We start from the raw sequence: 72089 nt of genomic DNA, 5'->3' as shown, positions 1-72089 counted from the left end.
GAGTCGAGCCAATGCTCCTTTATCCGGCAGCTACCAACAAAGTCATCGGCCTCGTCATCGTGGTGGAGCGAAAGGAAGAAGGTCATGAATATGACGTCCAAAGACCTGTCTACTACATAAGCGAGGTGTTGACGGAGTCAAAGCAAAGGTACCCTCACTTTCAGAAGCTAGCTTATGGAGTTTTCCTAGGCAGCCGGAAGCTGAGACACTACTTCCAAGAGCACCCAGTAACAGTTGTGAGCAAGGCTCCGCTGTCAACAATTCTCAACAACGCTGACGCAACAGGACGGACGGCTAAATGGGGCATCGAATTATCCGCCTTCGACATCGCTTACAAGCCAAGGACTGCGGTAAAATCCCAAGTCTTGGCAGATTTCGTTGCAGATTGGACGGAAGCTCCGGATGCAAGTACGGAGCCGGAACCGAAAACATGGGTCATGCACTTCGATGGATCCAAGCAGCATCAAGGCTCGGGAGCCGGAGTCACCACTGAAGTCCCCTACCGGAGAAGAGCTGCAGTATGTTCTGCAGATCCACTTCGAAGCTACAAATAACATGGCGGAATATGAGGCTCTACTACACGGGCTGCGCATCGCTAAGGAGATTGGGATCAAGCACATCATATGCTGTGGAGATTCCGACCTGGTGGCACAACAAGTAGCCGGAACCTGGAACGCCAGAAATTCCGTCATGGCGGCCTACAGAGACGAAGTTGATGAGATCGCCAAGTGCTTCCTCGGATACGAAGTCAAGTACGTCGGGAGAGACGATAACACGGCGGCGGACATGCTATCCAAGCTCGGATCGGCGGAAAGCCAATTCCGCTGGAATCTTCTGGAGCATCTCCGGATACCCTGCTGTGAAGGGCGCTAACCCGGAAAACCCGGAGGTGGCGGTGTCTCCGGCCGGAGAGGTGTTGGCTACCATTCCGGCTTGGACACGGCCTTTCTGGACTACCTCATCGATCGAGAAGTTGCCGGAGGACGAGGTCCTCGCGCGCCGGATCATCGGACGAGCAAGATCCTACACAATTGTTGATGGACAGCTCTACAAACGAAGCGCAACGGGGGTGTTTCTCAAATGCGTCTCCAATCAAGATGGCATTGAAATCCTCAGAGAGATCCACGCAGGGGATTGCGGGCACCATGCCGCCCCCAGGTCACTCGTTGCAAAAGCTTTTCGGCTAGGTTTTTACTGGCTCACAGCTAAAGAAGATGCTGATAAAATAGTCAAGACCTGCCGAGGTTGTCAGTACTACGCTACTCAACCAAACGCTCCAGCCCAAGAGCTGAAGACCATACCTATCACCTGGCCATTTGCGGTCTGGGGGCTCGATATGGTTGGTAAGCTAAAAAGATCATCTCCTGGCGGTTTTGAATACCTCCTGGTCGGCTGTTGACAAGTTCAGCAAATGGATCGAGGCTAAGCCGGTGAGAAAAGCCGATGGTGCTACGGCACTAAAATTCGTCTGCACGACCTCGTAATGAGATTCGGCATCCCACACAGCATAATCACAGATAATGGCACAAACTTCGCTCAGGGAGAATTGAAGGATTATTGTGAAACAATGGGAATTCGATTGGACCTCGCATCTGTGGCTCACCCACAATCCAATGGTCAAGTTGAAAGGGCAAACGGTCTAATATTATCGGGAATCAAGCCACGCCTCGAGGAACCGCTGCGACGAGCGGCGGGAGCTGGGGCGATGAGTTGGACGCTGTCTTGTGGAGTTTACGAACTACCCCTAACAGGTCAACAGGGTTTACCCCATTTTTTCTGGTATACGGATCCGAAGCCGTGCTTCCCTCCGACATCATCCACGATTCACCGCGAGTTTCCGCCTATCACGAAGAAACAGCTGATGAGGCCAGACAGCTATCTGTGGACCTGATCGAGGAAGCTTGGAACCTAGCTGATCAGCGTTCCACCATCTACCAGCAGAAGCTCCGACGCTATCACAGTCGTCGAGTTCGGAAACGCTCCTTCATGGCAGGAGACCTGGTCCTCCGCCTTCGACAGGTGAAAGACCATAAGCTGCAATCTCCATGGGAAGGACCCTTCGTCGTTAGCAAAGTGCTTCACAACGGATCGTACTACCTTGTCGATTTCCGCGAGCGAGGGATAGACACTGCTAATTGGCGCCGAAAACGCAAGCGTGAGGATCCGGATGATATCTACGACGAGACAGATCGCCCTTGGAACATTGCACAGCTACGTCCTTTCCACACTTAGCATAGAATTGCATACCTTGTAACAATATTATACATGATCAATGAAATAAAGCTTTTGGTTCACTCCTTGAGTCTTTTACCTCCTTTACTTGTTCATTTTTAGATCGTGTATGTTTTCCGACTAAAACCGCAGAGCTGGATCTTTTCCGCCTAGGCGTGTATAAAAGTTGTGATTTTCAAAAATCGTCCTTTAGGACGTAAGCTTAAGTTTTACGATCAAGTTGTTGTCACGTTGCGAACTCGTGGATTCCTAGTAGCGATTTCCGGCACCTATGCTTGGGGGCTTGTTTCCGCGGTTATTGACGGATTGCCATTGGGCTTCGTCGCCGGCGGCAGCGTTTCCGGCTAAGGTCTTCCGGCTCGCGGAAGGTCAAGCGGGCAAGCCGGAAAATAACGAAGTCAGCACTTGCTTTCCGATATAAAACGAAACATGCACATAACATTAACGGATAGCAGGATAAGTGTTTCCGCCCCATGCATAATCGTTTTGTTCCTAGCTACTTAAGAATTTAAGTCTTATTACAAACCCACTCCGGGGCCAAAATGATGCAACTTGTTTCATTGTCTCAAACAGGAACTCTATTCGGAGTCCTCCTCTTCAGATTGCTGGTAGGTGGAGCCGTCGTCGCTGTCACCAGATCCGGCTTCGGAGTCGTCGCCAGAGTTTCCTCCGGAATGCTCGCCGCTTGACCCGGATCCTTCCCCGTAATACTCCGGCTCACCTGCTTCTTCCTCTGCATCGGAAAATCCTTCGGGCAGATCGTGCTTGTTATACCAGAACGAGTGATCCACTCGCCTGACAAACAGCTGCTCATAGCCTTCGGTTTCCGCGAGGAGGGCGCCCATGTCGGAATCCCTGGGGGCTCCGCGTGCAACATCCGCCAGGGCGAGCGAGGGGAAGTGAGCCTTGCGGGTGGCCAAGACTAGGGAGGCGGCTCCGCGTGCTGAAGACTTTTGCCGGTCCTTGATGAAGTCCGGCACCTGCCGCATAAGTTTGGTCATCGTATCGATGACTCGTGGTTTTGGCCTTCTTCAGAATGAGCCGTGGCGATTCCGCGACAGGCTTCAAATAGCGCATCAATTGAACTCCGCGCTTCATCGTATGCCTCCGTCCTCTTAAGGTTTGACTCTTTTGACCATTCAAAGCCAAAGCTTGCTGTGGAGAGGTTCAGTTCCGTTAGAGAGGAAAACATACAAGATGGACGGCGCAACGACACGGAAAAATGCTTACGGAAGATAAGTTTGTCAATGGCCTCCGCCTCCTCCTCAGAACTCTGTTCTTGGATATCACGGAGAGCACGCGGCCCTGGCTTTTCTCCAGTTTGTCAATCAGCTCCGCCTTGTCTCGGGCATGCTTCTCGGAGAGCTCTTTCCTCGCCTCAGTCTCCTTACTAGAGGATTCTTGAATGAAGGTTTTGAGGGACTCGTTCTCCGCCTCAAGCACCTTGACTTTAGCGGAAATCTCATCAAACGAGGAGTGCTTGGCAGTTTCTTCTGAAGGCAGAAAGTTGCACATATTATGCATCCTGAACAACTATGTCAGCACAAAAAGTGAAGACCCGGATCTCGTACCTTGAAGGCGGGTCTCAAGCGGACTGGATAGCCTTTTGGCTGTTTTCCGCATTCTAGCGCAGCCCCTCGATCTCCATGATTTGCTCTAGCACGTGAATGCGCAGATCTTCGTGCAATTTCCGCGTGGTCTGCGAAGCAGCAAGGAGTTAGCCGGATATTTAAAATCTTGGGGGCTAGCGAGGAATTCAGTCTTTGAGGTATAAAAATTTCAAATTTCCGTCTAAGGTACATTCTGGGAAAGCATCGGCTAATACATGTTACGCGGAACTATATCACCCAATGCTTGGGGGCTAGTATTACCTGCCGCACTTCCTTGTGCTTGGCGAAAAACTCCTTCAGGCTGTCCTCCAGCTCGGCAAGATAACCCACCTCCTCGTCCGGTTTTCCCCATACCTTGTTCAGCATGGCGGAAACTTCCACGTGACGTTGTGCAAGGGTAAGCTTTTGGAGGGACGGGGTTGGTTGGAGGCTGACTCGGGTCGCGTTGGTAACTTGGAGGAGCTTAGCCTTTTGCTCTTGTTCTTCTCCAGTGGGCCCCGCGAAAGCGGAGCTTGGCTGATCTGGCGGAGGAACGGGTGAGGAGGTCCCCTTGGCGGAGTCACCATGATGAGCGGGATCTTCAGGAAGGTCATCAATGTTGATGATATCCTTTGGATCCGGCTTGGAGGCGGATGAAGCCTTGGGCGGAACTTCAACCTCAGGAGTAATAGGAAAAGAAGCCGGAGATGGCCTGGCTCTCTTCTTGAGGACCCTTGGGGCCTTGGGGGGCTGGCTTCCGGAGCTTCAGAAAAAGCAAAAAAGTATAAGAGCAAGCGTTAAATCAGAACTTGGATCTCGGAAGTAGACGCTTACCCGGAAGGCTTGAAGAAATGCTGGATGGCAGGCTGCCCCTTGTTGCTGGTATTAATCAGCGAGAGGCGCTTCTTTTCCGCCTCCGCTTTCCGGGTAGCCGCAATGCTGAGCACGTCGCGGGCGCGTTTCGCATGGGGGCTGGAAGGAGCTGGCTTCTTCCTCTTAGCAGGGCGTGGGGCTTCAGGAGCTTCCGCCTCTGATGCGGCATCCGGATCCACGTTACCGGTGGATGGGACTCGGAGGAGAGTTCCGAGTTCATTTTCCTCAAGCGCCTCGAGCTAATGCAAAGTTAAACACTTAGATGAAAAAGTTTGAAGAAAAACAATAAACCAAAGTCAAGACGACGTACCGCGGTTCCGGATCCATCCGTGTGGATGTCTTTGTTGCATACGTGAACATGGAGTTCACGCGGGGTCTTGATGAGGACCCGGATCCTCTTGTCGATGGCGTCGGCGGAGAGATTGTCTTTGGTGGCGCGCATTGGATCGTCGCGCCCTGTGTATTCAAACATTAGGCGGTCCCTTTGTTGGAGCGGCTGGATCCGCTTAGTAAACCAGGAAAGGGTTAAATCCTTCCCCGTTAGCCCCTCCTCCGTGAGCTTGCAGATCCGCCTGACAGCGCGGGTCAGTTGAGGCGAGTCGGAGAAGTGGGGGCAGTGCGTCCATGACGGAAGCTCGGTGGCGGGGCAATTCTTGAAAGGCGGCAGTTTCTTTTCACTCGCGGGGTCGGAGACGTCCTTCAAGTAGAAGAAACCCCCGGACCAGTACCTCGCGGATTCGTGGCGGTCGGTGGGGGGGTAGACGCGGCCCGGGCGGATCATAAAGGTGATGGATCCGCATGTAGCGAGTTCGGCGGATTGCCGGATCCTCTCCTTCTTGACGAGAGAAAAATATTGGAACGAGAGAGATCTCGGGGGTTACCCGGAGATGGCCTTCGCGAGAGGGTGACGTGGTTGCTGATGGCAAGCACGCTCGTTTGGAGATATGTTGTGGGGTTGGAGTCCATACGTCTTGAGAATCTCCGGGAAGAAGTCCGAAGGCGGAAATGAAAATCCGCGCTCCACCGGTGCCTTCGTCGGCACCATCTCGTCGTCCCTCGGAGCCGGAGCTAGTTCATTTGGAACCGACCTCCGGCTTCCGGGTTGCGGCAAGCCCTCCGCCTCGAGGTTCTTCGAGTTCCATCTCGGTGGTGGTACGGGGCCAGCATTTTCCTTTAGCTTCGAGAATCTCGCTTCCGAGCTTTCGACTTCTTTGTGACCTCTTCCGCTCGGTGCTCCGTTTGACCCGCCCCGGAGGCTTTCTCCGGGTGAGCGAGAGGTCCCCTCGGCCTCCTTGCCGGAATCCTTTGAAGGATCCGGCCCGGACCGGAACGAAGGGAGGAGGGGCGGAGGAGATTGGGGTCGCCATGATTGGTTCCGAGGTCGGAGGCGGAGTCGTTGAAGACATCTGAAGAAAAAGGGTTTGGCGGAAACTTACTTTAGTCGGATCCCACATCGTCTTCCCCAAGTTCACCCCTACCGACTACGGCGCAAAAGTGAAGCTCGAAGACTTACCGTAATGGCGTATACGGTGGTCGGAGTCGCCGGCGACGAGTTTTCCGCGCGGTGGCTCGCCGGAGTTAAGAACACGAAGAACACTGCGGTGGTGGACTCGCTCCGGTGATGCTCCGGCGACTATTCCGGCAGGTTCCGGCGCGGCGGAGGAAGAGCTCACGGGCGGCGCTCGGCAGAGAGGTGAGAAGGGGGGTGAATGAGGGTAAGGGCCTCGACGGCGGATATTTATAGGCTGAGGGGATAAGATTCATGCTCCGCATCCTATGGTCGGAACGCAAGCGTCGCACCGTTGGATGCGCGACACGTGTCCCAAACCCTAACAGTAAAAATGGCTAGAGATAAGTTACCGCAGAAATCGCGCGAAAATGGCGCCAGAATTGGGGGAACCGTTTGAGTCTTTTAAGATTCCGGGTAATTGCGTGAGGATAAGTTAGTTCTCATTCGCGAGCAGGGAGTAACCCGGAAATGTTCTTTAGAATGTCGATGGATGAAGTCCCGCAGGATGGGAGCATTTTCCGACTAATAGTTGGGGAAAGAAGAAAATGTGAAGTTGGAGCTCTTCAAGTTTCTCCGCGTTACCAACGTTTGCCGGAGATTATGATGAACCAGCAAGGCGGAAGCTGCGAGTGAAACTCGGAGAACTGCGGGGGCTACTGTTGTGGGTATACTTCATGGGTGTACCATCGACGGTGCCTAGATCCGGCAAGCCCGGGTGGCCCACGGATGGTGATGAGGCATGTGGCCCATCGGGCGGCCCGATTCTTGTTGATCATGAAGGAAGAAGTCCGGCCCGAGGATCGGTAAGCCGGATCCGTACCGACATTAGGAGTAACCCGGATCCGTGGAGGCCCATGAGGAACCCGGATCCGGTACGACGTATATGGAAGGCGGGTCCGTGACGTGCACGGCAAGATATTGTACCGTAGTTAGGCTATACGTAATCCGGCTAGGACTCTCCATGTAAACCCTAGATCCGTGCGCCTTTATAAGCCGGATCCCGGGAGCCCTAGAGGCACAACCACAACTCATTGTAACAACGCGAAAGCGCCCGGGTAATTCCGGACAAGCGGCGGTAGGCCCTGTCCTCGTGCGGGTGTTCGAAGGCTGGGTAAATCGCGTACCACCGTCCCGTGTGCACTCCGCCCTATGGCCCCTACTTCTTCTCCCCCTCGTGAGGATCCCTCCTCCGAGGTACCGTCGATTAGGCAACGACAGTGAGGGAAGCATATGTTGCTTTGCCTGCAACTTAAGCATGGGCGGTACCTCTGCTTGTCCCTTAGAGATTCATCCAAGTGAATTGTCTGCGTTTGTGTCATTTTCATGACCATCAAATTCAACCCATCCTTTCTTAGATTCTTTACTTTGATACTTTCCTGGAACCATTTAGGTTATCTACCATGTGCTTTCAGAGCAAATTTCTACACTAGCTGCCATCATCGATGTTTCTGACGCTGTGAATACCGCTAAATCCCTTTGGTATGCTTAGTTATCTGGTTAGTTGGATCAAATATAATATCATCTATTAATCCTTTACAATATCCTCCAGTCACATGAAAAAAAAATCATAATTGTTTCTGTCAGAGCCAAGGTCCACTGGACCCATGCGTTTTTCGTTCATGTTTGTTTGGATGCCTCCAAGAGATAAGGTGTCAGATCGTTTTATTTAGAAACTTCTTTTACTCCAATGAGAGATACATATTCTATAAGAACATTGTACATATATTAGAGGAAAATAAAAGCTATATTTTGAAGCTACTTTTCAATTATATAAACAATATTCTATCTAAATTTTGGTTCAGTTTTATAATTTGATACTAATACACTATGATTGGCCAAGTATAAGTAATGCACTTTCTCCTTACAGTCGTCGTGTAATCTTGGTAGTGAGTGGTTTCTAACCCCGCTACGATGTACATATAAGAACATTATACATATATGTAATGCACTTTCTCCTTACACTACGATGCAGTGAGTGGTTTCTAACCCCGCTAAATTTGCATTGATAGCTACCTCTATGTAATCTTGGTAGCAGAAAATAATTCAAACTTGACTGAGCTTGTTTTAAATGGGTAATCTATCTATTTACATAATGAATCATATGCTGACTGCCGAGTATGATAAAGTTGACCAAAGGGGGACGGAACCCTTCCTTGGCTGTCCGTTGTTACTTTCCAGCAGCAGATTCATACGAGTTGGATATCACCCTGTTTTAATGGTAGCATAAACTTTCTGTGGTGAATTTGTTAGATATCTATTGTAGCTAGGCATAATTATTGTTATTTTATATGAATATTTGCAGGAGGAATTTTTTTGATCATACAAAGTCGTTCTTCTGAAAACTGGCTTGAACTTTTTTTTTCCTCTTGAGCTCTTTATCCTTGTGAAAATGCTCCTCTTCTCACAGGTTAAGATCTTTATTCATGCCTACACCTGGCTTCCTTTTTATAGTCCAACTACACTAGCATATGCTTGCTAGATAAATGCGATTTTTCTTTTAGACGTGGACATGTTATGCTCTAAATTTTGTAAACAAGGTTGTCGGTTTAATGTTTGTGTGTTGCTTTGAGTCTTCTGGCACTCATCATCGGATAAATAATTCTGAATATCTATGATCTTGATAGGGATTTCTACAATCTGGAGAAGTCCATACATTTGGGTATGCAAGATCAAGCACTTCTGATCAGCTTTGCAGTCTTCTCAGGTCGGCACATATTTTTCAGTTGGAAGTATAATACGTGCGTTAAATTGTAATGTATCTAGCACCGTACCTAAATGTTTGTAGTTGGATTCAACAGTCTACATGATCTGGTCCGTCGAATAGACCAAAGTTTTGCACAACCGTACCTATCGCTTTCTATGGATTCTAATGGCAGCACTCGGTTTTCTAATGGTTATCATATTGCTGATCGTTCCAGTGAGGAAGGGTACTTTGGTGCTGTGTAAGCATGTTTGCTAAAGCATGTATATAGTGTGCAAATTTAAAGCCTCTTCATTTTCTTGGTAAATACCTTGAGCACATACATATGACTTTACTTCTGAACAAGTAGCTAAAATTCAGTTGTTTTAAGAGTATTCTATGACATGATGATTTCTATGAACCTCATAAAAATGTAATATGCATTTGATCCTAATTGACTGTTTCTACATCAAATTATCTGCACCTACTATTTTCCAAAATACTTTCTTCACATAAAACTATAGGGGAATCAGTATGGTGATTTGGGCCACAAATAAATAACCAATCTCCAAAATAAAGGGTCTGGCAATAATATTTAAGGCTAACATGCTCCCATTATATAACTTGACTTAATGTGCAGTAAAACCCTCCTTAGACACAATGCCAATAATCGAAATGCAAGAATTTGAAACCATTGGATCAAGCCTCAAGCCTTAGAGCAAATATCGACCCTTTCTAAGGAGTATAATATAGTTAGCTAAGACTCTGGTAACAAGGATATAGGGACGGAACTAGAACAACAATGTAGCATTCATGTTTCCTTGATATATTCTTTTGCCTCAAATCTGTATACAAGCTAGGCCGGGCCCCCAAAATCTACCTGCTGCTGTAAGCTAATTCTTGGTCCTTGGGTTCAGTCACTCAATCAGCAAAAAAATCAAGTTCGTGTTTACTCTGAAGCCTAACACTATGCACGTTTAAATTGTACAGAGATGCACAGTTTAAATTGTTCAGTTGGAACTCGGAAACTATGCTAGCAGCTAGTATACTGGATGGCAGATATTTATCACAAAAATGAGCTTGCAAAGTTATTCATGCATTCTGACATACCTGTACTAAATCTGTATTTATACATCTTGTGCTTTGGATTTTCTAGTTGGCATAAATAAAAGTTTAGAATCTTACTTACTGTGTCCTTGATTCAACCTATGCCACTGTATAAAAGTTCAGAAACTGATAGGTTATGCAAGCTGCTGCACAAATGGACTCCCACCACTTGGCCTTATTCTAAATAAATAAAAAATTAACCATGATAGAAGATGATGAGATAAAACTGGAAGGGGACCTGAACACATATATGATCCTATTTTGAAAACTACAGCTGTAGCATGTAAAACACGTGCATAACTACATCAATGGTTATCTGAAAAGAAGGATGGCATGCTTTGTTTAACCTTTAGGTTAGATGGTTCTCCCTGGTGGATGCCCTGATCACCTTATTTACTCAAGGTCCTCGAAAATGAACTTCAATAAAATTTCTTGGCCCCATTGCAATACTGACAGTTCCGTAGAGAAAGAGCATGTCACGCCCTGTGTCCATATCTAGGGCTGATCTTCCCAACATTTCCCATGAAATTCAACAAAATCAGGGTCAAACCGATATGTATAAATCAACCGTGGTACGAATAAATAAACTCTTCGAGAATCAATGAATATGGAACCCTGCTTCAGGTCAATCATCCCAGAGAACTCAGAGCCGCTAAAGTCCCGTCGTTGCAAAGGGAGAAACAAAGTGCACTTAGAAATGCATAACTCAACTCTGAGATGGCCAGTACCTCGCACACCCCGTCGTGCACCCCATTGCATTGTAAGCGAAACAAAATAGGTAAGGCCCATCAAATAAACCTAAAGGTTTCTCCACCTACTTTATCCAAACTCGTAGCTCTAGTTCCATACATGAAATGAGTTTACATACATGAAAGTCACATAACCGAAAGATGTATATATAAAAAAACACAATTCACATAACTAAGAGAGAGTAATATCAAATAGGTAATTCATCATTGATTGCAAGTATATTTTAGAAGAAATGAACTATTGAGTAGACACCATAACATAATGTTTGATTTATTTAGATTCATGTATTTCTTTAGCTAAATTTGGCTAATTATGAAATTCCCAATCAAAATGCATAACATGGGCATGTACCTCTCACAATTAGTTAACTCAAACAGAGACATGTTTAGTTAATCAACCTTATAGGTAGTGGTAGTTGTTGCACGAATCGACTCCTATCACTTGACCTTATTCAAAATCAATTTAAATGAAAAGTGGTAGTATTGTGCACTACAGTACTAACCCAAAATAAGGAAGTTACCACTTGAAACCAAATGCATCATAGTGGATATTTTGAGGCAAATTACCTAAATTGAACACACTGCCCCATATCACAAGGAATAATGAAGACACCAATCGATCTTCATCATCTAGCCTGCATAGAAAATATGCAACACCAATCGATCTTCATCTTCTGGCCAGCACAACAAATATGTAAATCCACTATTTAACTCCAATCCATGATATATTTGCAAGCTCCAACATGGCTACTACGACTGATGTAAATTGGAGCAACGCACACGATTTAATTTATTACCTTTTCATAGAGGGCAAGGTTGTGTGGAGTGAGAAGCAGTCTAGCACGGGATCACGCACAGGAACCAATATATACACTTGTTGTACATGTGCCCGTCGGCGATGATAGCAAGTCCCTCCTGGTTGTCCAACAAAGATTCATGGATTAGAAATTGCTGATGTCATACAAACGGCAAACCGGTATATGACCAATGTTAATCATATAGCTCCACAAAATCACAGTACTGTTCTCGGTCCAGTGTGAATATTTTAGCGTTCTAACATAACTTGCATCACACACAGAGGATTGTCTTTTCTTTTGCATGATAATTGACCATGTAGATTGCTACTGTAAAGAGAAAAATCAGAGGCGGTATTTACCTTCAGAAACGTTTCGAGGGCATCAATTGCACGACCGGTAGATCATGAGAAGTCCTTCTCGACCTGTTCTACAGTGACATACCCTTTAACCTGCATGTGAATGATGTTATAGCTAGAGCCTAGAGCAATATGGTATTATGGTATAGGTTACAGTTTAACCATTGAGAGACTGAAAGCTTCTAACAAATTATGTCTTGCTCATTGCTTAAACAAGCTTGGGAAGAGTTTTCATCATATGGGAATTTGTAACTTTAAACATATGTCAAGTGACTGATATGCTTGTATTGTAAGGTCATGTCAAAAGCATAAACCTGTGCTAACTCAAGTATCCCATTGCGATCTTTATTCAGTTCTGTAGGAACTGATCACTCAAGTTTCTTCTTCTCAACAAAAAATACTTCAAAACCACTACCAAGGACCAGCCGGTTCACAAATAGGGATTATATAAGAATCAAAAGTTTATCCAAGTGTGTCAAATAACACTTTACTGAGCTAGGACTGTCCAGTACTTAAAGTGCAAACTGCAGAATGATATGAGGCATCAATTCTAAAATCCTAAACATGTGATTCGTCAAGACAAGCTTAATTTGCAAAACTTACCTTCAGGTTACTTATAGCAGGTAGCAGTCATCTACAAATAATTATGCAATATCAGTTTTTCTCTTCTGCCAGGGAAGTTTGTGAAGTTCTAGCAAGTCAATCAAACCAACATTAAGCGCTCTGGTTGCTATGCATATATCAACGAATTGAACACCTGCCACAGTAGACATGGCTGTTATGGAGAGCACACAACGTACAAATGAAACTTGCAAGATCCAAAGAGGTGGGGACTGGGGCACACCATTATTGGCCATGGACACCGTGCGGAATAAACAGAAACCACGCTGCCATGCCGTTCCTCGCTGATAAATCCAACATCAAGGGAGAGAAGGTAGGTGACCAAATCGACATCACTACCAGGTGAATAGAACCAGAGCACCTGCAACGTCGACGGAGTCGTGGAGGAGATCCCCAATTGCTGGTCCCCACGTCCCTTCCCCAGGTCGCATGTCCTCTGCACCCCCATGGGGCTCTCCACCCCTCCCTTTCCTCCAGCGACAACACAACACGCAAATGGGGGGAGAGAGAGCAAATACGGGGAGTGAGAAGCCAGAAGGCACATACCTCGAACGCTGTTGCTGCTGTTAGCTGTGGAGCCGTGGATGGCGGCGGCCAGCGGCGGCCGGCGGCCTCCCGTGCTCCTCCCTACGGGCTGGCCAAAAAGGGGAGCTGCTGGGTGGGGTTGAAGACGGGGCAAGGGAGAAGGAGAAGGGCGGGGCGACCAGGGAGGCGCAGCGGCGCCGCCGGACGTAGCAGAAGAAGAAGGCAAGGGGATTAGAGAGGAGCAGCGTGAGAGGCGCGGAGATGCACGGGAGGAGGCTGGGGGCGCCGGCGCCGTCGCGGAGGAGGCCGAGCAAGGAGGTGGCGGCGGGGATGGGGGGCGCGAGTCCATTTGGCAATGGAGCCCCGTTCCCCGTTCCCCGGCGGTTAATTTACCTATTAGGGGACGGTGATGGTAGCGGTTTAATATCCGCGGGGCTGTTATCAAAGCCAAATCAATCTCCACCGGGTAAGCGGGGATGGATACGGTTGAGCACTATCCAGTGGTGAATTCCCCGCTAGTATTATGACATGTGGGCCAACATATTAGGCAGCGTATATAAGCATGCCGGTGAGAAGGAAAACCCTAAAATCCCAGGCTCCCAGCGCATCGCCCTCGGCCCTCCTTTCTTCAGCCGCCGCACACCAACCCTCACTCTCTCAAACCCTAGATCCTTCAGCCTCAACCGCCGCACGCCCCGCACCTCTCGTCTCGGCCAGCACCTTCCCGGCTCCCCCGCCGCACGCCCGCCCATCTCGAATCCATCGGCCAGCAGCTCCACGCCTCCACCGACGCACGCCCGCACGCCCTCCCTCTCGGCCAGCAGCTTCCCCGCCGCACGCTCGCCCATCTCGGCCAGCAGCTCCACGCCTCCACCGCCGCACGCCCGCACGCCCTCCCTCTCGGCCAGCAGCTCCCCCGCCGCACGCCCTCAGCCCCGCACCTCTCGGCCAGCACCTCCCCCGCCGCACGCCCACACGCCACCTCTCTTCGGCCGGACCATCACCATAGCAACGACGATGTCCAACGAGATTACCCCGTTCAAATCGCCTGCTCCTCCGGTGGATACGGGGTCACTCGACCTCGTCGTGGTGTCAGGTGCCACCGAGCTACCGCTTGATGCGGCAGTCGCCGTCGACCCTGGACCACCAGCTGCTGACCCCATCGGCCCGGGAAATCTCCGAACCGCCTCCTCTATCATCAACCGGCTCCGCCATCCAGAAGGTGGAAGCACCCCCGGTCGTTCAGGCCCTCTCCAACGCCCTCCACGTCGGGCAGTAGCCTCTCCAACGGCCAGCTGCGCCGGCACCGGCCGCAAGGCTCGCCTTTCTACTCCAAGTCCAAACAAGTGAGGCTTTTCTTGTGATCTATTTATGAATAGGCTGATGGATGTTGTATTTGTGTGAATAAGGTAGTTTAAGTGGATATTATGCATGCATGCTGCCATCTATAGCAAATTGGAGGTGTTGTTTATATGTGTAAATTTGATAGAAGGTGATGTTTATATTGATATGATTTGGAGATGACATATGCAGATATGCTTGCTGTTTAGGATATTTATTTCATGTCTATAATTAGAAAGTGATTTTCTTATTGACATATGCTTGCTGTTTACCCTTGGTTGTGTATAATTTTGATAGAAAGTGGTTTTATTGTTGACATAAGCTTGCTATTTACCCCTGGTTGCTTATAATTTTGATGGAAAGTGATTTTCTTATTGACATATGTTTGATGTTATCCCTGTTTGTGTATAATTTTGATAGAAAGTGATTTTATTATTAACATAAGCTTGCTGTTTTGCTGTAAATATATGCTGCATATGGTATAAGATTGTTGTTTATGCTGCATAGAGATGTTCTTAGTGATATAATACTGTTGTTTATGACATGTGTTCATTGTTCTTGGTTTTGTTGCATAGGGAGATGACTTCTAGTCCTCGGGCTGGGAGCGAGCAGCCCGGCTGGATCATCTTCACGAGTGGTTGGTTCGCCAATAATTCTAAACATTGAGAAAGAGGAAATTGAAACCTTCGGTCAAAGAGGAAGTTGACTTCAAAGGCTTTGCTTTCCTACAAGCGTGTTAAATTAGTTGATGGTCAAATCAAAGCAAAGTGTCTTAGATGTGGTAAGCTTCTTGGAGGAGAAACGAGGAATGGGACATCACATCTGTTAGCCCATAATGATACATATGCCCATATAGCAAGGCTTTGATGAATGGAAAAAATGATGGCTCAATCTTCCTTGAGGTTTGCTGCTAAGGATGGATGCAATGCTTCATTGGAGAATTACATATTTGATCAAGAATTTGCTAGGAGAGCGCTTGTTGCCATGATAATTCTGCATGAGTATCCACTGTGTATTGTCGACCATGCTGGATTCCGAAGATTTGTTAATGCACTGCGGCCTAAATTCAAGCTCGTGCATAGGAATACTATTAGGTATCTTTATGTATCTTCATTCATGTTAGATAGCTTGCAATATCAGATTATGTTAGATAGCTTGCAACATCTGATTATGTAATGTTGTTTGACGAGAGTGTTATCATCAAATTTTACAAAGAAGAATCAAAAAGGCTATAAAATACATGAGTTCCTGCAATTCAAGAGTGGCCATCACCACTGATATGTGGACTTCGGACAACCAAAAGAAGGGTTATATGGTGATAACAGCCCATTTTATTGATGATAGCTGGAAGCTAAGAAGCGATGTGATGAGGTACATAGAGTTGCCATTCATTATATGACATATTCTTGCTGTTTTGTGAAGAATTATTGTTGTTTATGGAACATAGAGCTCTTTTAAATTATATATGCTTGCTGTTTTTGGACTAATGCTTGCTCTTTTGGTACATAGAGTTGCTGCCATTCATTATATGACATATTCTTGCTGTTTTGTGAAGAATTGTTGTTGTTTATGGAACATAGAGCTCTTTTGAATCAGATATGCTTGTTGTTTTGCGACTAATGCTTGCTCTTTTGGTACATAGAGTTGCTGCCTTTTATTATATGACATATTCATGCTATTTTGTGAAGAATTGTTGTTGTTTATGGAACATAGAGCTCTTTTGAATCAGATATGCTTGCTGTTTTGCGACTAATGCTTGCTCTTTTGGTACATAGAGTTGCTGCTATATATGACTTGCCATTTTATATTGTTTGTAGGTTCATTTATGTACTAGCACCACATACTGCAGAAGTTATAGCTGAGGAACTAGCCGAGGCTTTGGTTGAATGGAACCTGGATGAGAAGCTTTCTACTGTCACAGTTGATAACTGCACATCTAATGACAAGGCTGTTGAACTGTTGGTGAAGAAGCTGGGGGCAGATAAGCTAATGCTGCAAGATACATTGCTTCACATGCGTTGTTGTGCACATATACTCAACTTGATAGTTAAGGATGGATTAGATGTCATGAAGACTGCCATAGAAAATATACGCGAGAGTGTTGCATACTGGACTGCCACCCCAAAGAGAGCTGAAAAATTTGAGGAGATTGCTAAGTTTCTTAAAGTCCCTACGCCAAAAAAAACTACAACTTGATTATAAAACTAGATGGAACTCTATCTTTACAATGCTTAGTATTGCTTGTCCTTACAAAGCTATCTTTGAGCGTGCTAAGAAGGTGGATAAGCAATATGATTGTCTTCCTACTGATATTGAGTGGGAGTTTGCAATTGATGTGGTAGAGAGGTTGAGGTTGTTCTTCAAGATTACTGAGCTCTTTTCTGGAACAAATTATGTTACTGCCAACATTTACTTCCCTCAAATATGTGAAATCAAAGCAAACATGAGAAAGTGGTCCAATTCTAGCAATGAAATTATAAGGAACATGACAGAAGCAATGACTCTAAAATTTGATAAGTATTGGGCTGACATACAAGGTCTGATGGGAATTTCTACACTTCTAGATCCTAGATACAAACATGACATGTTAAACACTTGCTTTGCAATGCTTCATGGTGTTTCCAAGGATGAGAGTGAGATGTATGTTAGAGAAGTCATCGATCTATTAACCAAGTTGCTAGAAGAATACCATGTTGATGAAGATACTCCAGAAACCTCAAAATCTGTGGAAGAAGTACCAGCAGAACTTATGTCAATGTTTAGTGCACGTGTGGCAAAAAGAAGGCCAGCAACAAGAAGGTTCTTCTCTGAGTTGGATAAGTATTTGGAGGACGATTATGTTTCACTAGATACAAAAAACTTCAATGTCCTAAACTGGTGGAAGGTTGCTGGAACAAGGTACCCAACTCTGAGATTGATTGCAAGGGATATCTATGCCATTCCAATCAGCACGGTTGCTTCGGAATCAGCATTCTCTACAAGTGGTAGAGTACTGAGTGAACATCGCAGCCGACTTACCTCTGATTTGTTGGAAGCTCTTATGTGTTCGCAGGACTGGATTAGAAATAGATACAAAGGTATATGCATAGAACATTATAACTCAAATTATATTCCTTGTTATCTTTCATGTCTAAATTGTTGTAATTGTTTTTGCTTGTAGATGATGACAATGGGCAAGAAGCTAGCTTCTGGAGTGTTCTTGAAGACATTGAGGAAGGGCTAGAGGTTATTATTTATCTCGAATCTCTGGTTCTCTAGCATACAAAAAGCTTTCGGTCTGATCTTTAACTTTATGCAGGGCTTGAAGCTGTAATGTTGGAGTATGACATTTCGATGCTGGTTATGAGTCGCAGCCTGCACTTCAATGCTTCTTCAAGTCAGCAGTGATGAAGCTTGGAGTTTTGAAGACAACAAATTTCTTCATGTTATGTTTGTCCGATTTTTTTTTGTTATGGCGTGTGAGCATTTGGAAACTGTGCACATGTGTGATGTAATGGCTTATCTTAAAGTGCTACCATTTGTGTGCTCGACAAAGTGCTACCATTTGTGTGTTGACGTTGGATATGATCACTTGAACTTGGACCTGATCACATGAATCTGTTTTGTTGCTGTTATGTGAACTGTGAACATATATTGATTTGCTGTCAACTTATATTAGCTAAGGTACTAGAGAAATGTTGTTAAATTTTTCTATTATCTGAAGATGTTGGGGATGGGTAACCACTGGTTATCCGTTAACCCGATGGTGATGGGGATGGTATAAATGTTATCCCCGGAATAGTTAATGGGGATGGGGATGGGGAAATTTTTATAACATGGGGATGGTTATGGTTGAACAATACCCAGCGGTTAGTGTCCCCGTTGGCACATGGAGGCGCGAGGGAAGAGAGGACGCGGGGCGGAGGCTGCAAGCGAATGGCTAGGGTTTGTCCCGGGAGTTTCTGATTTTGTCTCACTCCGGCTCTCCGCGTCCAATCATTAAGCGACACGTGGCCCAGACGCGGGAACGGCCAAGATCCATCTATGGAGAAGATCCTAGGGTTGAGAGGTGCTAATCTCTGTGAGTCCCCCTATGGGGGGCATCTCTTATATCTCCCAATGCAAGAATTGACCTTTCTGATTTTTACACAGGCTGCTCAACCATTCTTCTTGTTAGCCGGGCCCAATGTAATCGAATCAGAGGAGCATGTCATGAAGATGGCCAAACACATCAAAGCCATCACAACCAAGTGAGCAACGGATCACCATACTTTTGTTTATTCTTGGGACAAACTAAACCTGCTGTTTTCTCCATACCAGACTTGGGGTGCCTCTTGTGTTCAAATCAAGCTTTGATAAAGCAAACCGTACGTCATCAAAATCATTCCGTGGCCCTGGTCTGGAAGAAGGCCTAAAGGTGTGGAAAAATAATATTAGATCTTCTGTCTCTTTTGTATATAACATTTTTCACCTTGCTATATCAGATCCTTGAAAAGGTGAAGGCCACATATGACCTTCCAGTGGTCACTGATGTGCATGAAAGCTGCCAGGTATCCATTTTATTGTATTAATGCTGTATGCAAGGATATTCTTCACTGCTTTGGTAGAAAAAGCTTCAGCTGTATCACTTTCCTAATATTCCAGCGAACTTAGCAGCGTCCATCAATCATTTTTCCTTTCTATGAAATGTTTGTACTGCAGGAACCACTTTTTTTCGGTGCATTTGAATACGGCATGTCTGAATTTGAAAGATCTTTGTTTGGATATGTCGCTTTTTTTATTCATATTGTTACATGTGCTTATTGCACCCTTTGAATTCAAATTCTTTCACCGCGTATCCTTTGCTCTGAAGTGTAAAAGGGAACATGTTCTCTAACTAAATCACTAAATCAGTGTGAAGCTGTTGGAAGAGTTGCTGATATTATACAGATTCCAGCTTTCCTGTGTCGCCAGGTACAACTTCAACTTATGCATATATTTTTTTTAAAACTGCAAAACTGCTAGCTATCTAAGCATAAATCTACTTGAGTATCTCATTCGGCATGCCTAATAAAAATATTTAATTAACAGACTGACCTTCTAGTGGCTGCAGCTAAGACTGGGAAAATTATCAATATCAAGAAAGGACAATTCTGTGCTCCTTCTGTAAGTTGCATTTCTATCTGGCAGTCTTGCCAAAACTTAAATGTAGTAGTCCGTCTTTTAAATATCATAAGGTGTGTTTTATTTGGCACCTTTGCAAAATTAAACTTTAGTCATAAATTTATTTTTAATTTTTTGTTTTTAACACCAAGAAAAGTTTGACTGCATGAAGTTACATTTTTTTGGACTTGCATGAAGTTACATTTACATATGGGCCATATGTCATTGAACTGATATGTTGTTTGAAAGATTGAATCTCAAATTCTTTGGGCACTTTATACACATCAACAAAGTGAGTACTATTATTGTCAGCTGCCACCAGCTACATTCCATTGTCTGGTTTAGCATTAGCCTACAGATTCATGCTTGGTTTCTTTAATATTCTATAAATATTCCATAATGTCGTTTGTCTAGGGAAGTTTCACTTCATGTGATTTTTTTTTCCTTTATGAGATTGAATGGTCAGGCGAAGTGGAAGTTATTTGGACTTGTTTGGACTTTTCTATTCTGCCCATGGTAAATCAAGCATGAGATGATGACAAACCAGCAGAATGTCTAACTAACTGTGTAAACAAACTGTCAGTCCCAGTTTGGTCTATCACCGTTCTGAAAACCCACTCACCTTTTACTGTGAATTGCCAGTTCTCTTCGGAAGTTCAGCTAGCCATTGGTGAAGGTGGAGCTTTGTGCTGCCAAATAACAATTACGTGTTTGTGCTACTTAACAAGATGTTTGTGATTTTTTTAATGGAAAATGTTGCACCAAGCATTTGTCTGTCGCCTTTTCATTTCTAGAAGTCTAGAATCAGTAACTGTAGATACGAAAGATATGCATTTCAGTGACAAGTCCTTCCTGAAATCACTTATTTTCCCGGTACTTTTCTGCGTACGATTGTCGGAATGATCCTTTACTTCTCCAGGTTATGGCCAACTCAGCGGAGAAAATTAGACTTGCTGGAAATCAACATGTGATGGTCTGTGAGCGTGGCACCATGTTTGGCTACAGTTAAGCCATCTCTCTTTTTGATGGACTGTCTGCTTCAGAAATAAATAAATAAGAGAAAACACATAATACCATATTAGAGTATATACTATGTTGAGCTATTATATGTGATCATCAGGAAACATATCACGCTGAATAGGATATCGTGCTCTTTCTGGACACTCGAATATGCTGTAGCATGGCAGTAGTGATGGTTGCCAGGGAGAACCTAGATAAAGAAAAAGTGACATCTGATGGCTGACTAGCTCTTGAAATATGTATCTGGGTCCCTAGGCATTTAGAATGCCTGCATTCGCTAATAGAACATACTACTAGTCAGGTTGGACAGCATGAAGTGCAGCTTCCATACAACAAAGTAGTCGAGACAACCATTTGTGATTTGTCCATTGTGAGCTCAAGCTGTAGGTCTCCCTATTCAATCGATTTCAGCTCTCAACCATATCTAGAGAAATAGGGTAGTCATTTTATACAGACTGCTAAGCGAGAAGTCAAAGGAAAATAAGCCATTGGATAGTTTTCCTGCAACAAGCAGCTTATATTTACAATTACCTTGTAACGGATACCAAGTTTAGCAATATCTTTACTTCTGTTGTTTTCATTCTACACACAGATGATCTAATTGTTGACCCAAGGAACTTTGAGTGGCTGAGAGAAGCAAATTGCCCAGTGGTAAGTATTATCACCTTACTTTCGCCAATAATTGCATAATCACATATCCAACTTGTTTGTATTGATGAAAATTGCTTTCTGAGTATTATTGGTGATATTGGGTAGGTCTGGATGTCTGGTATTCATCACCATGATATTTGCGAAAATACTGTTAACCTATTTCGCACCAGTAGAGATGTATTATTACAATTAAGATACTGGTTTTTGTGTCAATAAAGCGAGAAAGCATTCAGCCTTTATTTTCTCCAGGCACAATTGCCTTGACATGGCAGATGTAGTATATCTTTTGTGATTTTTGTTTTGTTATTAATACTTGATAATGGATTTATGTTGTTTAGACATTAACCAGTTGATTGCTCTTTCTATAGGTAAATTGTACGTCGAAATTTCAATTTTGTATACTCAAAAATGGCTTCTTTTACAGTACCTTTTACCACAGCTGAGAAGAGGAGAGGTATGATTTAGACAACGGTCAGGATTGAACGATTTAGTTTAGGCCCAATAGTCCAGCAAGGCGTGGATAATGGAAAAACAAATACTCCATTGAACCGGCCCAACAATTGGCTCAGGACGCGCCTATGTCCTCCAAAATCCTGTCGTCCTGGCTGGAGCGCGACCGCCGCCGCCAATTACCGTCCTCCTGCATCGGCGCCGACCGCCGCCGACGCCATACCGTCTTCCCGCGTCGACCGCCGCCGCCGCCATCGACACCCCGTCCTCCTGCATCGAGGGCGGCCGCCACCTCCACCATCTCGTATTGCAGCGTCGAGCGCAAACGCCGCCCCGACACCCCTTCCTCCGCAAGCGACACCAGCATCGCGTGCGAGTGCCTCCGCCACCAGATCAGCCTGGTCCTGCATCGCGGGCGAGCGCCGCCGCCACCAGGTCGGCCCCGTCGTGCGTCGCCGGCGAGAGACGCCGCCACCAATCTCGCCGCCAGGTCCGTTGACCCCGAAGCATGAATTATGTCCGTGTGTTGTTCCACTCTGTCGGCCTTCGTTTCTTACTGAAATCCATAGGCTGATGCAATGTAGCTTTAGCCTTTACTGCTTGTGAAATCTTTGCCAGAAACTTATCCGTTCCCTGAATAGGCTGTAAACGCTGTAAGAAAACATGATCATTTCCCTTCTTACTGAAGTCCATAGTTTGATGCAACGTAGCTTTAGCCTTCTTTTCCTGAACCTTTTCCGTTTCTCTAGAATGGGGCTGCGGCTTGTTGATCTAAAAATATCTTACTGAAGTATTTTGGAAGTAATCATTGATAAATGCATCAGCTTCTATGGTCTAAGATGCAATTGCTTTTGTTAATTCAGTTTCCTCTTTCATACTAATACTTGGGTGTGCTTACTGAATTAGTCTTAGCTGAAGAGTTCTTGTGTGGCAAGTCAACACTCAATGTCTGAAATTTACATGGAGACATTAAATTTAATATTACAATAACGTCTGTTATGTGTGGTTTCCATGCGGAATATGCATAATCTTCTCATATAACAGTCCACACTGCTTTATAAATTGGGATGTTAAAATTGTCAGTTGGATTACCATTTTTGGATAACTTCTGCAGTCCATTAATTTGTAATTTCAGAATTCTGTCATAATATGCTCCTCTTAATTTTTCAGTGTTCGGCTTGTTGATGTAGTAAAGACAGCTATGATTGAATCAGGCTGCCTTTTCTACTTATGAACGGTTTACTATTGCTTTTTCCTTAAAAGATATGTTTGAAACAAACATAACAGGACAAATATATCAACTATCATGTTCATATGATATGGCTATTTGAAAATTTATTTTCATTATGAAATTTCATGACTGCTGAATGTATGAGAGTTGCTTGACCTATCGCTTGAAACAACATATCCATTTTACTGACGGGTGTTGATCGACTCCGCCATGTTTCTTTGTAAGACATGATTTTACTTGACTAGTAACATGAGTCTTATTTTTGTGATTGCGGTTTTTGGACATGGATGGTCAAGGTGCTGGCAAGGAGGAGGGTGAAGAGTATCACCTCGTGGTTAGCAAGACCTTCAGAAGTGAGGACGAAGGATATGAGTTCTACAATGAATATGCAAAAGTCAAAGGGTTCAGTATTAGGAATGAGGAGGTGAAATATTTGCCAGGCACACGGGCTCGATTCAGGCGGTTTTACACACGCTTTAAACAAAGGATACCGTACATTGGAACATTCAGTTCATTCCTTCTTTGCACTATGCTCTAGACAGTTACCCAAACCTACAATCTACAATCATATAAGTTGGAAGTAGAATTTTCTTTAATACAGATTATACTAGTCAACCTGTGGGTTAAACTGAAACATTATACTAGTCAACCTGCACAAAAATTTAAAAATTAACAATCGACCAATGCATTTGGAAACATGAACTAGACAGAGTGCAAGTTGATCCACTTCTTTAACATGCGCATGTTTATAATAGTGAGTGAACTTGCTGGGCAAGTGTGGCTCTAATTGAATAAACAACAATAGAAAAATGGGAAGGGATGTCAATGCGCACCTAATTTCAGTTTAATTTATACTTTGTGATATTCTTTTTTTAATCACTGTATGCTTTAGACAACATCTCCATACTAACAAGGTTAAATTCTAGGAGTCCTCCATGACTGTTGATGCACATCGCTGATGTTCTCTTCATTCCCCGGATAGTAGCATCAATTAAGGCATTCTGTTCTTTTGCTTCCTCCAAAGCAACAGACATGGAAGTCAAGCTCTCAGTCAGCTTAGTTGTCTTTTGCTTGTAGACATGGATTTCCTGCAGGGACTCGTACAGACAGCTCTTCATTGAACTTGACTCCCTTTTGAACTCCAAGATCAGCAATTCTTGGCGGGTTGCACTTTTACGTGAACTAGTTGTTGGTAAAACTGAATGTAATTGCAAGAGTGATTCTACTTGCTTAATTTAATTGGTACTCATTCTGCTGTCAAATAATTTGAAATGTAATATTTCAGTCCGTTTGTAAACTGCGTTTAGCCAATTTTACTCCTAGGCATTGGTTTACTCACTTTGCTGCATGTTATCACTATACCATTGTTTTGCAGTTGGAAAATGATCCAATCCCCCCGGGGGATAAGAGTCGCTGCAACCTCCGGCTCCGTAGCCGTTGGATGAGGCGCATCGCGCCCGCGCACACGCTCACGCGGAATCCCAGCACGACGCATCATGAGTGGCCCCCACCAAGACATTATCTTCTCGCGTCTCTCTCCCGCAACAGCTCCGGCTCCGCTGCAGCGCCCAGCCACGCCGCCATGCTTCATCGCCGCGCTCGGCCGCCGCGCTTCTGCTGCCCTGCGCGCAGCCACCGCCTCCCTCGACCTCCTCCTCCGCCGCGCCGTGCTTCGCTTTCCCTGCACGTGGCCAGCGCCTCCGCCGACCTCCTCCTCCGCCGCCGCCCCATACTTTGCCTTCCCTGCGCGCGGGCGTGCGGCCACCGTCTCCCCCGACCTCCTCCTCCGAAGTCGCGTCCTCGTCTGCGCCCACGGAGAGCCTCCGCGCGTGGTCGCCGGCTCCCCTGACCTCCTCCACGTGCAGCCCTCCGAAGTCGCCCCTGCTGCTTCTCCGAGTTTGACGCCGCCCAAGGTCCCGTCGGCGCCCTGGTGGTGGTGCTGATGTGGACATGGCTGTCGCTACAAGGTTCAGCTGGGCTTGCTGCAAGGGGAGGCATGGCTTGCTACAAGGGAGGCCAGGCTTTGCTACAAAAGTCGGCCGGCCTTGCTACCGGCGGGTGGGCGGCCCTGCTGCGAGCGACGGGAGGCCTTGCTACAATGGGAGAGAGGTCTTGCTACATGGGGCGACGGGCTTTGCTACCATGGGTGCCAAGCTTTGCTACAAAGGGGTGGCCGGCCTTGCTAGCGGCAGTGGCTCTAGTTGCTACAAGGGGCGGGAGGCATTGCGACAACAAGCACCGTTTTGTGCTACCTATGGTGGAAGCCTTCACAGCGAGCGGTGGGGGTCTTTTTCGGCGACGACATCTCCAACTATGCCTTTTTGCTGCAAGTGGTGGGTCACTCTGCTACCAGCGGCGGAAGGCGTTGCTACAAGGGGTGTCCAGCGTTGCTACCTAGGTGACGATGTCTTCTCCGGTGAGGTTTCCAATGAGATCGTCGTCGATGTCTCCGATGATGTCAGTTTTTGCTACAATAGCATATTCTTTTTTTTGCTACAATAACATATTTTTTTTGCTACAAGCTCTCCGACGAGGTCTCCGGCGAGTTTCCGGCGAGCCCAGCCTTTTTATTTGATTTCGCGACTGAACCGTTTTTTGCTACAATGTAGCAAAAGCGGGTTATTTTTTTGCTGCCGGGAGGTGTTTTTTTGCTACATTCAGTAAAAGCAGATCTGGCCATCCAAGATGGCCGATCCGACGGCTGGCGACCCTGGGGCTGGGAAATCAGATCCCCCGGGGGACGCCCAGCAGTTTCCTTTGCAGTTCCAGGGAAGCATATGTTTCCTTCTCTTTACGCCTTTTTCCAACATGTGTTGGATAGAGTTGAATTAACTTGCTGTCATTTGTGTCGGTCCATCTGCAATCATTCTGTCGCAGAGGTCTGGCATGATTTGGGCGTACTATTCGTCTGTTAAATAAGAGATTGCGCCATACATAATGATATTAAGCACATGATTTCTAAGATCCGTGAATAACATTGAGCACATTAATTACAAGATCCATGAATAATATTGAGCAAATGATTTCCAAGATCCATGAATGAAGAATCTATACGGTTGGAATAATTACTCTAGCTACATAAAGTTAGTTAATACTGCAGCTAAGGCGATGACTACACTGACAATCACCACCAAAAATCTGATCGACTTCTGCATAAGAACCTCGAGCTCCTTTATCTTGTCTTGTGCAACATCTTTGCTATTATTTTCTTTAACTTTTGCTTCCAGCTCTTCTATCACCGCCATCCTAAAATGCTAGAAATGCTTCATCTTGAAGCTTGGCGTCACTTATTTGTTGTTCAATCTTCTTTTCATCCCGAACCTACTATCAAAACACGTTGTCTTGTTACCTCCAAATGTAACCTGATATTTTCAGGCTCCATGTCAATTTTCTCACCATCCACCTGAGTAGCCTTGTCATGGGTCTATATCATTGAAGAAAATGGAAGGATCAAAACCAGACAAAACAAGACAGCTCAAAACAATACTTGTGGATCTGATAGTTTATCGCAAGCTCAGTACACTAACCCTGTCCATGGAAGTCCTCGAAAACTTGTCATGGGGCCAAGACATGATGGAGTCCCCACCCTCATAACCGAACAAAGTTGCTTACGAAGTATACCTTACCTTCTTCCTCCACATTTGCACTGCCATTTTTGCTGACCTTGTTCTCCTATGCCAGTGGGACATCCTCCGGTGCGCCCAGGAGCCTTCTCGTCCAGCTTTAGAGCCTCACTATCCCTGAAAAAGCAAATCAACACACAGGTTAGCTCTTATTTCACCACTCTGCATATTAATAAATAGTCTACAGGATAGACTGTACACCAGACAACTCATACTTGTTCAAAATTAGTAAGAAAAGAAAACAGAGACAACCGAGCATGGATCGCCATATTTTCATATACTGCAGGAGTGAGACCCAAAAAAAAACTGTGTATCAGGTGGAAGTAGATAACTGTATGTCAATTTTCTCGGTGCTTGAAGATGTACTATGCTGATTGCCTGTCGACGTGGAGGTAAACATAGCTACGGACTTGATCGATCTTGAATATGTCAATTGTATCACACTTCGCATGTTCTAGCGCCCTGAACTTTATGGTAAGATATCTGTAGTGATATCTTAAGTATCTTGACGATAGCATAACAAGTGGTTCAGTTTCTGTGTCAAATTCTTTCAGGGAACAACATCCAATTCTGTCAAATCGTTGTAAAAAGAAAGAGAGTGAAATTTTTGATGTAGCTGATCTGAATATGCCTTAAAAACAAAGTGTTTCTATGATTCGTAAATCTACTTGATTTTATGGCAAACAGTCTACTACTTCAGTACCTTTAATGGAAATCATGTTTCGTGTCATTTATCTGTAAATCAATTTTTTATGTGATGAAGACAAGTCATGCCTGTGAGAAATACGAAGCTCAACCTTTCCCTTTAGCCAATAATGTTCTCCGAAAGAAATCCATTGACACATTAATTTTGGGTTTTCTTACAGTTTTCCAGAGAATAAATTGAACAGAGTATACTTGTTGCTGTTGTAAAACTTTAGCGAGTTCACTTTGTTTGTCTACTAAGCCCTCACCCAAACCCCTCTTGAACTATGCCCAGTTAGGAAGATAAACTACAGAGCCAAACTACCTTTGCAAGTTGCAACAATGTGAAGCACTGAGCAGTTAATAGAACCATCGGATAGATGCTTACTAGTTGCTTACCAGGTATTAGGTGGCGGGATGGCGCGCCGCAGCAAATGCACCAAGTGACGCTGCAGGGCCACGAGTAGCACCGGGAAAGGCCGACGCCGGAGAAGGCGACGCGCCAGCAACCTTTGACTACCAAAACACGGGCCGGCGACATCTCGAATCGTCTCCTTCCATTTCGCCTCCCAAAGCCACCGCGTCGGCCTCCTAACATCTCCTGCGCCACTGCCGAGCTGGAACGGGTGGCGCGTCGCGATGGACGCCAGGTCCCGCTCTCGGAACCTCGTAACGACCTTGGCCGCCTTGGCAAGCGACGGTGACGTCGCTGAGGATCTTCAATCCACCGTGAGTTCAACGGCGCGCGGCCAGGACATGTAAGTGGTGGGAAAGGGGCGTCGGAGGGGGTGGTGGAGAACTCGCCAAGCATGACGGCGGTAGGGGGGCAGAGGCGGCTGCGCCACCGGATTTGGAAGCCGACTGTCGGCGGCGGAACCCCACCCAGCGACCACGGAACGAACGAGGGTTAGGGTAGGTTGGTCCCGTCCCCTTCGGCCCTTCACGCTAGCAAACTACTCTACGTGGGCTGCAGCCTGTGAATTGGGCAGTGGCCTGTTTCTTGGGCCGGGGTCATTATTTGGACCGGGCCCGGTTACAGCTTTTTTTCGTTTCGGTTCGAAATTTGGGAAAGGTATGTAACATACCTTTCACGTTTTGGAGGGTGGTATGAAATTTTTTAGGCCTTTGGATGAACTGAAATGGAGGGCTATTATTTATTTGAGGGTACCATAAAAGAACTCAAAATATCTTGGTATGTAGTAGCTATCAATGTATTAGGAACAATGATATAGATCAGTGATAGAGATGTATGCATTTTCAGGTAGCTGATGTAACACATGCTCTACAACAGCCAGCTGGAAAAAAGGTATCACCTATTTGGCTATTTCTAATATGCATCTCTTGGTTTAGGCTAATTCTCTTGCCGACAGTTTTGCTCAACCTTAAGCAAATTCCTCTTTTCCTTTTTTTTTTGCCAATATACTCATATGTCGATTTGTAAATCAAATCAACATTAAGGGAATCATTTCTGTATTTAATGTTCCTAATAGTTTGACATGGAATCTTGTGGTAATTAGCTAGACTTTAGTTATGTGCCTCTCTGAATGTAAATTGGCATGTGATCCATTTGTATCTCACTCACTCTAATCTTCAAAAAGATGATGTTTTGGACATATACACGGTCTTCATAACATAGCTTTACCAATCAATTTCTACTATAGTGTAGCTATAACTTGATAAAATTTGTTATGTTACTAAGGTATTTTTATAATAATCCATTAATATAATTGGCATAAATCCAATGAAAATAATTTAAAAAATGGTGGTCGAAGTATTAAAAGTTTGACAAAAATATGTTCTAAATGTCATGCTTTTATGGACTGGGAGGGTGTTTATAATATATGCCAATGTTCCAACCTGATCCATATCTCTGTATATTTCTGCAACCATGATCAATGGCCAAAGCTCAAAAACTCTGACGTCATATCTATAATACTCAACTGTGGAATAGTACTCCCTCCGTTTTTGTATAAAAGTCGACTACGTATTTTGGGGCAAACTTTGACTAGTAATCTGGCCAACAAAATATGAGTTGTATGCCATCAAAAGCACACCTGATTTCATATTTGAAACATGTTTCCGACAATATGATTTTGGTTACATATAACTCATATTTTGTTGATCAAATTCTTAGTCAAAGTTTGTCTTGAAACACGAAGTGGCCATACAGGAGTACCAGGAACTTGGACTTCTTGGAATATGTTGATTTTGGTTGCCCTCCCAGTCCGCAAAAACATATGCCCTCCCAGTCATAACCATTTTGGTTGTTGTGTTTAGTCATCTCCTAATATGTTGATCAACTACTCTTCCAAACTAGTTCTTTATGAATATAACTGCCTCTGAGGATTTTAATTTGTTCAACTGGGTTTACTTGTTTCTGTTTTGTAAGCTTGATGGTGGTGCACTACGGGAACCCGCCGAGGGGCCGACGGCCGGCGGCCGTCGGCATAGCCTGCCTCGCCGTCGGCCCACGCCTGTGCCGACGGCCACCGTCGGCACCTTGCCGTCGGCACAAGGTGGCCTCGGCACAGCCTGCCTCGCCGTCGGCACAGTAGGTAGCCCGACGGTGGGATGTTGCCGTCGGCACAGTTGCCGTCGGCCCCTTCGTCGTGGGCCCCACGACGCCCAAACGGCCGTTAGCCCAGCCCATCTTACGTGCCGACGGCCGGGCCGTCGGCCCGACCTCATCGCTCGGACAACCGGAGCATGCCACGCGTCCCCCGTTCAGCTACGTGCCGACGGCCAAGCCGTCGGCCCGGCCTCGTCGGCCCCGGCCGCGTCGCGGCGCCGCGCACGGCGCTGGCCGCCTACCTTCTGTGCCGACGGCATAGCCGTCGGTGCCGGCTCTGCCATTTGGCACATCCAGGTGGCTGTGCCGACGGCTATGCCGTCGGCACAGACCATACCATTTGGCTTTCCGCTCCATTTTCCAGCACAGCACAGCACGCACAACAAAATTAGCAGTAATATACATTGAAATGCATCACAAATATTGCACAACACATAATCATCATCGTCATCATATCAAACGTAGCAACAACATCATCGTGATACAAATATGTGGCATGTAGCACACACGATCATCATACATCGTCAACACATGGCACACATGATCGACACACACCCACTAGACACCTAGCTAAGGGGGAACTAAGATCAGGGGGTCCAACCAAGTTCCTGACTTGTAAATTCAGGCGTCCGGCCTTTGTCAAGGTAGACCGAAGTAGAACCATGGCCTGAACCATCGCCGACGGGAGAAAAACCCGAAGCACCGGGAGAATGGCGGCGGGGTGCATCGGTGTGCCCTCGCGCGACGAACCGGGAGAGGGTCGGTTCCGCGAACTTCCCGTGCCCTACATGTTTGACAAGAGTTAGCATCTTAGACATGCGAAAGGAAAGCGGTGAAAGCAGCTTAGACAATGGTTAGGCACGGGACTTACCGGAGTCCGTGCGTAGTATGTGGCCGCGAAAGCTTCCTCGATGGGCACACGGAGTCGGCCCCGGCCTAGGCTGGCTCCTCGGCCGGAAGTGCGATCCTCTCTCCGGTCAAGAAGAACGTCCCGAGCGCCCGCAAGATAGTTTAGATGTCAAGCGCTGCGAGATATAAAAAAAGGGGAGGTGGGACTTGTCATGTCTTCGAACCATAAAAGATTGGAACTTACACGACTCGTCGCCTCACGGTACTCTTCCCAAGCCGCTCTCTTGAGGTCCCACTCTGCTACAACCGTCAAATACTTCTCATAAGCGGCCGCGTGAGCGGCCTCAAAGTGAGCCTACAATTTCCAAGAAAAGGAGTCATGTCAATTTAGCCATTCGGGGATGAATGTTGGAAAGAAGATGGAAATGAGAAAACTTACATCCGTACGACGGTGTCGAGGAGGCGCGACCGGTGGGTCGCCGGTGGTGAGGGTAGACCTGATCTGCGTGAGGGTCCTCTGCGGCTTGATCACCCCACTAAGAAGCTTCGTGCGGCCATGCTCCGCGCCGCTCCCCGCCACCATAATCGCCGTCAAGTCGGTCTCTGCTCAATAGGATCATCCACCTCCGGATGAAGACCCTTGAACACCGAGCAGTACTTCTCCAACTCCTCTTCGGCATAGCCGAAGTACTCGAGCAGCGAGGGCCGAGGCTGGCTCGGATCGGGCTGCTTCGGTTTCATCTTACGCCACCCTCCCACCTCGGTGAGAGGCTCCCCGAGTTCCGCCTCCCGCACGACAAGATAAATGTTATGTGTATCAAGTAGTAATATGAGGGGAAATAAATGCAAGTTGTTCCATGTATATATGTACCTTGTGCTTCCTGTAGCGCTCGGTCTTGCGGCTTCCCGCCTTGTGTGTTCCTCCAGTGCCCCGGTTTGCCTTGTTGCACGCTCTCTTGGCGTTGAAGTCGGCGTCTTCGCCAATCCACCTCGCTACCAAGGCCTCAAATGCGTCTTCCTTATTCTCGCACCATAGGGGCATAACCTGAAAAACCATAACTCATTTGAAGAACACATAATGCAATCCCAACTATGCGGCAACATAGAGTCTCATTGAATATTTACTTACCTTCAAGTAATCTTCCTTTGTCGGTGAGGATCCTCCACGATATTGTCGGCTTTCTTGACCCTCGTGCCTGCTCGGCCTTGAAGTGCCCAATGCGGGTATGCTTCGATTGTACCACTTGTTGCCTTGTCAACCTCGACAAGCCCTAGTCGGTACCGCCTTCCCTTGCTCAACCATATCATCGGGCACCTTATAATGGGTACGCAATCATGCATAAGAATAATTGTGAGAGAGACATGAGTTAGCATAGTGTGGTCATCAACTATGAAGTAAACTCGAGAAGCATGCTTTACCCAAAACTTGGTGTACACGGCGTCGAAGGCTGTCCCAAAGCCCGGGCAAGGAGCTGCCTCATAGTCCGCCCAAGTCTCGGCTAGCTTCTTCTCGCCGCCGGGGACCGAGTGTAAAAGCCCGGCCGATGCTGCCTAATAAGAGCTCCAATCATGCTCGACGAGCTGGCGAACCCCCTTGTCATATGTCCAATTGCTGCACAATAATCAAAACATTAGTATGCCAATCGGTTATGCACAATAATGAAAACATTAGTACATAGCAAAATGAATCTAAATGTTCAAAATTAAACTTACTCTTTTTCGTTCGGGATGATGAGGGCTTTCGCATCCTGGCTAGTAGGCTCCCTCCTCTCATCAGGGACTTGCGCTTCACCACGAATGCGCAACTTCTTCGGCGCCATCTCCCTCTCCGCCTCCTCGTCACCGCCCCTCCACCTCCATCTCCACCTCCATCTCCACCTCCATCTCCCCCTCGATGAACTGTGTGTGAGCGGACTGGGAAGCCACGTCGCCAGAAGCAGAGGGTATGTCACCAAGGAAAGGTCCACCTCGTCCTCGTCCTCCACCTCCACCTCGTCCTCGTCCTCCACCTCCGCCTCCGCCTCGTCCTCCAGCTCGTCCTCCACCTCCACCTCGTCCTCCACCTCCACCACGTCCTCCACCTCCACCTACACCTCCACCTCCACCTCCACCTCCACTACGTCCTCCACCTCCACCTACACCTCCACCTCCAACTCCACCCGTGTCATCGTCCGCGTAACGCGAGCTGGCACACGTTGGTCTTCCACTTCTAGAGTGGTCCCGGTGAACTTCTGTTGGCTCATACTCTTCAAAATGGAGTTCATGGATTGCTTGCTTCCGCTCATATTGATCAATCACCTGCATTGACAAAGAGTAAACAAGTAAGCATTCATGCCTTAATAAAATGTAGACACTAAGCAAAAAAAACATATGGCGAAGCATGTTGAAAAATAGATACTAAGCATAAGAAGCATATTGAAAAATAGATACTAAGCATAAGAAGCATATTGAAAAATAGATACTAAGCATAAGAAGCATATTGAAAAATAAATACTAAGTATAAGAAGCATATGGAAAAATAGATACTAAGCATAAAGGCATAAAGGACCCTCACCTCGAATCATCACTATCATAATGAGGCATTGGGTTCTCATAACGAGGCATTGGGTTCTCATTTTCACTATCACTATCGAGTATCATGTGAGTAATGAGGTTGGGTGGGAATGTCCGGTGGAGGCTCATCATTGAACCCATTGCCCTCATGTAACTTGGTGAGCATTTGTATGTCCTTTAGGTCCACCTTTGTTTCACCATGAAGATGTGCCTCGTTCTCGAGGTCCTCAAGACCAATTTCTATTTCGAAATCCCCAAAGTTCTATTGCTCTTGATAACAAATTCCCTCGTATGTTACAGGGTCAATGTTGTTGTAATCCTCGTCGGAGGGCATGGGTAGCTTACCATGTGGTGATACCTTGAACACGACTTCCCAGCCTTTGAGGTACTCCTTTTGACATGGGTAGGGCAAATAATAAACTTGCTTGGCTTGGTGAGCCACAACAAAGACATCGGCTCCGCTATAGCGAGGTTGAAGGCCTAACTTCAACTAACCCAATGGAAGGAGTGCTTCTCTGTCCAACTTGTGGGTCGAACCAGTGGCATTTGAACACAACGAGATTGAGTTGTATGTTTGTCCTATTGAATGTCAGCTCGTATACATTCTCTAACCTTCCGTATTATTCTATGTCATCGGATCCTTTGGTGAAGACCCCAGTATTTATAGTTTTTGGGTTAGGCCGATTCTTCGGTGATACTACGTATGGAAGCGATACCCATTCACATCGTACTTCTCATACATTGAGATTCTACGGTTGCAACCACAGGAAACACATCTCGGCTCATCCGTCATCTCAACGTTGGGATCACCTCCCTACAAATTCAGTTCAAATTGTTTCTTTGCATTAGTTACGTGTAATAAGAGGGACAAGTCACGGATTGCAAAAGTATTGGCTAAAAGGGACTTGTTAGAAATTACTTTTTCGTAGAACCAATCCAGGAATTTTTTCTTTCCGGGACGACTCTCTTTCAAAAGAATCTCCATCTCCGCATCAGAGGGATCCGTCGATCTCGTCCAATATTCATCCTTGTATTGGCTAAAAGGGAGAAAAAACGTATTAGACCAAAATCGAGTTACTAATTGCAAAGTAATTTGTTCACCATTTTACCTTATGAATTTGAGCACTTCTTGCATGTTCGTAACCACATAAAACATTATGCAATCTTTCTCTTCCTTTGTCAAGATGCCCTTTTTAGAGGCACCAGCCTTGCCACCGTGACATTTGAAGAGGAGGAGCTTGGGGTCATGCTTGGGCTCATCGATATTGTACCGAGATATCGGGTTATGCATAGTGGGAACATCATCCGCATAGTACGTTGTCGTGGCGTCTGCCATCTCCCGGAGTAGTTGCCTCAGCTATGCATGATTCAATCTTATTTTTGTTGCCACATTTGTTTCGAATATACTTGAACTCTCTCTCAATACAAAATTGCCAACGATATCGCACCGGTCCACCCAAGAGTGCCTCGTTCGCAAGATGCACAATGAGATGTAACATCGGAGTAAAGAAACCTGGTGGAAAGATCATCTCTAACTTGCATAACAACTCCGGCACTTGATCATGCAACTTCGCAATCACCGACTCACATATCCGCTTAGCACGGACCGTGCGGAAGAAATGGCTCAACTCCGCAAGCACTCGCCGGACATGCTCGGGAGATACCCTCGAACCATCACCGGCATCAGTCGCTCAATCCATATATGATAGTCGTGACTCTTGAGCCCGTTTTCTTTTCCTGTTGTAAGATTGACTCCCTTACTCATATTCGAACAATAGCCATCTGGGAACATAATGGCGTATTTCAGCCACATCATTGCCTCCTTCTGGAGACTATCAAGCACGTAGTTGGCATGCGGCTTGACCCAATTTTTTCTATTGCCCTCAGGAGTATGCATGTGTAGTCTTTGCCTGTCACATAGATTCTCAACATCGACTCTAGCCTTGACATTATCCTTTGTCTTGTCAGGAATGTTCAGGACGGTGTTAAAAACAGACTCCCCCACATTCTTTTCGGTGTGCATCATATCGATGTTATGGGGAAGTTCGAGATCCTTGTAATACTCGAGCTGCGTTAAGCTCGGCACGTGAGTCCAGTTGTGTGTCTCACCATATCCCACATATGTTTTGCCGGGTTCTTTACTACGTTTGGAGAGCACGTAGCTCACCATCAACGGTTTCACCATTGAACTTTGGTATCGTTTCTTCTTCACGCACAACTTTGCCCTTTGTGAAGTTCTTTTTGTCTCCTCCGAACCGATGCCCTCTTTTGAGGTACTTTCGATGTTTGTCAAATGCGACATATTTGCGACCCGCATTCAGCCAAATGAACTCCAATCGGTGCCTGCACACTGGGCATGGAAACCTACCAGCTGTACAATGCCCGCAAAATAGAGCGTACCCAGGTAGGTCGTGCATGGAATATTGGAACCAAACTTTCATGACAAAGTTTGTCTTCGTTGCTCGGTCGTATGTCAAGGTCCCATGGTGCCAAGAGTGGTGCAAATCATCCACAAGCGGTTGCATGAATACACTCAAATTCTTCCCCGGGTAATCGAGGCCCTGGAATGATCATCGACGGGAATATGGTCTTCCTTTGCATAAGGACTCCGGGAGGGAGATTGAGCGGAATAACAAACACGGGCCAACGAGTTGTACGCGGATGCTGACATACCATATGGATTGAATCCATCGGTTGCTATCGCAATTCGACATTCCGAGCATCATTTGCCTTATCGGGGTGTTTTGCATCGAAGTTCGCCATGCATTACCATCAGATGGATGTCCCATATTTAGCCATCCGTTCTCGTCCATGTAACTCAACCCCCTCTAATACCACGTCATTTGTTTGGCAGAATCCTCGGACATGTAAAACCGCTGGATTCTTTTTATGAATGGGAGATAACGAAGAATCTTCACGGCGACTTTTGTCTGCACCTTCTCACCATTAGCTCTGGTTATTTCATGATACCTAGAGGACCCACACTTGCTACAATATTTGTCATTCGCAAACTCTTTCCAAAACAAAAGACAGTTTTTGGGACAACAATCATACTTCACATAATCCATGCTGAGCGCTTTCAACATTTTCTTTGCTTGCATACATGGTTTTAGGCGGACAATGGCCTTCGGGCAACATGTTACCAATCTGTTACCAGATTTTTTCAAAGCATGCACGGGTGTTGTCGAGCCGGGCCTTGTCGGCTAGTACTTGCGCGATGGCATCGAGCTGAGAAATTTTGCACCCTCGTATAGAGGCCTCTTAGCCGCAGCCATCATATCATAGAAGGCCTTTGCGGTAGGCTCGGGTTCCTCCGGTTCCGGCGGTTCCTCCGGTTCGGCGGTCCCTCCGGTTACGGCGGTTCCTCCTGTTCGGCGATTCGGCATGTAGGCATCGTGGAGATCATCTAGCAAGTATCTAATCCCATCGTCCTCATTGCCATCGATTCGCTGCCTCATCACCTCACCTATGTCACGTTCGTATCGAGCAAAGTCGACACACGTGACGTAATCGAGCATGTACCCATTCAACCAAAGATGTTTAGTCATATCATCCTTTCCGTGACGATGACGCCTCTTGCAACGAGCGCAAGGGCAACTTGGACGAACGCCGACTTTGAACCACGCGCTAACTCCTTCACTAATAAATTGGTCTTCCATACCCACTCTTCGTCATTTCGGTCGAACTAGCACGGCCACTTGTACATCCACTCATTATCAGCCATCCTCTCGCTTGATTGGGAGACAAACAACAAATAGTACCATGAAATTAAATGCATCATATTTTTATTTATTTTACCGGGCGAAACGCATGCATCAACCTACATCTCTACTAGGTGGGCTCCTAGCAGCCGCCGGATCCGTAGTTGGCTACGTTCTCCATGCTCTACCTCGGTCCAAGTCAGAATTTCGGCAGCACCTCCCCGCTCGCTCTCCCGATACACGTCTCGGCAAAAAGCCGAGAGGATGTGCATCCGGAGAACAACGGGAGGCGCCGCCGAAATCCCGACTCGGACCGGAGTAGAACATGGAAAACGTAGACAACTACGCATCCGCCGACTCGTCCGTAAATGCCGCAAGCGTTACGGTTGAAAATATGCCGACCACTAATGCATATTTATCCGCGTAACGCTCGCGGACGGGAAGTGACACCTAGGTTACGCAACTTTACTTGAAAAATGAATCTAGTGATGTAAAAATATGGAGGAGGTGGAGTTTTAGCTCACCCTCGGCGATGTCGGCGACCGTCTCGAATCGCGTCAAGCGCGAGGGACCCGGGTCGTCACGCCATCGGCCTAGTTTAGACAACAACAAATTCAAATTGTTAAAATCATATTTCTATTTCCATTTTGCTATTTTCCATTTCTATTTGCTATTTTCCATTTTCTATTTCTATTTGCTATTTTCCATTTTCTATTTCGATTTGCTATTTTCCATTTTCTATTTCTATTTGCTATTTTCCATTTCTATTTCTATTTTCTATTTTCCATTTCTATTTTCCATTTCTATTTCTATTTCCTATTTTCCATTTCTATTTCTATTTTCTATTTTCCATTTCAAATTGCAACAAATAATTAGTAAAATGCAAAAAAAATTACCTACTAGTGAGGCAGGGGCGGATCCGGGGAGGCGCGGGCGCGGCAGGGGCGGAGCAGGGGAGGCACGGCCGACGAGCAGCAGCCGGCGGCGCGGCAGAGGCGGAGCGAGGGAGGCACGGGGCGCGAGGTTGGGGGAGGCGGCGACGGCGCGCGGGGTTGGAGGAGGCGGCGACGCACGGGGTGGGGGGGGGCGGCGGTGGCGCGCGGGGTTGGGGGAGGCGACGGCGGCGCGCGGGTTGGGGAGGCAGCGGTGGCGCGCGGGGTTGGGGGAGGCGACGGCGGCGCGCGGGGTTGGGGGAGGGCAGTGGCGGCGCGCGGGGTTGGGGGAGGGCAGTGGCGGCGCGCGGGGTTGGGGGAGGGCAGTGGCGGCGCGGTGAGGAAGAGGAGCGGCGGCCTCGGGGAGGAAGAGGGGGCGGCGGCGACGGTGAGGAGGAGGGGACGGCGGCGACGGTGAGGAGGCCGGCGGGGAAGGGGTCGGGGGCACGCGGGGTGGAGGAGCTAAGGGTGGCGGCTGAGAGCTGAGGCCACGGGGTCGGCTGCGTGCGTGCTCGGTCAGCCCGACCAAAAGTTAACCAACCTTACCTGTGCCGACGGCTAGCATTTTTTTTTATTTTTTTTTCTATTCAGGACTAAAATCAAGTATTTTTATTTCTATTTCTATTTCTATTTGCAGTGGTTATTTTTATTTCTATTTCTATTTTTCTTTTTCTTTTTTCCTTTTTATTTCTTTATTTACTTTTGCAGTGGTTGCTAGGAGCTGAGCGCGCGGGGTGGAGGAGCTGAGGGTGGCGACACATAAAATGACGCCACGCGGTTATTTTTATTTCTATTTCTATTTCTTTTTTTTTCTTTTTTTTCTTTTGCAGTGGTTGCTACGACACATAAAATGACGCCACGCGGCTCCGCGCGATTTTATGACTTCGTTTACTTCGCCAACTGTGCAAAACGGGGCCGCCGGGACATGCGGTATGGCCGTGCCGGGCGCGCGGTTGCACCCGTCCGCCAACGCGCGAAACGGAAAACATTTAGCACATAAAATGACGCGTCATAGACCTAAAACCATTTTTCCCTCCATTTATTGAGCGAAGGAAAGTGTCGCCCGGTTCAAATCCGGTCGGTTTCCAGCGGATTCGGCGGGACACCGCAGAAGCGGGAGGGATTCCCAGATGGCTACCGCGCGCATATGGCATGTGATAGGTGCTGCGTAGGAGGTATCCTACCGCTGCGCGGAGGTCCCGCGCAATACTGAAATGCGCACCATGTAGCTGCTTCACAAAAAAAAGCCCTTCCGGCACCCCGAAAATGGAAAAACCGTCGCCCGTGGTTCGGATTGGAAATCCGCGACCGGGGCCTTGCTTCCCATCCTAGGGCCCACGCACGTGCCAAATATGGCCTCGTTCCGACAAACTATGTGGTGAAACGGGCCGTTTCCTACTCATTTCCCCTAAAAGCCATTGAACTCCGGACGTGATAGCCCTGTTCGTGAAGGGGTTTTCAAGATAATTGCCGTATCCCAGTTCCGTCTTTGCAGGTGGTTGCTAGGACACATAAAATGACGCCACGCGGCTCCGCGCGATTTTATGACTTCGTTTACTTCGCCAACCGTGCAAAACGGGGCCGCCGGGACATGCGGTATGGCCGTACGGGCGCGCGGTTGCACCCGTCCGCCAACGCGCGAAACGGAAAACATTTAGCACATAAAATGATGCGTCATAGACCTAAAACCATTTTTCCCTCCATTTATTGAGCGAAGGAAAGTGTCGCCCCAGTTCAAATCCGGTCAGTTTCCAGCGGATTCGGCGGGACACCGCAGGAAGCGGGAGGGATTCCCAGATGGCTACCGCGCGCATATGGCATGTGATAGGTGGTGCGTATGAGGTATCCTACCGCTGCGCGGAGGTCCCGCGCAATACTGAAATGCGCACCATGTATCTGCTTTACAAAAAAAGCCCTTCCGGCACCCCGAAAATGGAAAAACCGTCGCCCGTGGTTCGGATTGGAAATCCGCGACCGGGGCCTTGCTTCCCATCCTAGGGCCCACGCACGTGCCAAATATGGCCTCGTTCAGACAAACTATGTGGTGAAACGGGCCGTTTCCTACTCATTTCCCCTAAAAGCCATTGAACTCCGGACGTGATAGCCCTCGTTCGTGAAGGGTTTTTCAACATAATTGCCGTATCCCAGTTCCGTCTTTTGCAGTGGTTGCTAGGACACATAAAATGACGCCACGCGGCTCCGCGCGATTTTATGACTTCATTTACTTCGCCAACTGTGCAAAACGGGGCCGGCGGGACATGCGGTATGGTCGTACCGGGCGCGCGGTTGCACCCGTCCGCCAACGCGCGAAACGGAAAACATTTAGCACATAAAATGACGCGTCATAGACCTAAAACCATTTTTCCCTCCATTTATTGAGCGCAGTTCAAATCCGGTCAGTTTCCAGCGGATTCGGCGGGACACCGCGAGGAAGCGGGAGGGATTCCCCGGATGGCTACCGCGCGCATATGGCATGTGATAGGTGGTGCGTAGGAGGTATCCTACCGCTGCGCGGAGGTCCCGCGCAATACTAAAATGCGCACCATGTAGCTACTTCACAAAAAAAAGCCCTTTCGGCACCCCGAAAATGGAAAAACCGTCGCCCGTGGTTCGGATTGGAAATCCGCGACCGGGGCCTTGCTTCCCATCCTAGGGCCCACGCACGTGCCAAATATGGCCTCGTTCCGACAAACTATGTGGTGAAACGGGCCGTTTCCTACTCATTTCCCCTAAAAGCCATTGAACTCCGGACGTGATAGCCCTGTTCGTGAAGGGTTTTTCAAGATAATTGCCGTATCCCGGTTCCGTCTTTTGCGGTGGTTGCTAGGACACATAAAATGACGCCACGCGGCTCCGCGCGATTTTATGACTTCGTTTACTTCGCCAACTGTGCAAAACGGGGCCGCCGGGACATGCGGTATGGCCGTACCGGGCGCGCGGTTGCACCCGTCCGCCAACGCGCGAAACGGAAAACATTTAGCACATAAAATGATGCGTCATAGACCTAAAACCATTTTTCCCTCCATTTATTGAGCGAAGGAAAGTGTCGCCCCAGTTCAAATCCGGTCAGTTTCCAACGGATTCGGCGGGACACCGCAGGAAGCGGGAGGGATTCCCAGATGGCTACCGCGCGCATATGGCATGTGATAGGTGGTGCGTAGGAGGTATCCTACCGCTGCGCGGAGGTCCCGCGCAATACTGAAATGCGCACCATGTATCTGCTTCACAAAAAAAAGCCCTTCCGGCACCCCGAAAATGGAAAAACCGTCGCCCGTGGTTCGGATTGGAAATCCGCGACCGGGGCCTTGCTTCCCATCCTAGGGCCCACGCACGTGCCAAATATGGCCTCGTTCCACAAACTATGTGGTGAAACGGGCCGTTTCCTACTCATTTCCCCTAAAAGCCATTGAACTCCGGACGTGATAGCCCCGTTCGTGAAGGGTTTTTCAACATAATTGCCGTATCCCCAGTTCCGTCTTTTGCAGTGGTTGCTAGGACACATAAAATGACGCCACGCGGCTCCGCGCGATTTTATGACTTCATTTACTTCGCCAACTGTGCAAAACGGGGCCGCCGGGACATGCGGTATGGCCGTACCGGGCGCGCGGTTGCACCCGTCCACCAACGCGCGAAACGGAAAACATTTAGCACATAAAATGACGCGTCATAGACCTAAAACCATTTTTCCCTCCATTTATTGAGCGAAGGAAAGTGTCGCCCCAGTTCAAATCCGGTCAGTTTCCATCGGATTCGGCAGGACACCGCAGGAAACGGGAGGGATTCCCAGATGGCTATCGCGCGCATATGGCATGTGATAGGTGGTGCGTAGGAGGTATCCTACCGCTGCGCGGAGGTCCCGCGCAATACTGAAATGCGCACCATGTAGCTGCTTCACAAAAAAAGCCCTTCGGCACCCCGAAAATGGAAAAACCGTCGCCCGTGGTTCGGATTGGAAATCCGCGACCGGGGCCTTGCTTCCCATCCTAGGGCCCACGCACGTGCCAAATATGGCCTCGTTCCGACAAACTATGTGGTGAAACGGGCCGTTTCCTACTCATTTCCCCTAAAAGCCATTGAACTCCGGACGTGATAGCCCTGTTCGTGAAGGGTTTTTCAAGATAATTGCCGTATCCCAGTTCCGTCTTTTGCAGTGGTTGCTAGGACACATAAAATGACGCCACGCGGCTCCGCGCGATTTTATGACTTCATTTACTTCGCCAACTGTGCAAAACGGGGCCGCCGGGACATTCGGTATGGCCGTACCGGGCGCGCGGTTGCACCCGTCCGCCAACGCGCGAAACGGAAAACATTTAGCACATAAAATGACGCGTCATAGACCTAAAACCATTTTTCCCTCCATTTATTGAGCGAAGGAAAGTGTCGCCCCAGTTCAAATCCGGTCAGTTTCCAGCGGATTCGGCGGGACATCGCAGGAAGCGGGAGGGATTCCCAGATGGCTACCGCGCGCATATGGCATGTGATAGGTGGTGCGTAGGAGGTATCCTACCGCTGCGCGGAGGTCCCGCGCAATACTGAAATGCGCACCATGTAGCTGCTTCACAAAAAAAGCCCTTCCAGGCACCCGAAAATGGAAAAACCGTCGCCCGTGGTTCGGATTGGAAATCCGCGACCGGGGCCTTGCTTCCCATCCTAGGGCCCACGCACGTGCCAAATATGGCCTCGTTCCGACAAACTATGTGGTGAAACGGGCCGTTTCCTACTCATTTCCCCTAAAAGCCATTGAACTCCGGACGTGATAGCCTCGTTCGTGAAGGGTTTTTCATGATAATTGCCGTATCCCAGTTCCGTCTTTTGCAGTGGTTGCTAGGACACATAAAATGACGCCACACGGCTCCGCGCGATTTTATGACTTCATTTACTTCGCCAACTGTGCAAAACGGGGCCGCCGGGACATGCGGTATGGCCGTACCGGGCGCGCGATTGCACCCGTCCGCCAACGCGCGAAACGGAAAACATTTAGCACATAAAATGACGCGTCATAGACCTAAAACCATTTTTCCCTCCATTTATTGAGCGAAGGAAAGTGTCGCCCAGTTCAAATCCGGTCAGTTTCCAGCGGATTCGGCGGGACACCGCAGGAAGCGGGAGGGATTCCCAGATGGCTACCGCGCGCATATGGCATGTGATAGGTGGTGCGTAGGAGGTATCCTACCGCTGCGCGGAGGTCCCGCGCAATACTGAAATGCGCACCATGTAGTCGCTTCACAAAAAAAAGCCCTTCCGGCACCCCGAAAATGGAAAAACCGTCGCCCGTGGTTCGGATTGGAAATCCGCGACCGGGCCTTGCTTCCCATCCTAGGGCCCACGCACGTGCCAAATATGGCCTCGTTCCGACAAACTATGTGGTGAAACGGGCCGTTTCCTACTCATTTCCCCTAAAAGCCATTGAACTCCGGACGTGATAGCCCTGTTCGTGAAGGGTTTTTCAACATAATTGCCGTATCCCAGTTCCGTCTTTTGCAGTGGTTGCTAGGACACATAAAATGACGCCACGCGGCTCCGCGCGATTTTATGACTTCATTTACTTCGCCAACTGTGCAAAACGGGGCCGCCGGGACATGCGGTATGGCCGTCACGGGCGCGCGGTTGCACCCGTCCGCCAACGCGCGAAACGGAAAACATTTAGCACATAAAATGACGCGTCATAGACCTAAAACCATTTTTCCCTCCATTTATTGAGTGAAGGAAAGTGTCGCCCCAGTTCAAATCCGGTCAGTTTCCAGCGGATTCGGCGGGACACCGCAGGAAGCGGGAGGGATTCCCAGATGGCTACCGCGCGCATATGGCATGTGATAGGTGGTGCGTAGGAGGTATCCTACCGCTGCGCGGAGGTCCCGCGCAATACTGAAATGCGCACCATGTAGCCGCTTCACAAAAAAAAGCCCTTCCAGGCACCCGAAAATGGAAAAACCGTCGCCCGTGGTTCGGATTGGAAATCCGCGACCGGGGCCTTGCTTCCCATCCTAGGGCCCACGCACGTGCCAAATATGGCCTCGTTCGACAAACTATGTGGTGAAACGGGCCGTTTCCTACTCATTTCCCCTAAAAGCCATTGAACTCCGGACGTGATAGCCCTGTTCGTGAAGGGTTTTTCAAGATAATTGCCGTATCCCAGTTCCGTCTTTTGCAGTGGTTGCTAGGACACATAAAATGACGTCACGCGGCTCCGCGCGATTTTATGACTTCATTTACTTCGCCAACTGTGCAAAACGGGGCCGCCGGGACATTCGGTATGGCCGTACGGCGCGCGGTTGCACCCGTCCGCCAACGCGCGAAACGGAAAACATTTAGCACATAAAATGACGCGTCATAGACCTAAAACCATTTTTCCCGCCATTTATTGAGCGAAGGAAAGTGTCGCCCCGGTTCAAATCCGGTCAGTTTCCAGCGGATTCGGCGGGACATCGCAGGAAGCGGGAGGGATTCCCAGATGGCTACCGCGCGCATATGGCATGTGATAGGTGGTGCGTAGGAGGTATCCTACCGCCGCGCGGAGGTCCCGCGCAATACTGAAATGCGCACCATGTAGCCGCTTCACAAAAAAAGCCCTTCCGGCACCCCGAAAATGGAAAAACCGTCGCCCGTGGTTCGGATTGGAAATCCGCGACCGGGGCCTTGCTTCCCATCCTAGGGCCCACGCACGTGCCAAATATGGCCTCGTTCCGACAAACTATGTGGTGAAACGGGCCGTTTCCTACTCATTTCCCCTAAAAGCCATTGAACTCCGGACGTGATAGCCCTGTTCGTGAAGGGTTTTTCAAGATAATTGCCGTATCCCAGTTCCGTCTGTTGCAGTGGTTGCTAGGACACATAAAATGACGCCACACGGCTCCGCGCGATTTTATGACTTCATTTACTTCGCCAACTGTGCAAAACGGGGCCGCCGGGACATGCGGTATGGCCGTACGGGCGCGCGATTGCACCCGTCCGCCAACGCGCGAAACGGAAAACATTTAGCACATAAAATGACGCGTCATAGACCTAAAACCATTTTTCCCTCCATTTATTGAGCGAAGGAAAGTGTCGCCCCGGTTCAAATCCGGTCGGTTTCCGGCGGATTCGGCGGGACACCGCGAGAAGCGGGAGGGATTCCCAGATGGCTACCGCGCGCATATGGCATGTGATAGGTGGTGCGTAGGAGGTATCCTACCGCTGCGCGGAGGTCCCGCGCAATACTGAAATGCGCACCATGTAGCCGCTTCACAAAAAAAGCCCTTCCGGCACCCGAAAATGGAAAAACCGTCGCCCGTGGTTCGGATTGGAAATCCGCGACCGGGGCCTTGCTTCCCATCCTAGGGCCCACGCACGTGCCAAATATGGCCTCGTTCCGACAAACTATGTGGTGAAACGTGCCGTTTCCTACTCATTTCCCCTAAAAGCCATTGAACTCCGGACGTGATAGCCCTGTTCGTGAAGGGTTTTTCAAGATAATTGCCGTATCCCAGTTCCGTCTTTTGCAGTGGTTGCTAGGACACATAAAATGACACCACGCGGCTCCGCGCGATTTTATGACTTCATTTACTTCGCCAACTGTGCAAAACGGGGCCGCCGGGACATGCGGTATGGCCGTACCGGGCGCGCGGTTGCACCCGTCCGCCAACGCGCGAAACGGAAAACATTTAGCACATAAAATGACGCGTCATAGACCTAAAACCATTTTTCACAGTTTCTTCGGAAAACATTTAGCACATAAAATGACATCTGTATCTTCGGAAACCCTAGGGCGGGGACCCCGCAGATCTACCCCTATAGCTTTCTCCGTGTGACGGTGTAACAATGGATTTTTTTATTTGCTTTGGTTTGTTTAGGACATATGTACATGGGAAACCATAGGTTGGGCTTACTTTACCATAAAATAGGCTCCATTTTAGCCGTACCGGGAGTTTGCACATACGGATCCCGGATTTTCACCAAGTGTCTGGCCCATGTCTGCGAAAATCGTCAACGCCGGGTACATGCAAGGTTAGCCAAACCCTACATCACACTTGTGCACATATGCTAGGGACATATGCAAGTTTTTAAGCGGTTCCGACGCTCCGCTGATCCGTATCTTCGGAAACCCTAGGGCGGGGACCCCGCAGATCTACCCCTATAGCTTTCTCACGTGTGACGGTGTAACAATGGATTTTTTATTTGCTTTGGTTTGTTTAGGACATATGTACATGGGAAACCATAGGTTGGGCTTACTTTACCATAAAATAGGCTCCATTTTAGCCGTACCAGGAGTTTCCACATACAGATCCTGGATTTTCACCAAGTGCTTGGCCCATGTCCGTGAAAATCGTCAACGCCGGGTACATGCAAGGTTGGCCAAACCCTACATCACACTTGTGCACATATGCTAGGGACATATGCAAGTTTTTAAGCGGTTCCGACGCTCCGCTGATCTGTATCTTCGGAAACCCTAGGGCGGGGACCCCGCAGATCTACCCCTATAGCTTTCTTCGTGTGACGGTGTAACAATGGATTTTTTTATTTGCTTTGGTTTGTTTAGGACATATGTACATGGGAAACCATAGGTTGGGCTTACTTTACCATAAAATATGCTCCATTTTAGCCGTACCAGGAGTTTGCACATACAGATCCTGGATTTTCACCAAGTGCTCGATTTCTGACGACACACAATAATGATACACTTAAGAACTTGAGACCCACACACGTTACAAAGCACTTAAATAACTAGATCCACACACAAACCAAAACACTTAAAGAACTAGACCACACACAAACCAAAGCACTTAAAGAACTACACCCACACACGAAGCAAAGCACTTAAAAACTACACTACTAACACACAAACCAAAACACTTAAAAAACTAAACCCACACACGAACAAAGCACTTAACACTGGGTCGACACATGACCCGTTAGACACACGGACTCGACACACACACATACTAATCAGTTCTCGAAATCTTCGTCCTCGCTAGGGGTGTCCTCTGAAGCGGTACTTGAGAGGTACGAAAACCACCGTTCATCATTTTCCCCCCATGTCGACGCCTCTCCTTTGGCGTACTCCGCGTCATATTCGGCCCTCCTCTCGCCGCTTTCCCGCCCTCCTCTCTCTCCTGTACGCCCGCTTCTCCTTCCGGAATGCGCGCGTGGCCACGACGTCTCCGGGATGGTCTCTGCGCCACCTGTGCCATGAACTGCTCGTCCGCCTCGGTGGTATCAATCCGCCGCTGGCCTTCTCTGAACCGCTGCGCTTCACCCTCTGAGCGAAGTAGCGGCTCAGTAGAGAGACTCTAGGCTTCCGTCAGAGACCTGACCTCCGGGAAGTTCAATTCGTGGCGCGACGGGCCAAACCTCCAAGCCGCAACGTCGTATGCGCGGGCAGCAGCCTCCTTCGTGTAGAAGGTGTCGAGACACACACGCACACCACCGGCGGAGATTTCGGACGCGAAATGGCCCGCAGCCCGCTGGCGAACGCCGATGAAGCCCGTGTTGCTACGGCGACGAGGAGCCATCTCGACGGCAGCTGAGCTCAGAGGATTCTGTGGTGTTTTTTGGATGAGAGAGTAGATGAGGAGAGAAATGTTGCTGGTGATGTTAGTGTTGAGAAGACATGGCTATATATAGGACGACGAGGGCTGAAACGGCGGGAATAATTGGCGGGAGAGAATGGGCGCGAGAAGAATGACGGGAGGGAAGGAGCGGGGAGAAATGGCGGGAATGTTGGAGGAAAAATTGGCGGGACCCTGTGCCGACGGCCTGGCCGTCGGCCTACATAGGAAATGGCGCGAAAAGAATGGCGCGAAAAAGGGCGGGAAGAAGGAAAAATTGGCGGGGAAGGCGTGCCGACGGCCTGGCCGTCGGCCCACATCACGCCGTTTGCCACTGGCGACGCCGTTGTCGGTGGATGTCCGTGGCCCCACCATATGTCCATGTGCCGACGGCTAGGCTACGTGCCGTCGGCACAGACTGGGTTTGTGCCGACGGCTAAAGTGTGCCGACGGCGGCCGTCGGCTCTGGTGGTTCTGTGCCGACGGCCAGGCTGTGCCGACGGCCACTTTGCTGGGCTGACGGCGAGTGAGGCTGTGCCGACGGCGACCGTCGTCACAGATTCTGGCCGTCGGCACGTCGGCGGGTTCCCGTAGTGGTGGGGTTGCAAGTGGAGGTTTACGAGAACTAATACCATGCATCGCAAGGACTTCTGTTGCAGTTGGTGTTGATGGTATTTTCATGGAGGTAGATGAAGCTATCATGCTGCTTTTCTTTCCTTTTATCTTCCATCCACAATGGTATAGTAGTTTAAGGTTTATTATTTTGATTCATAATCATGTGACAGGTACATGATGATCCCATGAATTCACCGTGCGATGGGCCAACTCAATGGGTAACCTTTCCGTCACCGTTATGACATTTCCAATCGTGATATGTGATGTTATGCTCACTTATTACCTTTCTGCATTGTTTCTAGCCATTGCGCAATTTGGAGGAGCTATTGGAAGAACTCATTGTAATTGCTGTAAGTTTTTTTTACATCCTTACCTTAGTATAGTGAATCCTAATCTCTCTAATCTCACCATTTCTGTTTCTTTTTGTGAAGCGAGTCACCAAGGGAAAGAAGCCATTGAAGATCGATCTAACACCATTCAAGGAATGATTTGGCATGTCAGGTAGCAATAGCAGCGAATATATAATTTTGGCTCAGTAGTTTGTGATTCTGCTGTGCAATTGGATCGTGATAAACATCTGAAACCTGTGCCTGTGTTTGTATTTTATTACCCCTGTCATTAGAATTTGAAAATGAAATGATTTGATTTCTGTTGAGTGCACATAAAATGCAAACATGGCTCCCTTGGCTGCATATAGTCTTGAATTCACATCGATCCCCTGCGCCGGTTAACTTATGTTGTTTTTCTATAGCTGTGACAACCACCCACGTACGAGGTGTGCCCAGATTTAAACTGATAACCACTTGTATTTTAATAGTGCTTCCTACTTTACATACACGGTATGTTTCCTCACAATACTCCATGCACATGAGTACCGGATCCATCATCCACGTACAAGACAGTTGCTCTCTAATCTAAATTATTAGTGACTCCGGTTCTGCTAAAAGCAGCAACTACAATCTCCACGTTTCATCCTGGCTTCTTGCTATGAAGTTCCCCTGGCCTCTATACATGATGTCTTGTTTCCCTTATCAGACTGGGATACAGCTCTCCCAGTGGCTGTACCTGGAGCCGAATGTTCCTCCGGTGAGCCGGTACACAAACTGCAGGACAGCCCTCCGCGCGACAGAGTCCCACGCCCTGGCCATGCCCTCGATCGACCTGGGCTCCGGGAGTAGGCCGAGGGCGCGTCGAAATGCCATGTCCACCACACCTGGAAGCCCACTCCTCTGTTCTCCGTCGCTGTGAATCACCGGAGAGCTCCGGGGGTAATCACCGGGGACGAGCAGCTTCGTCGATATCTCAGACGCGCCGATGGCTGCCCTGAGCTTGAGGTCTGGTCCAAGCGACACCCCATTGTAGCAGAGCTCGATCACCGTGCCGTCAGCCTCTCCTGTGTGGTCCTCGCTGATGATGATGATGTGGGTCTCGACTAGCATGCTGCACGTGGCTCTGATATCGTCCAGCAGAGAGACCTCCTGCGTTTTCCGCCTCTTGCAGCTGCTTTCCCTGCTGGGTTCATCGTCAAACCACACGCAGCTGCTGCCGTCCGTGGTGCCCGACGTCGTCGTGTGGGGGAAGGCGCGCTTCAAGTTCACCCCCATATCACTGGCTAGTCTGCGAAGCGCCGACATTGATAAAGGCGTCTTTGCCGCTTCGACGGCTACCGGTGTTTCAGCTTCAGGCTTCACCGAGTCGTCCTCTGCTTGCTGAGCCGGCGACGTTCCAGCAGGACCAACGTTCTGTGTCAACTGCGGAGTTGCTTCTTCCTCTGTTGGATGCTCTTGCTGTGTCTCCTGGCAACACGTTCCACCGGCGAATGGTGCCGTATCGCTGGTAACAGGCGTAAGGCTGATGGCCACCGGTGCTTCAGCTACACGGTGCACCTCACTGTTCTCCGCTTCACCTGCCAACTGGCCGCTATGGTTTTGGTGCTGTGCCAATGGACTTTCAGCCGGAACATTTTGTGAAGAAGACTGCGACAAGGCCTCTGCTGCGGGTTGCTCTTCATGTTTCTGCAGGCTAACATCTGTGGCACCAGCATCAGTGATATTGACGACTCGAGGCAGCTCGTGACAGTTCTGCGACTGAAGCCCGGCGTTCCTCCTCGCATTGCGGGCTTTGCTTTCCCTGTAGAATTGCAGCAAACCATATAGGGAAGCTTGGCACATGTCGAAATGATCCTTGGCGTGCTCGGGTATGCTGCTTTTCTGGAGCTGCAGGAAGCCCAACACACAACTGATCCTTGTCATGACACTTGCCGCATTCTTGTATTGGTCCGCTTGCTCTTTAGGTAGTGACTTGAGCTCTTCGTCTGTCTTGCTCCGAGCGACACTTGCTCGCAGTGCTCGCTCGAACTCCATGAGCTCCGACAAGTGGGCATCCTTAAGGGAAGTAATCTTCTGAAACATGTCCTCCCTCCAATCCACTTGTACCGCAGACTGCTGGTTGATCTGTACCTGAGGATGGCCAAACTGCTGCGTGTTATGTCCTTCAGGATGCCCGATCTGCATAGTAGCAGCACTGGACTGCTGTCCTCCGTGAGTATGGTAGCTCTGCCTCAAATCTTGCTGATGATCCATCCTCATCAACTGCGGCCGTGGCTGCTGCGTGGAGTTATGCCTGGCCGGGCACTGAGTCTGAACCTGAGTTACCGCTGTCCGGTGGCGAGGATGGAGCAGCTGGACAACCGGTGTCACTGGAGTGGTGGACGTGGTATTTCGAGGCGCATGGTGCCACTGGGCCGCTGCCACCGGGGTGGCGAATGATGGCTGTGCTTGAATGTGTTGCACATGAGATGGCCTTACAGCGAGAGGAACTGCTGACGCACTCCGCGGCATCGCGGCAGCGGAAGGATTAGCTGGAACTGCATTGAGAGGCCGCATCTGGTGCCCCATGTATGCCTGCTGCTGATGGCCTGAAGCTGGCCGCTCAACCGGTTGCCGTTTCTGCTGAAAACACGCCATCTTCTTGCTTATTGTCCTGACGTAATCTTCCACGCTGCCCGACTGGCTGAATACCATGGCCTCATATCGGGAAGCAATGCCATGGATGTCGTCCACCTGGGGCAGATTCCTCACTCTGAAGAAACACGAGACACAGACGAAGGAATTAGAAGGATATCAAAGCTAGAGAATATTACAGCAAACATGATTCAGAAAAATCTTCGCGAGAATCTAGTTACCCCCGGCTCGGGAATAGGGAAACATTGATTAATCATTCATCCAAACGTATAATGCAGGAAGTCAATCGGTTAAGCAAAATTATCATGTAATTGATGTGGCTGGACTCTGAAGTTCATGAATTTAGGTAGACCGTTTCATTCTTTCTTGGAATCAAGAAAAATACACCAACCCTAGGCTACCAACCCATCTTTTTCACCCAATCAATCCATCAATTGGTTGCACACATAATTCTGCTCTACTACAAACAAACAAATCAGGGAGCAAATTTTGGGGAAGGGCGCATGCTGCGGGTATGGGTGAAAAGTACGAGCATACGTACATGTTCTGGACCACGCGTTCACGGAGGTTAGGAGGTGCCGCCGCTAGCCAGTGTCCGCCAGCGGCAGGCTGGGCACCGTTCTCCATCGGACCGACGGACGGACGAAGGGAAGCGAGTCGCCGGCTGGTGCCGGACACGCGAGGGCGATCGGAGAAGACTCGATCTGGGCGTATAGTTCGACTTGGATTGTGGGTCGCGAATCGCAGATGGAATTTATTTAGGGAGGAAGTGCGCGCGGCGAACCCAAAACCGAGTCCCAGGAGAACTCGGACGAACGCGCTTCTAAATTTTCGTTTATTCATGTGAGCCCAAGCCAACGCTGGAATAGGGCCCAAGGCCCAAGTAGCCAAGCCCACAATTGGTTGTTAGAGCATGTCAAACAGACCCCTTAAAAGGGGCAAACCCGTATAATAACCGCCGGAATACGGGTTTCGGCTCTACCCGGCCGTCTAGCACACCCCGTAAAAAAGGCCCCCGCTCCGATTTTGCTATTTTCGATTACGGGGCGGGTCTTCGCCCCCTATTTGTGCGGGGTGGGAGCGGAGATAGAGGGCCAAACCGGTATCGTCCACTCCACTGCGCGCGAAGGGTTTCGCTGAAGCCAACCGCCGCCGCCGCCCGATCTCCTCCGCCCCGCCCTTCCCGGCCGGATCCCGCTGCCATGGATCGTCCGCAAGAGCCGCCTACCGCCGGCGGTGCACCTCCTTCGGCCGCGGTGGTTGATGTCCCCGTCGGAGGTCCGCCGAACGCCGGCGTCGTGTCGGCCATGATCTCCGCCACCATCCCGTTGAAGAGGAAGAGGATTCCGAAGCAATTCTTCGAAGCACCTGCGGCGGCCGCAGCTTCGCCGGCCGCAGCATCGCCGGATGAAGCCCCACCGACTGCCAAGAAGGGGGGCAGGATGAAGACCAAGGCGGCCGGGCCGAGGGGCGCCGCGCCGGCCAAGGTGCGGACAAAGGCAATCAGCCGCATCGGCCTCGCGCCTCAACCGCCCTCCAAGGCCACGACCCCTCCTCTCTCCGTTCCGTCCGATGCGCCGACCGCGCCGCCGCCACCCACCATGGACGTAGACAAGGTGTTCGATGTTGAGTCCACAACATCCTACATGGACATGCTCAACGAATCCGCGGTGAATTTGGACACCGGTATCGATGCATTCGATGGGGAGTGCAACGTCGAAGAGATTGATGACGAGGAGGAGGATGAGGGTGACGAGGAGGAGGTGGTTGAGGTTGATCCGGCTGCCGCCAGTTCTTCATCAACGCCGGCATGCCCGAGGGCAACAAGAAAGCCAAGGAGAGGGTCAAGGTAGAAGGCGAAGCAGCTAGCTTCCGGGAGAAGTTGGATCAACTCATGAAGTCCAAGGAGGCATTGACGATGAAGACATTGGAGACCAAGCTCCTCATCACCGAGAAGAAGAAGGAGGTGAAGCTTGCCAAGGTGGAAGCAAGGCGGGAAGATGCCAAGTTGAAGGCCGAGCTTGACATGAAGATGATCGCACTCAAAGAAGCCAAGGCCATGAAGGAGCTCTTGGCCGAGGAGAGGGATATCATGATGATGCGCACCGACGGCATGGACGAGGATCAGCTGGCGTGGTGGAAGGAGACCAAGGCGGACATCATGGCGAGGAAGAAGGCTGCGCGTGAAGCTCGTGCTGCAAGTGCTCAAGGTGAGTCTCCGGCGAGTGCTGGCGCCGCTGGCGATGGACTCGTTGATGGTTGATCACATTTGGGAACTTTCGTGGCTTGAACATTGCCTATAATCGCGTTGTGATGTTAAAAACTATGAATTATGCATCATATATTTTGGATGTGCTATGTTTGATCTGAAATTGTTGTGCAAATTGTTGTCTAAAACCCTGTTTTGAGGGGTCGAAAACTCGGACGAGCTAGCAGAACTCGTATCCCCACCCCGTAAAACAGATAAGAATATTCTGTTTTACGGGGTGGGGATACGGGTTCTGCTAGCTCGTCCGAGTTTTCGGCCGGCGAAAAGTGAATACAGGGCCCTCTACTTGCGTTTTAAGGGGCGAAGAAATACGGGGCCTGTTAGACATGCTCTTACCCCTAAAAAAGTACTCCCTCTCTCACAGTTTATTAGGCGTGCGTGTACCCCTAAGTAGAAAATTTGATCAAGTTAGCATTAGTTATATATTATAAAAATCATATCATTAGAAAGTTTAGATGTTCTATTTTCTAATGATATAATTTTTGCATTATATAATTCAAATTATATAGGTCAAATTGGCGACCTAGGGATACGGGGAAGACTAGTAAAGTGAGAGGGTGGGAGCACTCTTAAATTGGTTGGGGCACGTTTGGTTGCCTGCATCGAAATCGTGGCTCACTGCGCCAGCAAGATGGGCTCACGCGTCGCGACGAGCCATGGGCCATGAAAGTCAGCTCGTTTGGTGGCCTGTGAGGCCTTTTGCATGCTGGAGAAGGAGCCCCATCGTTTGGTTTCCCGTTTACAGTACTTTCTTCTCTGCTCGTGCAACCCACAACCTGTTTAGTTGCAGCAGTGTTGTGGTAACCCCTTCATTTAGAGTGGTGAGGTTACCCCGTACTGAATAACATCACACATCAGATTCAGTTCATTAAAAGGTGGTGGTAATACACAACAACTACTTAGTGGGCGATGTATCACGAACGAAGCAACTACTTCGTGATGCATCTGTTATCACCAGAATTTGACCGAGTCAGAGGTGGGCCGCGATCGAGATGGACTTGAAGATATATACATGGAAGAAATACGTGAATCGGCCTTTTATACCAATCTGCAATAGTTAGGCCTTACAAAGGGTTGGAGGATCCAGCGGCGTGTAGGGTGGCGTTTGCTAGCCCTAGAAAGGATGTTCCGGGGATCAACCTCGTGTTGGTTTTTAGGCCTCGTCTAGGATCGGCTTACGGTCGCCGTGCGCGAGCGCGAGGCCCAATCATGAGTAGGATGATCCGATTATGCGGTGAAAACCCTAAATCGTCGTAGATCTCATTAGCTTTATCTTGATCAAGCAGGACCACCATATATTCGGACACCTCGTCCGGATCATGGGTGGATCGGCTCTTTGAGCCGATTCACGGAGATAACTCGAGAGCCGATCGAGGCTCGTATTTAATGTTTACGTGTATGCCATGCGGGAAACTAAGCGAGGCATCATCCACACCTGCCGACCGGTATAGGTCGAGTGGCACGCCCTTGTGATAAACATCGGACGTGCGACCGGGGAGGCTTTGCGGGCCGTCGCTCCGAGGGCCGGGGCCAGCCGCAGCCCTAGTTGTTCCCGGCTCTACCGTGTTGACCATCTCTGCCCGCCAGGGGGTTTCTGACGTCAACACATTCTGGCACGCCCGGTGGGACAACCTTCAACATCCACCACATCGCCGTCTGCATCCGAGATGGCGGAAGGCACTCCGGTCAAGTACGAGGATCTGCCTGATGAGCTCAAGAAGAAGCATGACGAAATCAAGGCAGTCCTCGAAGCCGAACTCATCGGCTCTTTCCACAGAACTCTCTCCCATGGCGTCAAGTGGAAGGATTTCTTACATGAAAATGCGTTCCAGGTCCGTCCACTGTTGCCATGCGCATCAACAGCACCAGAAGTGCCGGGTTCACCGGCCTACGTCGTCAACATGGTGGATCTCAGCCACTCCATATGCCAGCCAGAGTTCCCCTTTGGTGTCAACATGGCGGGGCTTGCAAACCGCCATGACAAAGTTGAAGCAGAGAGCAGCCGCTCCCGTGGCAGGGATAAAGAGGAGGCCGATCCAAGCGACCGGCCCCGAGATGATGACAACTGCTCTCACAGCGGAGGCGAGGAGGAAGCCGTTCCGCGCGACCGGCTCCAACACGATGTATGGGCAATGGGGCGTCGGCTCATACACTGGGAAAAATCCATTGCGCTCCTAACAAGGCCGACGTTCACATCGTAGGACCTTGGCCGACCATAGAGCCGATTTCAGCAGTTACCTGGCAGAATCGGCTCGGGGGGACCTAAGTATATGAGCATACGCGACATCGTTGAACATGTGTGGAGAAATATTGGTGGCTGATAGGGAAATCGGCCAGGGAAAAAAAAACTACAGAAATCGAGACATGCATCAGTTTACACGGCGATCAACCTTACAGCGAAGCAAGTTTATATGCATCAGTTCACACAAAGAAGCCCTACTGAAGAAAAGCCTCAAGGGCACGAAGAGCGTCGGCACGGATTCGATCCACCTCGGCGATCTCGGCCTCGTCATCCTCGTCCCTCCCCATCACCGGTGGCTGCTCAGAGCACGAATTTCAGCCAGGTCTGTCTTCAGATCAGCTGTGAGACCTTGTGCTTCCTCTTGAGAGCGAGCAATGAGGGCCTTCTCATCCTGGATAAGTTGTTTGGTCTCCCTGGTCCTCTTTTCAAGGTCTTCCAGCTCTTTACACAAGGTTTCGAGCCTAACGCTACGAGTGGAAGTGGCGGTCTTGGCGTCTAAAGCAGCTTTCTTCACATTGAGCCGTTGACATTTGCCTGCAATATCGGCTCTCAACGGGAGTTGGGCGCGGCGAAGAGCAATCCTTTGACGAGCCGACTGCACCCTTGACCTGAAAGCCGGCAAAGACACCGCACGCCGAGAGCTTAACTTGCGGCGTTCGGGAGACGGGGTTGGATGTCCTCGAGGATGCCTTTGATTGCCTCAGGATTCTCGACCAGCGTATCGACCGAAGAGGAGAGCAAGTCTTTGAGGCGCTGGAGTGGGCCGTCGATCGCGCTAGGATCTGGCTCTTCACCTGTTTTAGAAACGACAGGTTTGATGGAGTCGGGGTCGAACGTCAACAAGCTTGAAGGATCACACCCCTACAGACGAACAAGAGCAGTATGAGCACACGACAAAGGAAAAAGAGCGGGCTTGAGAGAGAGGGAGAAAGCTTACCTCTCCTAAGAAAGGAAGGGAAGCCGACGTTGTGATGATCGGCTATACGGATGTCTGGGCTAGGTTAACTACTTGGTCAGTCGCGCCTGGAGAATTGGACAGGCCAAGGGCAGCAGTTGGCATCGGCACCTCTTCAACATTCCCGCTAGAAGTCCCATCAGTCTGCAAGGGAAGTGGTAAGGCAATCCAGTTAGTGGCAAGACGATGTGGAACACGAACTACTGAGTATATTACATTTGAAACTTCCTGGCTCGGCGAGGAGACTTGCGGGTTTGAGCGGGCCCTTTTGAAGCATCGACGTTTCATGCGCGACCTCGTCTGGATCGGAACTTGAAGGGCAGCTGGCTCGGAAGTCGACCTTTTCTGAGAAGCCGACGTTGGCGAATCCGTTTGGCTCTGAGTGGTGGACCTTTCTGTGTCATCTGGGGAAGAGTCCCTTGGACTGGGCTGTGCTCCCTCACTGGAGTTCTCTTCAGTAGAAGCCTGGAAGAAGAGGTACAACCGTGTTACAAAGATTAGGGAAGGCAAATATGTTCGATTAAGACACGGATCAACTTACGTGCAAGCTTTCCTGAGCGGGAGCTTTGCGCTTCAGGGTCTTCCTGGCAGCCACCTTCCTCACTGCCGTCCTCGCCTGAGTCGAGGCTCGGGGGGCAACTGGCCCCAAAGTGGCTTTACTCTTGGGAGCCGATTTCGGAGGAATCGGCTGGCTCTGCATTATGACTTTCTTCGGGGGTGGCGAGCTCTGGCAGTAGAGAACCACCGGAGCCGGAGGAAGAAGTACGAAGGGGGAGCCGTCAGCTTGCTTGGGAACCGGGCCGTCTTGTTGCTTCTCTGGAAAGATAGAGTCGGGTCACAGGCGATTACCATAAGCGATTACAAGAAATATGTGAGTAATATTACCAGGTACGCGGGGATGTCATACTCGGCATCGAGTTGTCTCAACAGCGGTCCTAAAGCCCTTCTGAAAACATGGGTCTTCCACATGGACCACCAAGTCTCGAAACCGTCGGTGGTAAGGGAGAAACGGAGGTTGTGGGGAACTGGGATGGCCAAAGCATCAAAAAAGGTGTAACACCTTTGGCCAGTGAGTATGTCAGGCAATTCAGCTCTGCTTGCTGTCAGGTGGTGTAAGAAGAAGTGTGGCGGCACCTGCCCGAGACCAAGCTGTCGGGCTACCACTACCGGCTGATAACACTCATAGCCAGGCTTGATGATCCGGTTCGAGGTACTCATGCCAACAGGGAGGAAGCAAGGGCGAATCATGATAGAATACAAATGCTGGGTGCTATCGTCGTCGGCAAAGTTATCCAATCGAAAGGAGACTTGGATTTTCAAAATTCTCCGGTTCAGTATAAGGAAAGAACAGGGGGTTGTCCAAACCTTGGAAGAAGATCTTGAACCACCCTGCTGCTTCCTTGGGGATCAGCCTGCTGCCTGGGAGACCATACAAAGCTTGGCCATAGCTGGTACATCGGATATCCTTGCCGTTAGCATCTGGGAAGGTGCAGGAGGTCAAAGGTGGGAAGTCTGGGATCTGGTTCTGGAAGTATAGCTGCGCCCATAACTGAATAAACCACCAAGGACCGCCAGTTTTAACTGTCTTTTGATAGAACAGTTTGACGGACATCAGTTGAAGAGATCGATAGACCTCTCCAAGAAACGACTTGCCTAGGCCAAGATGGGTGCCTTTGGCCAGTTCATAGGCTAGGGAAAGGTAATTTTTGGTAGGGGCAAGTGATGGGCCACAGAATATGAAGTGTTCCAACCAAAAGTTTAGGAAGGCTGTGTGTTCTCTCTCTGTCACAGGGCCTTTGGTCTTCATATAACGATTGAGATAGGCGCCCCAGCTGGTACACTCTTTTTTAGAAGAAAGGGTGAAAGGGACTTTCGGCAGTTTGAATGCGAAGGGCTTGGGGATGCAATGTCTAGGCACTGTGATCATGGTCACATCCGGCGAGTGGGTGTCATAGGGCCGTGGCCAAACATGAAACGAGTTCGGTGCGTCAGACCAGAAATAGCCGATGGTTTTCAGAATGTTTTCATTCTTCTCAAGAGGAGACAATGATAAGGAGAGAGCATCGGCTATCCCTATGGTTTCCCAGGTGGCATAATGAGCTTTAGATACTCTGTTGTACCATGTCACCCAACCCTCAGGGGGGTTAGGCCAGGCTCGCGGGCGGTCGGCCCGGGAGGTCAGATCTAAGTTCTGATTTACAAAGGGGATCCTGTTAGCTTCGCATGAGATTAAGAGGGCAGGGCTCTCGGAAGAACGAGGACCAAGGCACATGGAATTTGCGAGAGAAGGGTGTGGCAGCAGGATGTCTGAAACCTAAAATTGATAGCGGATTAGAGCATTAATTCAGGTGTTTGCTGTTCACTCTTAACATCGGTGCACATGACAAGAGGGCTGTCGAGGGATACCTTCAGACCGGAGACCATGGCGTCAGCGTTGGATGACTCCGCCATTGGGTGCGCTGAGGAATTGGGACGGTGCGGCTGAGATCTGAGATTCGTGGAACTGCCGGGGCGGCGATTTGGGGATCTAGGTTTCTCAGATGAGGGGCGCAGGTTACCTTTTGGGAGGGCGGTTAGGTTGACCCTGTTCCCGTTATATTTTGGAGGCTGATGAGGTACCATCGGCTCTTTCAGGGAGTGCTTGACTCTAGCTATCGGCAAAGTTAAGTGAAGACATTCTTTCAGTTAAGATGAATGCTTTAGGACGGTGATAAAGTCAAAGGGGGCAAGGCATCGTGATGAAGATTCTGTGGCAGTTCTGCTCTGACACGACATGACCCGACGGGAGAAGAACATAATGCTTTTGGAAATATCATTTCCAAAACCAGGGGGGCATGTGTTATCACCAGAATTTGACCGAGTCAGAGGTGGGCCGCGATCGAGATGGACTTGAAGATATATACATGGAAGAAATACGTGAATCGGCCTTTTATACCAAGTTGGGCTTAATTGCCCGTGTATCTGTAAAATATTAGATCGCATCTTAGTTTAGAAGTTAGAATCTTACTCGTGCACGGTTTGGTGCACGCCCACATTAGACAGTCCCCTGGACTATAAATATGTATCTAGGGTTTATGGAATAAACAACAACCAACGTTCAACCACAAACAAATCTCGGCGCATCGCCAACTCCTTCGTCTCGAGGGTTTCTACCGGTAAGCACCATGCTGCCTAGATCGCATCTTGCGATCTAGGCAGGACTAGCCTGCCCACGTTGTTCATGCGTTGCTCGTATCGAAGCCTTTTTGATGGCGAGCAACGTAGTTATCTTAGATATGTTAGGGTTAGCATTGTTCTTCATATTACATGCTTTCGTGGTGCAACCCTTGCATATCTAGCCGCCCTTACACCTATCTTAGGTGTAGGGGCGGCACCCCGCTTGATCATAGTTTAGTAGATCTGATCCGTTACGATTGCTCCTTGTTTCATCAAGGATTAGTTTAACATCTGCAATAGTTAGGCCTTACAAAGGGTTGGAGGATCCAGCGGCGTGTAGGGTGGCGTTTGCTAGCCCTAGAAAGGATGTTCCGGGGATCAACCTCGTGTTGGTTTTAGGCCCTGTCTAGGATCGGCTTACGGTCACCGTGCGCGAGCGCGAGGCCCAATCGTGAGTAGGATGATCCGATTATGCGGTGAAAACCCTAAATCGTCGTAGATCTCATTAGCTTTATCTTGATCAAGCAGGACCACCATATATTCGGACACCTCGTCCGGATCATGGGTGGATCGGCTCTTTGAGCCGATTCACGAGATAACCTCGAGAGCCGATCGAGGCTCGTATTTAATGTTTACGTGTATGCCATGCAGGAAACTAAGCGAGGCATCATCCACACCTTCACGACCGGGTATAGGTCGGGTGGCACGCCCTTGTGATAAACATCGGACGTGCGACCAGGAGGCTTTGCGGGCCGTCGCTCTGAGGGACTGGGGCCAGCCGCAGCCCTAGTTGTTCCCGGCTCTACCGTGTTGACCATCTCTGCCCGCCAGGGGGTTTCTGACGTCAACAGCATCACCGGTTCATCACGAGGGTTTAATATATACAACCTCGAACAAGTTCATCATTATAGACCGGGGATCAGGTTGTAACAAGTCCTAGATAATGGAGGGATACAAACTCACCTCCCAAAATCAGCGGATCATGATGAAGGAAGCAGAAGCACTAAGCAGGAAACTGGTTGCGGAGCCAGGTCCTAAGCCAGCTCCTCCTCTCCGGTGGCTAGCTGCAGCTTACGTTAGACGGCATACTCTACTTCATTGTCTGCAATGAAGTCGATAGCTCTGACCAACAAGTTAGGCTGGAACAGCTACGCGTTGCACACAAACCGGGGAGTGAAGATCATCTTCATCTGAGCGTAGTTCGTGATCGGGGTGCCGACGTACTGACGGTGCTTCGGGTAGCGCTGCAATCCACAAGGAACAACTGTTAGTGCGGCCGACATGCACATATATATACTTTCAGATCTATGCAGGAACTCAATGAGGCTTCGTACCTGGATGTACTCGTCCGCTGTCCCTTCATCACCGCCATAGAAGCAGCAACCATCTTCGCTCTAGTCCAGAATGCGATCGGATTTCATCTTCATAATGACGCTCCACTTCGTCCTCCATTTTCTGATGTGGTTGTACAGCTGAAGAGTGGTGACATGTACGCCGACGAATGCAAGAACATCCACGGCTACCTTCTTCATCTGCTGCTCCTTGAATCCCATGTTGAAGCAGACGCCGCTACAGACGAGCTGAACCAACCGGTTCAGCACAAACTCTGATAGCTCAAGTTTCCAAACCATGGCTGGTTTGCTTGCAATTAGACATGGTTGAGCATTCACGGTAGGCGCAGACAGATCAGGGGATCCCAAATGATGTGGACATCCCTGCTGCTACACCACTACCTCCGTCATTGCAAGATGAAGACGATGCTGTTGTGAAGCTCAAGTCCAATGAAGTCAGGATTGGACCAATGACACGAGCTCGTGCGAAGCTACTTAAGCAACAGGTGAACTTGTTCCTATGTGATACTTTCATCGATGATAATTTTATACTGCCTAAGTCGTATTACTTATGTATGATCAGGTATGAAGAGGAAGCAAGCATCGCACGAGGAGGAGAGGAGCAGCTGGACAAGAAGCTGGACGTGAAGCTGGACATGGAGCTGGACATGAAGACATCCCATGGACGCGCGAGGGAGGAGCGGGAGGAATGCGCGAGAGGAGGAGATGCAGTTCAGGTCGGCGCCAGGCCCGATCAAACCGGCCGTGCCGCCGGGCCACCCGGTCCCATCCCCGGTTTGACCGGCTCCCACGCCGGATCCGTCCGGTCCAAACCGGACACCACGCTAGTGCCAACCGGGCACCATCCAGTATGCCCCGACGCCTAGCCCGGTCACCACCCGGCGCCAGACCCGGTTGAAACCGGATGGCCCGGTCCTAGGCCCGGTCGACCGGCCCCCTGACCGACCGACTCCGAGTCTGTCTCGACCAGATCCTATCTGGGTCGGTTTTCTATGTACTTTTTCGATCCCTGGTCGTCCTGAACCCCTATATAAGTGCCCAGGACGCCCCCAAATTAGGTTTAGACCACGTTTAAGATAAACCCTAATTCATAGTTGTTTGCTACTGTTATCACCAGATTTTGGCCAAATCAGGAGATGGGCCGTACTTGAGATGGGCTTGGAGGATATACACGTGGAGTGTCTCTAAATCGGCCTTGTACGAGAATTTGTGCTAAATTGCCCGTGTATCTGTATATTATTGTAGATCGCATTTAGAATTAAGAGATAGAGTTTAGCCCGTACACGGTTGGGTTTATTCCCGAATTAGAAAGTCTACGGACTATAAATATGTATCTAGGGTTATTGAGAAAGGAGGACAATCACGTTCACAACAAACACAATCCAGGCGCATCTCCACCCCTTGTTTCGAGGGTTTCTCCCGGGTAAGCATCATGCTGCCTAGATCGCATCTTGCGATCTAGGCAGTATAGGTTTATTCGTTATCTGGTGTTACTCGTACTGAAGCCTTGTTGATGGCGAGTAACACTACTTATCGTAGATGTTTTGGGGCTTGCATCGTTGTTCTTCTGATATGCTTGCTTAGCTATGCCGCCCCTCGATATCTAGCCGCCCTTACACCTATTTATGTGTAAGGGTGGCATCTTGCTTCATCTTTATTTAGTAGATTCGATCTGTTATAGTTGCTCCTTGTTCTGCAAGGATTAGTTTGATATCTGTATGGTTAGGCCTTGCAAACGGGTTGAACGATCCGGTAGTGCGCTAGGTATGGCTTACCGATCCTAGAAGGGATGTTCCGGGAATCGACTTTATGTTGGTTTTTAGGCCTCGTTTAGGGTTAGTTTTCCATCATCTTTCGTATCTGCTAGGCTCAACTACGCGTAGGACATTCCGGTTATACGGTGAAAACCCTAAACTGTCGTAGATCGATTTAGCTTAATATTAATGAAGCAGGACGCCCATGTTATTGCAAGATCTAACATGAACCATGGGTCAATCGGCTCTTTGAGCCGATGAGCAGGGTAACCTGAGAGCCGATCGAGGCTCATTTAATGTTTACGTGTCTACCATGCAGGAAACTAATCGAAGCGATCCAACACCTCCCTGACCAGGTATAGGTCAGGTGGCACGCCCTTGCGACCGTCAGGACGTGTGCCAGAGCATTGCGGGACGACGTCGAGGGACCAGGGCCCACCAACAGTCTTGGCAGCCTCCCGGCTCTTCGTGTTGCTCGCCGCTGCTCGCCGGTGGGTTTTGGCAGGCAACACATTCTGGCACGCCCGGTGGGACAATCTGCAACAACCACGTCAACATCTGCAGCTGAGATGTCAGGCGAACCAGTCAAGTACGAAGATCTGCCTGAAGAGCACAAGAAGAAGTATGATGAGCTTAAGGCCATCATCGAAGCCGATCTCATCGGCTCTTTCGAAAAAACCCGTTCACATGGCATTAGGTTCAAAGGATTCACACCTGAAGGCGTGCTCGACGGAGTAGATCCGTCTCTTCCTTCGGAGGAGCGCACCAGAGCCCTGCGCCAGGAAACCAATTATATGGTGGCTCATTCTCTACACCGGAATACGTTGTCTACAAGGTTGGAGGTGATCCTGGCGATTACCAATTCCTGTATGAGCCGCCCAAAGAGATCCCACATGGATACGTGTGCACATACATGCCGGACTGCAACAACTGGGCGCACACGAACCAGATTACAGCAGGAGGGATTGCTTGGAGCGAGGAGGGAGTGCTCGGAGCGAGATGCTCGAGAAACAGAGCGTGGCTAGCTAAATATGCCACCGGAACGAGTTATGAAAGCTCAGCCCCTGCAGCTCATACCATGGATCAAATCAGTGCAATCCCGAGAGATCAGTTCGGTATCCTGCCAAAGAAGAGAACAATCGGCTATTCCAAGCCGTATCCCAATGAATATGATCTGATCCCGCTGCCGCCCAAGTATCGGCTCCCTGACTTCACAAAGTTCAGTGGATCAGAAGGGTCTAGCTCGATTGAGCATGTGAGCCGATATTTGGCACAGCTGGGCATGGTTTCAGCATCAGACCAGCTACGTGTAAGGTTCTTTGCGCAATCGCTCACGGGTCCAGCTTTTGGGTGGTACACCTCGTTGCCACCAGATTCAGTTCGGACATGGAAGCAACTGGAAGAACAGTTTCATGTGCAATATCACTCAGAAGCTACCGAAGCTGGCATTGCCGATCTGACGCAGGTGCGGCAAAGGCGGGGAGAGACGGTGTCTGAATACATTCAGCGTTTCAGAACTGTCAAGAACCGATGTTATTCGGTTCGTTTAACTGAGAAAGAAGCAGTCGAGCTAGCAGTGGCAGGCCTCGCGGCGCCACTCAAGGATCTGACTTTCCAAGTGGAGTACAATTCACTGGCGCATATGGTCCAGAAATTGACATCGTATGAGCAGCGCCACCCAGAATTGTACCAAGACAAGTTCAAGCGCCCGATAGGCCTAGTCGAGGCAGAAGAAGCTGAAGACTCTGCAGAAGATCAGGAAGTCGCCGTGGCTGAATGGACTCGGGTGGCAGTACCCGTGTCCTGCAAATGGGTGAAACAACCAGGGCTCGTAAAAGGGTTTGACTTTGATATAAGCAAAACTGAGCAGATTTTCGATTTGCTGCTAAAGGAAAAACAGCTGAAGTTACCCGAAGGCCATAAAATCCCTACGGCGCAAGAGTTGAACGGGAGACCATACTGCAAATGGCATCACACGTTCACCCACGCCACCAACGACTACAAAGTATTGCGCGGACAGATTCAAATGGCGATAGGACAAGGCCGATTAATCTTCGGTCAGTTTGCCATGAAAGTGGACATGCAACCGTTTCCTGGCGTCAACATGGTGGAGCTCAACCATGCCACGAAGCGTCAGCCAGGTTTCTCGTTCGATATCAACATGGCAGGGCCTGTAGACCGCCATGGCAAAGATAAAGGAGAAAGCAGTCACTCCCGTGGCAAAGATAAAGCGGAGGCCGATCCACGCGACCGGCCCCGATATGATAACAGACGGTACCTCACCGAGGAAGAAGTGAGAAGCGTGCGGTACCAACGACCACTCTCCACGCATCTCCTTAACAAATATGAATATCAGTATGACCGACGTCGGCGGTATGACATAGATGACGACAGATATCGTCGGTCTGATGCAGACAACAGAAAACATCGTCGATATGACAGAGACGATGAAGGATATGAACGCTGCGCTAGAGGGAGGTCAAGAGAGCAGGAAGACATGGACATGCACTGGGATTGTCCTTTCTTCAAGCATTGCTGGGACTCAGGAATGAGCCGATTGCCTACAATTGACAACTGCCCATAATGTAGACAGCAGAGGAAGGGCACAAATGAGGTTTCAGTGTTCAAGCGTCTAGGGCCTCTCCCACCTCAGAATAAACGAGCTGAGTCATCTCAAGATGAAGACTTCGAGGAGTCAGAAGAGGAAGAAGAAGATAGGTACCGCCGGCCAAGGTGGTGCCCTGATGGACTCAGTCATTCCCAGAAGCGCAGGGTTCAGCGGCTACGTAACTTGGAGGAAGCCGAAGCGCAGTACCTGTACACGTTAAGGAAAGCACGGCCCGATCTGGCCGTGAAAATTCAGCAAACATTGGAGACGGAGGCGCGCCCGCCAAAGAAAGAATGACGCCCCAAGCAGACAAAAGCCGATGCAGAGGCATCGGCTGACACAAATATGGTGTTCATACTGTCGTCGGAGTTTTATGCTCCGAGAGCTGAAGAAGCGCCAGTGGCACAGTTTGACTGCAGTCCACGGCCAGTCGTCTTTGAGAAGCCACGAGAGAGGAGCTACAGGCACTTGAAGGCCCTGTACCTAAAAGGTTATATCAATGGGCAGCCTGTCAACAAGATGTTGGTTGACACGGGAGCGGCAGTCAATATAATGCCATACTCCATGCTACGGCGTTCGGGACGCTCCAAAGAAGATCTGATCAAGACCAACGTCACACTAAGCGATTTCAACGGCCAAGCATCAGAAGCGCAAGGCGTTCTGAACGTGGATCTAACCGTAGGCCGGAAAACCATCCCTACGTTGTTCTTCATCGTCGACAGCAAAAGCTCCTACGCTGTCCTGTTAGGGAGGGATTGGATTCACGCCAACTGCTGCATTCCATCCACGATGCACCAATGCCTCATACAGTGGGATGGAGACGAAGTGGAGGTCGTTCATGCAGATGACTCGATCGAGATCTCACTAGCTGGCATGAACATTTGGGATGCAGACGACCAAGAGCCGATCTCTGGAATCAGTTTGGACGGCTGTGAGCGCATTGAAGCTTCAAAAAACGGGGTGAGGCTGGTCTTATCCACCGGCCTAACGGAGTAGCAAGACCAAAGGTAATAGTCGTACGTGGCAAGGCCGATCCCTGCGATCGGCCCCAAAAAATAAAAAGCGATGATCTCACCACAAGCATGCCACGTAGTTGTCGTAGAGCACAAATAAGGTGTAAACCCTCATTGAGTAATGCAATGGAAAAGGAGGCCGATTCAGGCAATCGGCCCATATTATCCTCACCATATGTTTTGCCTGTGTTCAGCATCGATCTAGCAGGCGACGGAAAGCTAGGATATGGGTTTACATCAGCTGATGAGCTAGAAGAAATTGACATTGGTCCTGGGGATAAGCCACGACCAACATTTATCAGCAAAAAGTTAGATCCACGTCTAAGGGGCCTGATGATAGCTTTGTTGAAAGAGTACCCAGATTGCTTTGCCTGGGATTACACGGAGATGCCAGGGTTAGACAGGAGCATCATTGAGCATCGGCTCCCTCTAAAGAAAGGATTTCGGCCGTTCCAGCAGCGAGCACGGCAGATGAAGGCCGAAATTCTTGTAGAAGCCAAGAAAGAGATCGAGAAAATGCTAAACGCCGGATTCATCAGGCCATGCAGGTACGCTGAATGGATTTCCAACGTCGTGCCTGTAGAGAAAAAGGACGGCCAATGGCGCGTCGCCATAGATTTTCGGGATCTCAACAGAGCCACTCCAAAGGACGAGTACCCAATGCCGGTAGCAGAGACGCTGATCAATGCAGCTGCTGGCCATAAAGTTCTAAGTTTCATGGATGGCAATGCCGGCTACAACCAAATTTTCATGGCTCCAGAAGATATACACAAGACTGCATTCAGAGTACCAGGCTCAGTAGGCTTGTTTGAGTATGTAGTCATGACATTTGGGCTGAAGAATGCCGGCGCAACGTACCAAAGAGCCATGAATTACATCTTTCATGATCTAATCGGCAAATTGGTGGAGATTTACATTGATGACGTCGTGGTCAAAGCATTTGACGAGATTAAGGAGTATCTAACAAAGCCACCTGTGTTGGTTCCACACAGCAAGACAGGCCATTCTACATTTACTTGTCAGTAGCTGACACCTCCATCGCCTCAGTGGTGGTGCAAGTTTATGATGGTCTGGAGAGAGTGGTTTTCTACCTCAGCAGAAGGATGTTGGATGCAGAAACGAGGTACCCTGAGATCGAAAAGTTGTGCCTCTGTCTGTTTTTTACCTGCACCAAGATTCAGCACATCTTGCTGTCAGCAGAAATTATCGTCATATGCAAATCAGACGTCATTAAGCATATGTTGTCGGCTCCTGTATTGAAAGGCCGACTCGGTAAATGGATGTTTGCATTATCGGAATTTGATATCCGGTATCAACCTGCGAAAGCAGTCAAAGGACAGGCGTTGGCCGATCTTATCGCTGAACGAATAAACACTGATATAGCGAGCACCGTACGTGCGTGCATGGGCCATGTTCTTCGATGGATCGGTCTGTGAGGATGGTTGCGGCATCGGCGTGCTACTCGTGTCGCCTCGGGGGGCAACATATTCCTTCTCCATCAGGTTACCTACCCCTTGCACCAACAATGTCGCGAAGTATGAAGCAATCTGCAAGGGAATGGAGTTGCTATTTGAAGCCGGGGCAGAAGTGGTAGAGATCTTTGGAGATTCCAAATTGGTGATTTCTCAACTCACGGAGGAATACAAATGTGAGAGCGAGTTGCTCTTCCCATTATGGATGCAGTGCCGTGAGCTGATGGCACAGTTCAGGTATATAAATTTCAATTGGATCCCAAGGTCGCAGAATACCGAGGCGAACGATCTCGCACGAGATGGCATCGGGATACAAGGACGTAGCGAGATGGAACCGATATCCGGGTTCAGTTCATGGAACCGGATGATCGGAGAGCCGATATCTTCAATTATTTGAAAGATTCGGCTCGGGGGCACCTAAACGGATAAGATACAAAGCCATGAAGTACGTCCTGATTGGCGATGACATGTTCTACAGGACTTTGGAAGGGTTACTTCTCAAATGTTTGGGACCAGCCGAGTCCAATCGGCTCTTGCATGAGGTGCATGAAGGTGCCTGTGAAACTCACCAATCGGCTCATAAGATGAAGTGGCTGATCAGGCGATCGGGATTTTATTGGCCCACCATGCTTGAAGATTGTTTTAAGTACTATAAAGGGTGCCAAGCATGTCAGAAATTTGGGAGCATTCAGATGGTACCCGCATCAGCAATGAATCCCATCATCAAACCTTGGCCATTTCGAGGTTGGGGTATGGATATGATCGGCAAAATTCATCCTGCATCGAGCAAAGGCCATGAATGGGTTCTGGCCATTACAGATTATTTTACTAAATGGGTGGAGGCCGTCCCTATGAAGTCAGTAGCATCGAAAGATGTCATCAGTTTCGTGATGGAGCATGTCATTCATAGATTTGGGATTCCCCAGACTATCACGACCGATGGAGGTTCGGTCTTCGTTTCTAAGGAGTTTAGAAAGTTCTGCGAGGATATGGGAATCAAGCTGATCCGATCGTCTCCATATTATGCTCAAGCAAATGGGCAGGCCGAAGCATCCAACAAGAGCCTTATCAAACTGATTAAGAGGAAAATCGACGAGCACCCTAGACGTTGGCACGAGGTGTTGTCAGAGGCGTTGTGGGCTTACCGCATGTCGTGTCATGGAGCAATAAAAACCTCGCCATACCATTTGGTCTATGGACAAGAAGCCGTGTTGCCCTGGGAAATCACGGCTGGCTCGAGACGGATTACATTTCAGAATGACTTAACTACTGAAGAATATGCAGCTCTGATGAGTGACAACATTGAGGATATAACAGAACTCAGACTATGGTCGCTTGAGAAAATCAAGGAGAATAAAGCCAAGGTGGCTCGCGCATATAATAAGAAGGTGAGACCAAAGAAGTTCCAAGTTGGTGATCTGGTATGGGAAGCTGTATTGCCGTTGGGGACTAAGGATAAAGTGTATGGTAAATGGTCTCCAAATTGGCACGGGCCGTACAGAGTCATCCAAGTTTTAAAGGGGAATGCATACATGCTCGAGCAGTTGGATGGCGTGAAGTTCCCAGTGGCTGTCAATGGCCAGCATCTCAAAAAGTATTTCCCAAGTATGTGGGATGATGGGCAGTAAAATGTGGAGGCCGATGCACGAAATCGGCCAGTAAAAAAATCAATTCTCTTCCCAAGTATGGGGATGATGAACAGTGGAATATGGGGGCCGATGTATGAAATCGGCCGATAAAAAGAAATATATGTGCAAAGCAACAGGATGCTAAGTACAGCCGATGCACAGACATCGACTTGAGAATAAAACAGCCGGTGCGCAGCCATCGACTCTAGAACTACAAAATATTATGAGCAGCCTTATGGGCATTTGATGGTGAAAGACCGATACGCTGCTATCGGTTCTTGATGTGTTGACTTGCTTTGACAATCGGAAGATTTGAAATTGGACAATGGGAAAATCAAATTGGAAGAACATTTTTCATTGATTCAAAGCGATTTTACAAGGAAGAGCCGATGGCTCTCAAAAGGATCATCCGATGCCTAATGCACTACTACTAAGTCCCTAATCTACGGGCCGTCGCTGCCCTCGTCGTCGCCGTCGTAGCTGCCGTCGGCGCTGCTGCCGGCGGGCTCCTCGTCGCTGCTGATGAAGCCGCCGGCAGGGGCTTCATCCTCGTCGTCGTCGTCGTCGTCGTCGTCGTCATCCGACCCGGCGCGGAAGCGCTTGGCCGGTGGGTACTCCTCGGAGGAGGAGTCCTCCTCCGTCTCCTCTTCTTCTTCGTCGGAGGAGAGGTCCGCCTCCCACGAGAAGAGGTCGTCGTCGCTCGCCGCCTCCAGCTCCCCGTCGACGAGGAACTGGAGGGCTTCTTCCCCATCGGTGAGGGGCTCGTCGTCCTCCGACTCGATGGAGGAGTCCCAATCCCTCGCGTCCCAATACTCGGGGGCGAGGGCCTCGTATATCGCCATCAGGTTGACCTTCGGCTCTAGTTCGCTGGAGGAGGAGGAGTCGAAGGAAAGGCCGGAAGAAGCAGAGGAGGAAGAGGAAGCCATGGATGCAGAGAGGGGTTTTTTGCCGATGGCTAGTACGGAGAAGGGGGATGAAGAGGCGAACTGCTCGATGAGTTTAAATAAAAGGGGATATAGTGGAGATTTAATGCTTGAGCAGTTTTCGAGGATGCGGTGCCAAAACTGTCAATCGTGCAGAAGTTGAGAAGACAGGGTATCATGATGGAAAGATATCGAAGCGGTTCTCGCTCTGCCACGACATGACCCTACGAAGGAAAAACAGAGTGGTTTTGAAATTATCATTACCAAAACCAGGGGGGGCATGTGTTATCACCAGATTTTGGCCAAATCAGGAGATGGGCCGTACTTGAGATGGGCTTGGAGGATATACACGTGGAGTGTCTCTAAATCGGCCTTGTACGAGAATTTGGGCTAAATTGCCCGTGTATCTGTATATTATAGTAGATCGCATTTAGAATTAAGAGATAGAGTTTAGCCCGTACACGGTTGGGTTTATTCCCGAATTAGAAAGTCTACGGACTATAAATATGTATCTAGGGTTATTGAGAAAGGAGGACAATCACGTTCACAACAAACACAATCTAGGCGCATCGCCACCCCTTGTTTCGAGGGTTTCTCCCGGGTAAGCATCATGCTGCCTAGATCGCATCTTGCAATCTAGGCAGTATAGGTTTATTCGTTATCTGGTGTTACTCGTACTGAAGCCTTGTTGATGGCGAGTAACACTACTTATCGTAGATGTTTTAGGGCTTGCATCGTTGTTCTTCTGATATGCTTGCTTAGCTATGCCGCCCCTCGATATCTAGCCGCCCTTACACCTATTTAGGTGTAAGGGTGGCATCTTGCTTCATCTTTATTTAGTAGATTCGATCTGTTATAGTTGCTCCTTGTTCTGCAAGGATTAGTTTGATATCTGTATGGTTAGGCCTTGCAAACGGGTTGAACGATCCGGTAGTGCGCTAGGTATGGCTTACCGATCCTAGAAGGGATGTTCCGGGAATCGACTTTATGTTGGTTTTTAGGCCTCGTTTAGGGTTAGTTTTCCATCATCTTTCGTATCTGCTAGGCTCAACTACGCGTAGGACGTTCCGGTTATACGGTGAAAACCCTAAACTGTCGTAGATCGATTTAGCTTAATATTAATGAAGCAGGACGCCCATGTTATTGCAAGATCTAACATGAACCATGGGTCAATCGGCTCTTTGAGCCGATGAGCGAGGTAACCCGAGAGCCGATCGAGGCTCATTTAATGTTTACGTGTCTACCATGCAGGAAACTAATCGAAGCGATCCAACACCTCCCTGACCAGGTATAGGTCAGGTGGCACGCCCTTGCGACCGTCAGGACGTGTGCCAGAGCATTGCGGGACGATGTCGAGGGACCAGGGCCCACCAGCAGTCTTGGCAGCCTCCTGGCTCTTCGTGTTGCTCGCCGCTGCTCGCCGGTGGGTTTTGGCAGGCAACAGCTACGCAAAACTATTTATACCAACACTCTCCAATTCGTTTGGATCTGGAGTTTTATGCTACTGAAAGTTTGTGTGATCTGTTGTTCCATTGGGGATTAGAAGATTGCAATTTACCGCTTCGTGGTCGGCGGCTACGTGCGCAAGTGTGTGGAGTTGCGAATATCTTGCAGGGTTGAGAGCTATTGCATGGCGACAGAAATCAATCGAGAGACTTCATCGGCGTCATACAATTTATCTACCTCATATCATCGATTCCATCCGCTGCATTCATCGCGTGATCATCACCACCCGTCGCTTACTGAGAAGATCGGGCAACCCCTTATCACCAAAGGTATGATCGCCTACATGGCAAACACTAGCAGATCAAAGAACTAGCACTACCACATGAACATCCTTAAGCACTAGTA

At 48.9% G+C, this 72089-nt stretch overlaps 1 protein-coding gene and 2 long non-coding RNA genes across 3 annotated transcripts; 2 read left to right on the top strand and 1 right to left on the bottom strand.

Moving 5' to 3' along the window:
- The first annotated feature begins 18122 nt into the window (after positions 1-18122).
- Positions 18123-48081, top strand: LOC124656180 (2-dehydro-3-deoxyphosphooctonate aldolase 1-like). The gene is made up of 12 exons (XM_047194971.1): positions 18123-18137; positions 18512-18609; positions 18680-18776; positions 18844-18909; positions 19253-19312; positions 19430-19504; positions 20421-20505; positions 21114-21172; positions 28422-28466; positions 29550-29559; positions 47885-47959; positions 48074-48081. The coding sequence occupies exons 1-12, from the start codon at positions 18123-18125 to the stop codon at positions 48079-48081; spliced, it is 693 nt and encodes a 230-aa protein (XP_047050927.1).
- On the top strand, positions 22085-24187 carry LOC124653496. The gene is made up of 2 exons (XR_006987927.1): positions 22085-23277; positions 23780-24187. It is a non-coding gene; the product is annotated as an uncharacterized LOC124653496 (long non-coding RNA).
- On the bottom strand, positions 25806-28060 carry LOC124653495. Its single transcript, XR_006987926.1, has 3 exons — positions 27560-28060; positions 26381-26593; positions 25806-26277 (listed from the first exon to the last, which is right to left on the bottom strand). It is a non-coding gene; the product is annotated as an uncharacterized LOC124653495 (long non-coding RNA).
- Positions 48082-72089: the final 24008 nt, after the last annotated feature.

This window comes from Lolium rigidum, chromosome 5, assembly GCF_022539505.1.
Source record: "Lolium rigidum isolate FL_2022 chromosome 5, APGP_CSIRO_Lrig_0.1, whole genome shotgun sequence".
NCBI lineage: Eukaryota > Viridiplantae > Streptophyta > Magnoliopsida > Poales > Poaceae > Lolium > Lolium rigidum.
Note: the sequence above shows the minus strand (reverse complement) of the source record. Positions and strands in the feature narration are given on the sequence as shown.

Bases quoted from the DNA above. Each gene is read 5' to 3' on its own strand.
- LOC124656180 (XM_047194971.1), top strand. The intron at 19,313-19,429 runs GTACAACTTCAA...TTTAATTAACAG, and splicing joins CAGCTTTCCTGTGTCGCCAG to ACTGACCTTCTAGTGGCTGC. The intron at 21,173-28,421 runs GTAAGTATTATC...ATGCATTTTCAG, and splicing joins GAGAAGCAAATTGCCCAGTG to GTAGCTGATGTAACACATGC.